At 33.7% G+C, this 72,089-nt stretch overlaps 3 protein-coding genes across 3 annotated transcripts; 1 reads left to right on the top strand and 2 right to left on the bottom strand.

Moving 5' to 3' along the window:
• The first annotated feature begins 18,011 nt into the window (after positions 1-18,011).
• Positions 18,012-23,629, top strand: LOC127074709 (histidine kinase 1). Its single transcript, XM_051016050.1, has 13 exons — positions 18,012-18,451; positions 18,623-18,865; positions 18,945-19,721; positions 19,806-20,053; positions 20,177-20,336; positions 20,428-20,554; positions 20,638-20,727; positions 20,852-21,046; positions 21,195-21,264; positions 21,471-21,513; positions 21,600-21,740; positions 21,830-22,900; positions 23,071-23,629. The coding sequence occupies exons 1-13, from the start codon at positions 18,230-18,232 to the stop codon at positions 23,284-23,286; spliced, it is 3,603 nt and encodes a 1,200-aa protein (XP_050872007.1). The 5' UTR covers positions 18,012-18,229; the 3' UTR covers positions 23,287-23,629.
• Positions 23,630-23,715: 86 nt separating this feature from the next.
• LOC127074710 (alpha-mannosidase) lies at positions 23,716-35,682 on the bottom strand. The gene is made up of 29 exons (XM_051016051.1): positions 35,470-35,682; positions 30,635-30,857; positions 30,474-30,557; positions 30,298-30,386; positions 30,005-30,179; positions 29,394-29,603; positions 29,221-29,292; positions 28,857-28,970; positions 28,647-28,747; positions 28,469-28,562; positions 28,191-28,358; positions 27,994-28,083; positions 27,824-27,889; positions 27,685-27,741; positions 27,386-27,605; positions 27,113-27,249; positions 26,620-26,688; positions 26,476-26,535; positions 26,178-26,249; positions 25,989-26,036; positions 25,760-25,879; positions 25,609-25,674; positions 25,351-25,463; positions 25,179-25,272; positions 24,957-25,067; positions 24,770-24,865; positions 24,642-24,689; positions 24,200-24,268; positions 23,716-24,117 (listed from the first exon to the last, which is right to left on the bottom strand). The coding sequence occupies exons 2-29, from the start codon at positions 30,830-30,832 to the stop codon at positions 23,929-23,931; spliced, it is 3,030 nt and encodes a 1,009-aa protein (XP_050872008.1). The 5' UTR covers positions 30,833-30,857; positions 35,470-35,682; the 3' UTR covers positions 23,716-23,928.
• A 27,637-nt stretch (positions 35,683-63,319) lies between these two features.
• Positions 63,320-63,808, bottom strand: LOC127136798 (secreted RxLR effector protein 161-like). The gene has a single exon (XM_051063320.1). It carries the CDS (start codon positions 63,806-63,808, stop codon positions 63,320-63,322), a length of 489 nt encoding a protein of 162 aa, XP_050919277.1.
• Between the last annotated feature and the right edge of the window lie 8,281 nt (positions 63,809-72,089).

The raw sequence follows: 72,089 nt of genomic DNA on the forward strand, positions 1-72,089 counted from the left end.
ATTGAGGTAAAGGTTGAAAATGATGACAATACTCTACTCTCGTTGATCTCATTACCCAGATCCTTTTAGTACTTTAAGGATGACCTTTTTTTATGGTAAGGAAGATACTATTACTTTGCGCATAAAACCATACACAAATAAGGAAACAAATCTGACGCTTTAATTCTGATTTGGCGCATCATCTTCTGGTGCAGGATGTTCCACAAAGTATGGGACATTTAGCACCACATCTTTGCGACCTATTTTGAGCGCATAGAGACCATATATATTAATAGCATGTCATGACATCTTGAATAACACGATGACTGTTAAAATGTGTCAATCACTCGTAACAACAACTTCCTTATTTGGCAAATTTTAAGGCAAATACAACATGCTAGATGTGTAACAAAATGTCTAGAATAATTTTCATGAGATAACATTAGGGTGCAGCAAAAAATAAGATCTAAATAACTAGCAACATGCATGCCAAAACATAAAAACCAAACATGAACTAGCACAATAGAACTACCAGAAAATATTGCATTCATTAAATATGTTTATTCTCCCCCTATTTTCCATAATGGGCAGGGGGAGGAGTAGCCAAGAAAAATCACCAAAATGGCCTAGGAAGGGAAGAAATTTAGAGAACCAGAAAAAGGGAAAAAATGGGACCAATAGTGGGAACCACTGTCTTGCCCTTAGGGCTATTAAACAATCATCATAATGACCCATGCAGAGGTGCAAAAGCATCATTAATCAAACAAACTTTAAATATTCAGAATTATCATATAGACCATGACCAGAGCCAACTTCACTTGCACTAGACACATCCTCATTATCATTACCATCCCGATCTTTAATTGTCCTGACATTCTCTTGTTCAACATCCTGAGAAGTTGAAGCACCATCACCCTTGGGAACCATCATCTTTATCAACTCATCTACTATATTATTGCAAGCAGTGGTTGCCATAATCACTTCTTGAAGGGACTTAGATACCTGCATCAATTCCAACAATACATTACTTCTGAAAGTTCCAGAAATGGGAGGAATTTCAGGGAGGTCACTCTCATTTGTCAGATTAAAATGAATATTGAGAATATACATGCCTGGTACATGTGCCACAACAAATAGCATGTAACTTAAAGTTAGTGGACTTCCACTAACACATACAACCTCTTAACTACTAATAGTGACATGCCTTTAACTAACCAGAATTCTAGAAATAAGTGCATGGAAGCTAATAGGAACCTTAACAGCATACGACTCAACTTGTTTGTCGACTTTTTCAAAAACATACTCTCCAAAATCAAAAGCAGCCTTAATGCCTATATGATATATAAATTTAGCCAAGAAGTTGTGATACTTGAGTTGTGGTTGGTTAGTGCCTAGTTTGCAACTCTAATCATGTTGAAGTTGGCATACTTCACGGTTACATTAGTAGAAGGGAGTAGTCCTTTGCGTGGCCAGTCTTTAAATGTGCCTCCAGTAATCTCTTATGCAATTATCTTCATATTGGGAACCTTATCAACTGTTATCAATTTTCCACGACTCAAGTATTCATTGATGACAGCAGGAGAAAAACAATGCAACAAACATGAAAATGTGAACTTTCCTATAATCTTTACTTCGACTTTATTGAAATCCTTATACATATTCACAGTGAATTCTTTCACTAGTTAAGGATAGAAAGGACTTAGTCCATAGACAATATTCAACACTTTATATCTTGGAGCAACTCAATAATCTCTTCACACTTTAGGGCCTCTTCAAAAATTTCTCTTTCAAGAGCAATTCTCCTATGGTAAACATACTTCTACTTTAAAACACTCTACTTAAAATGGAAAAGACTTTTTCTGTTGTAGCAAGAGGGACATAAGAATGGATATTCTTTCCTCCAACAAACTTCCTATTTTTATTCATAGGAAAAACCACAATGTCCTACACAATTTTGTCCACATCATCTTCAGAAATTTCAACCATAAGGGCAACTTTCCTATTAGGGGTAGCCTTCTTCTTGACTGCAGACTTACTCGTATCAGCAACATCCTTCTTTTTTTACCAGATACTCCTTCCTTCTTAGCTTTTAGAGTAGCTACCCTCTTGGTGGGGGCCTTCTTAGATTTAAGGGTATCATTCTTCTTGTTTAACTTCTTTTTGGTTTTCTTCTTAGACTTCTTCTTTTTAGTAGGGGCACTAGGGACCTCCATATAAACATTCTCAACATCTATGTCCATATTGTCACTTACAAACTTACTAGAATCATCCTCAAAGTTAGTGGTAACCATGTCCTCATCATCGTGATCAACATTGTTGTCAAAGGAAATATTTTCATTGTCCTGGTGCATTGGTGACGATGTCTCTAAAATGTTGGACTGATTGTCCTGTACATTATTCACGACATTTTGATCTTCCATATTGTTTTTATGATTTTCATTTTCCACGGATCTTTGAACTTCGTCCTGATCTCTATCATTCGCATGTTTTTCATTATCAGAGACCATATTAGTAGCAGGGTTTTGATTTGCTGATTTTCCTACCTCTTCATTTAAAATGGCAACATCATTGTTGACAACATCATTCACATCATAAACCTGACTTGCCACATGCTCTTCATCATTTGAGTCTTATGTGTCCTCATGATAATCATGAAGTATATTGTCTATGAAGGTGCCAATCACATGTTCACTCACATGTTCACTAAGAGGAATATCATTAAACAACTTATTAACGTTATCTTTAATAGGTGGTTTATCACACTCATGCATGAAGTCCAGGGTTTGGGTAAAATTCTCAGCATCAATATCTTGATTTTTCTGAGCTTTATTAGTTGCTTCAGAAGCATGATCAACATTAGGTTTATATTTTGTATTACCTGAAATATCGACTGGTATAACCATCTAAATTGATACAACATCAAGCACAACCTTTGTTGGTTGGTAAGTATTCCTCGATTGTTCTTCATAGACCTTATTGAAGGAGAAAAGCGATCCAAAACGCAGCGGAATTTTAAAAAAACGCTCCTTTAGTGATCCTTACGAATGAGCATGATCAGTGATAGAATCGTTACCTCTTGTGGCGATTGAAACCTTTGATGCAGATCTACGGAGCGGTCATGAACGTTGAATGGTGACAACGCCTCTACTCAGTCCACATGAACAGATTCCTTCAATCTCAGTGCTAGCTGCTACGAATAAAGGCTTTGAATATGTGTGTGTGTGTGTGTGTGTGTGTGAGAGAGAGAGAGAGAGAGAGAGAGAGAAACAAAATTGCAACTGCACAAATGCTTCTGCACAAGGGTTCTATTTATTGAACCACTTGTGTGGGCTGCAAGCTAAAAATCCCACTTAAGTGTATGTGGCCCATATCTTATAATATGCCAAAATCACTTAAGTGCATGGTACCTTACCATATTTTGTATTCTACTTAAGTACAACGTACCTTACGATGTTCTACAATTCACTTAAGTGCACCGTACCTTATGGTGTTCCTTAGTTACTCTATCTCTCATCAATCCATCCTTTTGTGTGTGACCCTGTAGGTTTTCGCGGTATTGGAAATTATAATAAATCACGTATTTAACATAATAAACAGTGAGCGGTATCTAGCAACACATCACTGCTACCTAAGACACGAAAATGTCATGTGATCTGACAAATCCTTTTGTGATAATACTTATGTGTACAATTACCCTTTTGCCCTTATGTCTATATTGAACACAAGGCATAGACCGTGTCATCCTTGTTCAGTTCAATATTGGTCCCGTAGACATTTATCCTATTACGCAGGATGGGCAAATTCCATCTAGGTCACTCATGTCCCTCAGCATGCTTCGTGGAGTACCCATCAATTACCTTTATGGTCATCCAGTTACGGATAATGTTTGATCAGCAATAAGGCACTCGACTCTACATCTAAGATACATAGTGGTTTCAGGTCAAAGGGTGGTATACACCATTATCATCATGAGAATAACTTATGACACTTAGCATAACATTCTATATAGTATTCTCATAGCGGGTCAATCCCGTATTTAAGACTTGATAACTCATTATCCATGATCCATGAGATGTGATCATCAATATATACACATAATAGTCTTAATACTTTAATGTTATCCCACTTCACAACAAAGCTCGACTACAGATACTTTAAGAATAATGTCCTTATGTTTAATGGGATCTCATGATTAAGTCACACTTGATACATTAAACGGACTAGCTATTCTAGGGACTTTATTAAACAAACATAATAAAGATAAAGCCTTTTATTATTAATAAATAATTTGATACAAGTACCAAGATTATTGGCCTCTAGGGCTTACACCAACACTTATTAACTTTAGTAACCTTGTCTCCTTCATCAGTGCCTTTTCCATTAAGATCATTAATGGAGATATGGATCTTTGAGAAATTGTCTCTAGATTTCTTAACCTTGTTTATTTTTTAACTCCTTCGGTGGTTCCAAGGTGGGAGGACCTCCAGCCGGACCATCGGCCTTCCCTCCAAGAAAAACTCCCTTCATTTTGACACCGTGTACATTGGCTCCATGTTTGGGTTCCATAATAGGTTTCTTGGTCTTTTTCATTGATTTTTTCTCCTTTTTAGAGGTCTTTGTTCCATGTCGGGTGTCGACCATGATGGCGAGATATCTAATGGGAATGTGATACGATCTACTAAGGGTTAGAGAATAATGAGTAGGGATAGGCTCAGAGAAGCTAAAAAGTTTTATGTAACTTATGAGGCACGTAATGAAACAATGAATAGTGTTTTGAATAATAACTGATTTTGGAATACTACAAGTTGAAGTAATTTTAGGCACATATTTATGTGTAATGATGGTCATGAGAGAGAAAATAATCATGCAATAAATCATATGCCATCTCAACTTTGATTGCTAGCTATTATCTACAATACATTAACTTGAGGCATTCCTCAATTTTTCAAACTGAGAAGCATCCAAATCCTTATTGAATATATCCACCAGTTGGTTTTCAGTTGCCACATGATCAAGGGTTATGACCTTGTCTTCAACCATCTCTCTAATTAAGTGATGGTGAATGTTAATATGTTTAGTGTGAGTGATATGAACCCGATTCTTGGAAATATTTATTGCATTCATGTTGTCACAATATAATGTTATAACATATTGTTTGACATTGTACTCTTTCACCTTCTGTTTCATCCATAATAATTGAATGCAGTTGCTACCTGCAACAATATACTCAACTTTTGTTGTTGATAAAGATACACTAGTTTGTTTCTTGTTGAACCATGAAATCAAATTGTTTCCTTGAAAGAAGCATCCATCAGAGGTGCTCTTTTTATTTTCAGCATATCCACCTCAATCACCATCATAATATCTAACCAAAATGGCATTAGTGTCATGAGAGTACAAAACACCATAGTCACTTGTGCCATTTATATACTTAATAATTATTTTGACGTAGGTGAGATGATTGAATTTTTTCCTGGCTTGATAATGAGCATAAACTCCTACTGAGAAGGTGATGTTTGAACGACTGGTTGTAAGGTACATAAGTCTTCCAATCATGCTTCTATAGAGGCTTTGATCCATATTAGTTCCTTAATCATCTTTTGTTAGCTTGATGTGAGTTACAGCTAGTGTACGCTTGTGTCTTACACTTTCTAGACCAAATTTCTTAACAATGTTCTTGGCATATTTACTCTGGGATATAAATATTCCTTATTTTATTTTCCTGACTTGGAATCCAAGAATGTAAGTGAGTTCACCTACCATACTCATTTCAAACTCATATTGCATTTGCTGAACAAAATGCCTCACCATCTTGCTTGACATTACCCCAAATACAACACCATCCCCATAAATATGGGCAACCATCAGTTTACCTTCTTCCTTCTTGACAAATAGTGTCTTATTAATACCACACATGCTTTAACCATTAGTGGTGAGTAATTCAACAAGCCTTTCATACTAAGCTCTTGGAGCTTGTTCCATCACATATAAGGCTTTCTTCACTTTGTAGACATGATTTGGAGAATTAGGATCAATGAATATTTTGGGTTGTTCAACATAGACTTATTCATTTAAGAATCCATTTAGGAAGGCACTTTTGACATCCATTTGATACAACTTGAATTTTAGGAGACATGATATTCCTAACAGAAGTCTGATAGATTCAAGATGTGCCACGTGAACAAAAGTCTCATCAAAATCAATGCCTTGGTATACCCTTGAGCAACTAAGAGATATTTGTTCCTGGTCACATTACCATTTTCATATGACTTGTTCTTGTAGATCCACTTGGTTTCTATAATGTTGACTGAGTCAGGTATGGGAACCAACTCCCAAACTTTTTTTCTTTCAAACTGAACAAGTTTCTCTTGCATGACATTAATCCAATATTCTTCAGTTATTGCTTATTTAACATTTTTAGGTTCAACCTTGGAAATGAAACACATGTTGGAAATGATTTCTTTCGATCTAGTAATAATTACATTGTTTAGATTTCCAATCATATTCTAAAATGGATGATCCTTTTGAATTATAATAGAGGGACGTTTATTTATTGAGCCATCTTCCTTATCTTCATCTGAATCTTGAGCATCAGAATTCTACAGAGTGTCAGACCTTTTGTTGGCACTTCAGTTGTCACAGTTTGATCATTGTTGCACATGTAGTCTTCATCTTCATCTCTTATCACAGTTTGAGGATCATCATCAATCGTAACATTGATTTATTCCATGATGTTCTTGGTGTGATTATTGTATACATGACATGCCCTACTGTTGACTGAGTATCCCAAGAATATTCCTTGATCACTCTTAGGATCCATCTTGCGCCTTTGTTATTGATCAATCAGGATGGAACATTTACTACCAAACACATGGAAGTATTTGACATTTTGTTTCCTTCATTTCAATAGCTCATTGTGAATATGACATATTATGTCCCTTGCTTCAGCTAAGAAGTAGTAAGGTAGATTCTTTTCACGAAACATGACTATTTCCATCTAATGAAGAGTTATATTCTTCCGTTCAACCACTCCGTTTTTTAGGAGTAATTGGAGTAGAGAACTCATAAGCCATTCCTTTAGAAGAGTAATAATTTAAGAAGCTAGAGTTTTCAAATTCCCTTACATGATCACTTTGAATTCTAACAATCTTCACAATCTCCTTTCCTTTTTCACATTGTAGTCTTTCACACATTCTTTCAAAGGTGACAAATGTGTTTTATTTTTTCCCGAGGAAGTCAACCTAAGTGAATCTTGAGTAATCATCAACGAACACAAAAACATATCTCCTTCCACCCAAGATTTCAACTTACATGTGTCCCAAGAGAACCATGTAAAGTAACTTCAGTACTTTTGATATGGTAAGATGTTGGAGCTTTTTATGAGGAATCTTGGTCTTTCCTGATCTGGAAGTCTCCACATACTCTTCCTTCTTCAATCTTGAGGTTGGTAAGAACTTTGATAGATTTGGATGATATATTTTTTCTCATGCTCCTAAGATTCAAATGACCAAGTTTCATGTGCCATAACTTAGTCTCATCTTTTCTTGTGATTAAAATGTTGAAGGTTCATCAGGTTAAGATCTCCACGTGTAACCGTTATCAAATGAACTTGTTCCTTTCATGATTTCCTTCTGACCTTTGTTCATGACAATACATTCAAAATGTGTGAATTTGACACGAAGATCTTGGTCATACAGTTGTCTGATACCAATAAGATTAGAAATCGGTCGCTCAACTAGAAGCACATATTAAAATTTTGGAAGGCCTAGATACACAAGTTTTATTTCCCCAATAATCTTGCCTTTGACACCATCACCAAATGTAACATAATTGTTGGAGTAAGCTTTTACCACCTTGAGGTAGTTCTTTTCTCATGTCATGTGCCTGGAACATCCACTATCAAAATAACAGTCTTCTCAAGAGGAAACTCTTAGAGAGGTGTGCGCAATATGGATTGTGGCTACCTCTTTGACCATCCATGCTTGTTTAACATGTTCTTTTCTTGGTGTCTGCTTGATTGGATGTTGTTTGTAAGGATAGAAAGGTCTAGCATACAGTTTATAACAGTAAGGTTGAATGTGCCCAAAATTTCCATAATAGTGACATCTCTAGAAGGGTTTCCTGACAAGACTTCTATGATAATAATAAATACGAGAAGGTTGCTTTCACATGTTTTCTAACATCTAGAACTCATTTTTTTGTTTAGGAGGAACACATTTGTTTTCTTTTTCATTCATTTCATTATAGTCAAAACCAACACCCCCATATCTCTAGCTATCTTTCCAACACCTAGGATTTCATCAAAGATATTTGAACCATAGTTATGCATACGAGCTGACTTGGTCATTCCTTCTAGCTTAGAATTTAGAAGAGTGACTTCTACCCTTAGGTCAACAAAAATTTTGGTGAGATTATCTTTATCTTTAAGTAATGTATTTATATGAGACTTTTGTTTCTCACTTGCCATGTATTCTTATTTCCCTTTGACATACAATAACCTGTACGCTTCAGCCACGTCTACATCTGAAAGTTCTTCATCACTTAATTCACCAACATTTGATCATATGTCTTGTACCCTAAACAAGTAGTGAACGAAATTACATTGTTAGCCTTTTTATCCTCACCCTCATTTTTAGTTTCTTCATCTGAAAGAGTAGCATAATATCCTTTCTTTTACTTTATAAGGAAATGGTACATCCAACTTGGATTTGTCCAAAACCCTCGCATTCATGAGATTATATTCCTTTACCTTTGTTATGATTATCTCCATCTTTGAACTTGCACTGAGAGTTAAAGCTTCTTGAGTTGTCAAGAAATTTTCCCTTCACATTTGTCACAACATCGTTCCTCGAATGCTTATTAAGTCTTCTCATTACTTTACCAAACCTTTTGGAAAGAAGAGCAATAAAGTTGATTCGGTTCTTATCAGTGTCTTCTAGTTTTTGCTCATTGTCTTCCTTCACATCAACTTTGAATACAAATCCCTTGTTTTTCTTTTCAGTTTTGTTACTTATGGCCCTTTCAAAAGTTAGCAATGAGTCAATAAGTTCATCCACTTTGATAGAACTAATGTCTTGAGCTTCTCTATAGTAGTAACTTTCATGTCAAACTTCTTTGGGAGTGATTTGAGGATTTTTCTGGCCAGTTTTTCTTCAAACATTTTTTTACCAAGAGCAAATAAGCTATTTTTTTATGTCTCGAATCAGAACATAGAAGTCAACTATGGTTTCGTCTTCCTTCATTGACAGGTTTTCAAACTTGGTGGTAAGAAGTTGAAGTATGGACATCCGAACTTTTGAGGTTCCTTCATGAGCAGTTTTGAAAATCTCCCAAGCTTCTTTGACTTCACTACATGTGTATATAAATCGAAAGACATTCTTGTTAACACCATTGAATATGGCGTTGAGGTCACGAGAGTTTCCATGTGATTCATCATCTTCTTCCTTTGATCAATTTGCTTCTGGCTTCGAGCATTGAGTCCCATCTAAAGCAATGACTGTTGCATGTGTCCACCCTTTGATGAGTGTCTTCCATGTCTTGTTTTAGATGGATTTGATAAAAGATATCATGTGATCCTTACAATAATCATATTTAGTGTCGTCTATGATAAATATCTGGTTAATAAATCCTCCTTCTTTATCGTTATCCATTTGAACATAACGTATATGTTCGCTAAAGCTCACCCAAGCAGGACATGGTATCTGCTCTGATCTCAATTGAAATTATGTTCTCCTTCTAGAAAATATCAAACACAATATGCTAGACAATGTGTATGACACTATGGATGTGGTAACAATAAAATTGCAAATAAAGAAAGTTGAACACAAGGAAATGGTAACCCAGTTCGATGCAATAACACATATGTTTTGAGGGCGTTAACCCAAGAAAGGAAACTCACTCTTAATAGTAAAAGTAAAAAATAGTCTTAGATGAACTCTTCTAGTTCATTTCCTTTTTTCTTAATACTACCTGTGAATTTCTATTTAGGATTTCCCCTAAGTATGATACCCCTCTCACTTTCTTTCAACAACTATCCCTAGTGTTGGACAATTACAAAATAGTATGAATGATGAAACTATTACACCTCAATAACTCAAACTTTATTCCTTAACATATGAATGATTAACAAATATAGTCTTACAAAGTAAATCACACGAAAAAACACAAAGACTCAATGAACACAAAATGCCTTGTTAATCTCTCAAGGTCTGAGTCTTATGATATGGAGTGGAACTCCTTAAACAACAAAACAATACAGCTACAACTTCAGATTAGGTTTTGGAAAACTTGTGGTTGAAAAAAATTCTCAAAAACGCATATTCAAATTTAAATTTAATTGTATTTGCAATGTTTATTGAATTAAATCTCAATTATCTGATTTAATCATGATATGTGATTGTTTTAGGAAATCTTTCCTTATTTTAAAAGCGCATAAAACCATACACAAATAAGGAAATAAATATGATTCTTTAATCCTGGATTGGTAAAACAACTTCTATTGCAGGATGTTCCGCTAAGTGTGGGACATCTGACACCACATCTTTGCGACATGTTTTGAGCGCATAGAGATCATATGTCTCAATAGCATGTCATGATATCTTGCATAATATGTTGACTATAAAAATGTGACAATCACTTATAACAATATACGAATTATGTTTTGGGATTTTTATGGATCCATTGGGTTTCAACAGTTATAAATATGTATCTCTTGCATGTTTGTCATAACAACCATTATAATTTTAGAGCTGAAGACACAAATGAGAGTTTGAGAATCCTAGTGATCTTATCCAGGAAATAGTAAATTCTTAAAAGGTTCTTCTTGAATTTTGGGAAATCCTTGGAGATTTCTAAGGGGATTGAGAAACACTTATAAACACATTGAACTTGTGTGATTCATATATAAAGAGTTTGAGAGAATTAGAAACACTTGGGTAAAATATAGGGTTTGTTCTCGGGAACTTGAGTTACTATTTTCTTGTAACTCATTTGTAATATTTTGTAACTCTTGGAAGTATAGTGAATCAGAGAGTTGTTTTCTCCTTCATAGTAGATCGTTTGATCGAACTGGATAAATAAGTTATTGTCTTTGTTATCTTTATTTTATCTTCTTCTGTCAAGTTAAATTTGTGTCTTATTGCATAGAGAGATATTTTTTCTGAAGATCGTTTATTTTGGTTGTCATTGTTCTTTGTCCCCACTTTAAATAATTCTTTTCAAATGTCTTTAATTATTCTATCAAATTCATAATAGTTTTATTGAATAGTTTGTTATAAATAGACCGATTTATCACACTTAGTAGATTTTTTTAAAGATAAATCTGGTCTAGTTGATTAAAATTGTTTTTCTAAATAAAGATTATAGAGTTCGGATACTGTAATTTATTTTTAATTAGTAAATGTTTGAGTAAAAAGAAAGAGAAAATGTTGTTTGAGAAACGGCGATGTAATATGCCTTATTTCTGTGTTTAATAGATGTAATTGCAATTTGAAGTACATGTCCTATAGGTAATGAATTTACATTGTCTCAATCAAAGTATCTAAGAGGATTTTAGAAAATGATATAATTTTCCTTACCATTGGAGAAACCATAACGTAGCATAATGAGTGGCAAGGAAATATTGAAGTAACTTAAATAAGATATATTTAATAATTATATATTGTCTTAAGAGCATCTCCATTGAAAGTACCTTAAGAGAATTTCATAAAATGATATAACTTTTTTTAATTTTGTTCCACCATCAGAGTATTCCTGATGTAGAACAATGAGTAGGAAAGAAAAGATAGAAGTAGTTTAAATAAGCTACCATATCATACATTTACATATAATAAAGGTTAATTTTATAAATAATCAATAATTAAATAGAAAAATATGAAAGTAGAAAAATTATTTGCCCAAGGAAAAAAATTAGCGAGAAAGGATGTGAAATAAGTATTTGGAGCAGTACAAGTATGATTCTTGAATGTTCGTTGTCTGATAACTCAAATAAAGTTGATTGACGCAACCTTCCAAAAATGTGAATGTCATAGGACAATGAATGCTCCTTAAGAATACCACTGAGATTCACCCGTAGATATATGCTAAAAAAGTGATATATTAGAAATATGTCTAATGACAAAATCATACGATCTTCCCCCGAAAGTTTTTCAACAATGATCACATGATGGAAAATATGAATAAAGATAGGAAAAAGATTCAATTCCATCAAATGAAAGAAGAAAAATCACCTTTGGTACACGACCAATGCCACTACCAGCAGAGAACAACCCTCGTCGGAGTAAGATCATACATCTCAAGCTAGAACTACCAACATCATAAAAGAAAGGTCGAAATTGTAGGAAATAAATGCAGAAAATACCAACAATGCTAAAAAAAATAGTAAAGAGAAATGGAGGAACTCGTCAAGAATAGATATCAAATTTAGGAAAATCTAACCCAACAATAATTGACAAAGAAGAAGAAACATCAGAAGAGCTGAACCTCGGACACTACAAAACGACATAGGAACATAAAATATCAAATGAACAAATAAAACCTTATTTATAGATAAAATTCAAAGTCATAGATCAATCACGAGAATACACATAGAACAAGCGAATCATTGCAGCTACATCTTCCCATACCGAAATTATCATTGCAGCTACATGTCATGTTAGACAAAATACCAAGATTCAAGAGAGAAATAACCAAAATAGTCAAAATGACACCAAGGTTTTAACATTACGAGCCACAATTGGTCGAGATCTTGCGAACCCTGAAGGTCGACACCTAAGACAATAATAAATCCATGACCCCCACGATAATATATAACATAAGACAACAAAATATTTATCTAACCTCTTACTATTGAAATGTTTGATTTTATTAAAAAGAATCTGAACATGCATTTTGTTAAAGAATAATGCTTGCTTCTGAATGGAGGATTAGAGTCTGATGATGATCTGAAGCTATTATGGTCAAAAGCTCTCAAATAGCTTCTGATTAATAGTTGCATCTGATGCAACTTAGTCTCTGATGCTCAGAATTTAATTAGTTACCTCTGATAGCATATAAGTGGAAAATTTTATTTTTAACATCTGTCCACTTATGTGTCATGAATCTGAAAGATTTTCTAACACTTGGTTTCTCAGTTGTTGGATAATAACTGGTGGTTAAGGATGTAAGTGTTTTTGAATACTCTGTCTCATCCCCATCTATCATTACCATATATTTTATTACCATTAATTGCTTTGTTTCTTTGTTTGGTTTCTATTTGTTTCCGAGTTATTAGACTTTGAACTAGTTAGTTCTCTAATTAAGAAGATTTTTTGGTTCAGAAGATCCTAAGCCAGAGTTCTTATGAGAATTTTCTATCTTTTGATCTTTAAGTTATATTAATGGATCTAACCAATCATGTTTATTTAAGCAAAGGAGTGTGACATTTGTCATACATATTCCCTCTTATGACCAAAATGTTTGTGTTACCATTGAGAATCATTTTCTTGTTTAAAATTAAAATCTTGTTTTGATTCCCCTTAAATCATTTATTTTATGGGTGTGTCATTTAAAACTCTTTTAGTACTCACTATTTTTTTAACACACACATCACAAAATTGGTTGAAAACTTCTCTGAAACATTCTTTTTGATGGCTCAACAAATGGATGCTAGTGGCAAAAGAATCATAGATGAAAAAGGAAAGGGATATGTTATTATTGATAAGAAATTATTACAAATTCTGATTCATTCTCATAAGCAATAAGATGCACTATAAAGACTATATCTCTCAAAATTCATCAGGATGAAAAGCACGGAGCTTGAGGTTGTTCATCCAGTCATCATCAGCATCTGAATTATAGTTATAATTTGGAAATATTCTTGAGTTTCTTCACCTTGGAGACAGATGTCCTCCCAGCCAAAGAAGCTCCTGCATATGAACCAGTTTATGACTTTGATCCTTCAACCTTATTGAGCTTATCATCTTTGAGTTTCCTTCCTTCATCATCCTTGACAGCCTTGCCAATCTCATTGGAAGAGCTCTCCTTGAAATTCTTGGATGACTTATTCATTTGTTAGCTATGAGAAGAGATAAACGAAAATGAATGTGATTCTGATGGTAATGAAAGATAGGTTTTATAAAGATTTTGGGATGAAGCAAAATTATTGATTATTACGCACCAATGGACTTTGGAGAGAGAGATATTCTTGGTCTTCAAGTACATCTCCCTGGCCTTGATTGCCTTATTCCTATCAAATGCTTAGTTGTTATAACCTATTTTGATCATCTTGAGAATTGAAGAATTTGTTTCCATGCCATTCTAATATGTTTTCAATTACTTTCTCTAGTTTTAATTTTTTTAAAGGAGGGAAATCAAACATGATTTTTAAATTATTTTTATCTAAATCTGATAAAATCCCAAACATTGTTTATCTGTGCATTTTCTTATCAGATTTTTTTTGTGCCTCTGAATTCTTCTTTGGTTATATGAAATTGTCTTCAGTATCTTTTCTATTTCTTTTGTTGATGACAAAATAGGGAGTAGATATAGAAGTATTTAAGCACCTGAAATCTAATAGTTATTATTCTTGCTTAAATTTTGAAGAATTATCTTTGTATTTTAAATGTTTAAATTTAATTAACCTGGATAGGACTTAGTAGGAGCTTACAAACGTCACACTATGTAATGTTAGGCTTAGGGGATGCTTACAAACCTCAGACCCTGAAGTCAATTGGTTAATTAAATTAACAACCATTATTCTTAAATACGTATCCTTGATATCTCTTAGGTTTTGATGATAACAAAGTATTTAAAGAACAATTATGTATACTAATGTTTGTTCAAGTATGCAGGACCATAAACTAAAATTACATATAGAATCCAAGTATTTTTTCTGACTATGAACATCTAAAGAGAAACTTAAAGACTAAAATCTGATGGATCAGAAGCTAAAGACCAGACTTTAAAGAAGTCAACTTCTAAAGAGGTTAACGTCTAAAGGTCAGAGTCTGAAGGAGTCATCCTCTGAAGACCAGACTTTAAAGAAGTCCGCTTTTGATGATCAGAACTTGAGTCAATCAAAGCGCAAGGATCAAGGTGACTCTGATGGGTCACCATCAACCTCTGAGTCTACTTTGTCATGTGAAGACCTAAGCTTTATTTTCTTCCTAGGATCTGTTGGGATACAAATGCTAATTGCTTTTATAGCAAAGGGATTTCAAACTAGCCTTCGCCAACCTTGATTATTTGGTGAAATATCCCAACGTCTCTTTTGATGCTTCTCAAAGGAATCTACTATGTTGGATCTTCAACGACTCTTTTTTGCTCTACTTAAGAAGTTGAAGACTTGAAGAAAAACACACCAATTTACACTTAAAGAGAAGTTACTATGTCAACATAAAAGCACAAGTAGAACTTAGGATTTCTTATCCTTATATATCTTAGAAATACCCAAGTCTTAAGAGAGTCTATTCGTATTGTATTTTTTATACACCTCTAATTGTATATCAAGTGTATTTTCTCAAAAAATCATTTATCTGTTAGGTTGATTGTTAGAAGTCTTTTATTAAGTGTTTGAGCATTTGAAGTCTCTTGCTTGTGTTCTTGAACATTGGAAGTCTCTTGCTTATGTACTTGAGCATAGAAGTCTCTTACTTTGTGTTTGAGCATTGAAAGTCTCTTGCTTGTGTGCTTGAGAGAATTGTAATCTTGTGTGATTATAGTGAATATCTATTGTAAGTACAAGGGGACTGGATTACTCTCAAGTTGTGAGAGGAGACAGGATAACTCTGTGTGTTATTCTTTTTTTCTTTTTTTTCATATCCGCTGCCTACCTCTGACTGTATTAGATTCCATAACTTGTGTTTAAAATTTGACCAAGAGTTTAAAAAGAAAGAAAAAATCAACACAATTTAACCCTCATTCTTGTGTTTTTCTCACCTTCATATTGATCCTCCTCCTCGTTATTCGTCTTGTGACCATAAGCCTACTCAATTGCCTGAATTTGTCTATTCCATTTACTCTACTTCTTTTTTTTTCTTTTCTAACATTTGTTCATAGTTTATTTGAACTTTCCTCCTATAAAGAGGTTACACTTAACCCTCTTTTGCAGCAGGTTATGAGAAAAGAACTCTTTACTCTGCACAAAACACATAATTGAGAATTAGTAAATCCTCTTCCTAAAAAAATGTGTTATTGGATCTCGTTGGATATACAAAATCAAAGTTAAGTCTAATGAATTAGTCGAACACTACAAAGCATGTCCTGTTGGGTATACCCTAGCCTCCTTTCTCTTTTTATTTTTGCTCTCTTCTTTCTCTTTTGTTAATAATATACTAGATTGAGACATACGCGATACACATAACTTAGCTGAGTTATTTAAATAGTATTAGATTTGATAGAATTATATTCTTTAATATAAAAAAGTTTTGTTACTAAGACAATAGGATGAAGAGAATAAAAAGATAATACAATTTTAAGTGAAAATGAAATAGGTTAGAATCATGTGAAAATATAAAATAAGTGTATACATTTTTTTCATTTTTTTATACTCTCTAAGAATGTTTATTCATCATTTTGTGGATTGAAGACATTTTAAATTCTAATAATTCAAACATCATATAAATAATCATCATGATCGACATTAAAATTTAAAATGAAATTCCCGATATTCTAAAATGTGTTGATACGAATGATTTAATTCAATTGATCTTTTTATAATGTTAATTAATTATAATTTATTAATATATCGTAGAAAATTTACATGTAAAAGATTATATATTGTTGTTGAAAAAATGATTGTCTAATTTTATATTTTGAATTTAATTTTATAACATGTAATTATAGATACAATTAAAAATTCTATTTTAGAAAGAATTTGAAGAATTTATATGTCTATTTGAAAGTTATAAGTAAACTTAAAATAATTGTATGACTATTTTATTTTAAACATTGTAATAAATAAAATTTATAATATAATTTTAAAACGGCTAAATAAATGGTAATAAAATTTAACAAAACAACATAATTATAAAACAAAAAATAATCTATGTTTTTTCAAATTTATAAATAATTAGTTTAAAATGCTTTTTATAATAAAATCATTTAAAATAAAAAGAAAACCGGTTATATAATCGTAATCAAATTTATAACTGTTTTTATAACCAGTTTTGATTGAAATGTGATTATGGTTATAAATCCAAACCATATTTAAATGGTTTAAAAATGGTTATGATTTGGTTTTTAAAAATAACCAATTATGCATAGCCCTAAATATGAATTATTATTCTTTTAATAAAAATATTTATTTTCAAATTTAGTGGAATATAGAAATGTGATTTTTTTTTATAGATATTATGAATCCAATGTTACATGTTATAGTGAAATAAATATAAGAAGTTTTGGATGATTATATATTTGAAAAGTGGCACATCAAATTTTAATTGATGTGATAAATTAAATGATAAATTATCAATAAAATAAATTACGGTTCGAATTTAATATATTATAATAGATATCTTAAATTTTTACTTATAATATATATATATATATATATATATATATATATATATATATATATATATATATATATATATATATATATATATATATATATATATATATATATATATTCCGTTTTAAAATATCCCAAAATTTTTACTTTAGGGATATTTTAAACTAAAGGCTCAAGCTTTTCTCAAATATCCCAAACCAAAGTCCCAAACATGAATCCACCTCTTTCAAAGTCATTATACATTCTTTCTTCCTTGCCCTTCCTCTCATGCACAACACAAGGATGTCACAGTCCAAAGCTTGTGCAATCAGGTGCATCTTAAACACATCCTAATGCTTATTGGCAGAAACAGCATCATAATAATTGCAAACTATTCTGGGTCCACAAACAGCACAAAATTCAGAGTATCCAAACCATAACATAGGAAGCTTCTTTTATTGGCTGTGCTTTCTTCCCATTGTTCCCATCCCACACTACTAGCCACAAGTGTATGATTCAAAACATGCCAACCCTCCAACTGGGCCAACCCAACTCAGGGCCCCACCATATAAAAGGAATGTAGTAAATCTAATTATATATGCCATCCTCAATAAACACCACAACTCTCTATCACTTTTTCTACCTCCATATTCTCCATATATTAATAATTCCACTGGATCTATATAAAATCACACTAATTTTTCATTAAAAAAACATTATCAACCAGTTATAACTTGAACTTTCAAGTAACATAACAGTAGTTACAACTGTCACTACTTCTGCATGTTCACCAGGTTCAAATTCTACACTATCATGGCTACCAAGTGCATGCACGTTTTTGATAGTTTGCTTCTGTGTTTTCCCACTTCTTGTAATAAAAATAGCACACCACCTAGCACAAGGAAATTCCATAGGGATGTCGAGAAAGAAGAAGAATTTCAGTTTGCAAGCACTCAATGTCTCTCATCCTATTACAGTGTCTTCGTGGTTCGCCTAGCAATCATGGTTAGTTCATTTTTCCTTGGATGATTACATTTTTTATTGGATTTTTGTGAGTTTATGTTCTTACTTTGGCACATGATTTTCTGCTATAGCAATTGGAATAGAGCCTTGCTGTGAAGATAGATAAAGAATCAATTGTGTTGGATTAATAAGTCGTTGTTTTGATCTATACAGGTTATGCTAGCTATCTTGATTGGTCTACTCACTATCCTAACATGGCATTTCACAAAGATTTATACAACAAAGTCTCTAAATAGTCTTGCTTATGACCTACGTTACGAGCTTCTACAACGTCCGATCTTGAGGATGTGGAACATTTTGAACACTACTGCTGAAATCACAACTGCTCAAGTTAAGTTGTCTGAGTATGTTATCAGAAGCCATAGTAACCTAGCCAATCAAGCAGAACAAGTTCAGGTTGAGTTTTAATAATTGTTTTCTTTTGAACCGGGGTTGTTGGTTTAAAACTTATTTGTCTTGTTCCAATTTATGGCAGATGTATGAATCCATGAGGGCTGTAACATGGGCGCTGTTTGCTAGTCGAAAAGCTCTTGACTCGATAACTGTCAAATATAACAACGGTTTTGTCCAGGCTTTTCATAGAGACTTGAAGGATAATAATACTTTTTACATTTACACCGATCTTGCATACAATGAGACCAATTCATTTGCAGCAGATGATGAAATTTTGAATGACGAAGAAGTTCATAGCAACAAGTCTGTGATTTGGTACCGAGAACAGCTTGATCCTGTCAGCGGCGAGAAGATCGGAAAGGCAATAAAAATTGCACCAGAAAACTCTATAAGTATAGCTGGCCTATCCCAAGTACCCGACGGTGTAGCTTCATGGAACGTCTCTGTGAACAAGTTTACGGATTCACCTTTGCTTTCAGCAGCATTGCCAGTTTGGGATTCTTCTAATAAGAGCATTGTTGCAGTTGTGGGAGTCACAACTTCACTCTATAGTGTAGGACAGTTAATGAAGGAGCTAGTTGACAAACACAGTGGTCATATATATTTGACCTCGCAAAAAGGCTATTTGCTCGCAACTTCGACAAATGACCCTCTATTGACAAACTCGAGAAAGAAACCTATGCTTAAAATGGCTGTTGACTGTGATAATGAAGTAATAAGAGAGGGAGCTCAGTGGCTACAGAAAACCTACGGGAACGATTTCCCTCCGAGTCACGAGGTTCATGTAGAGAATGCCAGGCTAGGTCACCAGCAATATTACATCGATTCGTTCTACCTGAACTTGAAAAGGCTTCCTCTGGTACATTTTAAGACACTTCACTTGTTCATTATATTTTGTCTTATAATGTATTTATACATTATGGTTGGCTTAACCTTTGTGCAGGTGGGCGTAATAATCTTACCGCGGAAGCATATCATGGGGCAGGCAGATGAAAGAGCCTTCAAAACATTGGTTATTCTAATATCTGCGTCATTGTGTATTATTGTGATTGGATGTTTTTGCATTTTGATATTGACGAATGGAGTATCAAAGGAAATGAATCTTAGAGCAGAATTAATCAGTCATCTCGAAGCAAGAAGAAAGGCAGAGGCATCGAGCAACTATAAAAGCCAATTTCTCGCAAATATGAGGTTGGCTTTTTTGATTCAGTGTCTCAATAGTACAGACATAACTACTTAAGATGCAATAATACACGGTTTTCTTGTGTGTTCACAAGTGTTACTCTTCATAGATTTTTCTTGGATGCATTACAGTCATGAACTGAGGACACCGATGGCAGCAGTAATTGGATTACTCGACATTCTTTTGTCTGATGATCATCTCACAAATGAACAATGTGCGACCGTTACTCAAATAAGAAAATGCTCAACCACATTACTCCGTTTACTCAATAACATCTTGGATCTAAGCAAGGTGAGATATAAGCTAAGGTTTTTCTCGAAGAACCGTTGTGGCAAAACTGGATTTATTCCAAAAAAGAGTTCTAATATCTCATAGCACATAGGTGGAATCTGGAAAACTTGTCTTAGAAGATGCAGAATTTGACTTGGGAAGGGAACTTGAAGGGCTTGTAGATATGTTTTCTGTGCAATGCATTAACCACACTGTAGAAATTATTTTAGACCTTTCTGGTATGAATCTTATTTTTTCTTGCATAAGATTGCTGATTGTAAACCTCTACAAGTTTCTGATTCATCTAGTTCATTTTCCGCAGACGATATGCCAAAGCTAGTTCGCGGAGATTCTGCTAGAGTAGTTCAAATATTTGCAAATTTGATCAACAACTCAATCAAGTTTACTCTATGTAAGTAAAAAATAAATAGTTTTCTATACAGTAATGTCCATGTCAGTATTCATTATTCTGATGGTATCAATGAAGTACTGAAACTGATGGAAGACTAATCCTAACTCTTTCGGTTGGTTTACAGCGGGTCACATTATTCTGAGAGGATGGTGTGGAAACTCGAAATCTTATGGTGATAACGAAAATTTCACCTCAGAGCCGAAGAAAATGGGGTGTTCCCCGAAAACCAGGACGAAGCAACATGAAAACCAAGCAAAGAAGGCTTCTAATAGTGATAACAAAATGATTATTTGGTTTGAAGTCGATGACACGGGTTGTGGTATGAACCGAAAAGCTAGTCTAGAAAAACAGCATTTAAAACTGTCCCTTTTGTTGCAAAAGAAAAAACAGTTTAAGGCCAAATCATAATGATTTGCTTCACAAGTTTTGACATTTTTATGATAACAAATATTTTTTGACATTTGTAGGTATTGACCCAAGTAAATGGGATTCTGTGTTTGAAAGCTTTGAGCAAGCTGATCCATCAACTACTAGACTGTATGTGATTTAAACACTTACCAAAAACTATACAAGTCTGCGAGTAATTAATCGCCTTTGTGCGACCAAATCAACACTACCTTGTTGTCTGAGATTGTAACTGAATTTTCAAATTAATTGAAACCTTTGTCCAATAGTTAAAAATGACTTTTGAAAATCACTTATTTAAGATAAATGAGTTCTTAAACCTTTTTTTTTCATTTCAGGCACGGAGGCACTGGCCTTGGTCTTTGCATTGTCAGATCCTTGGTGAGTAAAACCATTTAATAGTTGAGGCTTATTTCAGTTGCATGTATGAGCAAGAAAATCACGATCTTATTACTCTTCGGTGACAGGTTAATAAGATGGGTGGAGAAATCAAGATTGTCAAAAAGGAGGGCCCGGGAACACTAATGCGATTATACCTGCATCTCAACGCATCCGTGGATGCCACAGAACAACACTGTCAAGTAGATTTCACTAACAACGGCTTAGTGGTGAGTAGTAGAATCACCCTGGCACTTCACTGAGTTGACTGCAAAGATAATAAGCAGAACCTTAAATAAGAAGTGTCAAATCAATGCAGGTACTTCTTGCACTACATGGCAACATGAGTCGGTTAATTACGTCTAAGTGGTTACAGACAAACGGCGTTGTCACTATGGAAGCATCTGAATGGAATGGATTAACACAAATTCTAAGAGAACTATTTCATGAAAGAAATTCAAATCATAATAACAACGAATTTGACGCACCTTATCCCGCTCACGAGGTTCTGAACTCCAAATTGCTGAGCTTACAGGAATTGACAAACCCGACATTTGTCATTGCTGTTGATATTGATCTACTTGACTTGAGCACAGATATATGGAAGGAACAACTTAACTTCCTTCACAGGTACTATGGAAGAGCGAAATTCATATGGTTACATAACCATGACTCGGCCAATACCATAAAGACGGAGCTTCGCAAGAAAGGGCGAATACTAACTGTCAACAAACCTCTTTACAAAGCAAAGATGGTTCATATTTTGGAAGCCGTCATAAATGAAAGAAATGTTGAGGCACAAAAGCAAAATATGATTACTTCAAGATTCACAGTGAAAGAAGACGATTTTCATGAGAGTTTAGAGATTGATTATACTCATTGTGATGTTGGAAGCTCGGATGGCTCTGACATATCTGAAATTGGTAATTCTAATCTCGGCAGTGCCAATGGAGATAAGCAAAGAAAAGAGGTAGTTAGATTCAATCAATCGTCGATATACCAAAAAAGTAACAGCTTATTAGGATTAAGTAGTGAATATATGGAACATAATAGTCCTAGCAATGAAGCATTAATTTCAACAAGAGCGAAAGGTGAAGATTCTGAAGGTAGTGAAACAAAAAAGATTAGTGGTTCAAGTAAAGCTATAAAAGGAAATAAGTCTCTTGAAGGTCTGAGGATATTGCTCGCAGAAGATACAGCCGTAATTCAAAGGGTTGCGACCATAATGCTTGAAAAAATGGGAGCCACTGTTGTTGCTGTAGGTGACGGGAAACAGGCGGTGGAGGCTCTAAATGGCACGATTGGTGTTGAAAATTGTAGAAACACAAGAACATCAGAAACCGAGATTCTAAGTTTCCCTTCATACGACTTGATCCTAATGGATTGTCAGGTATGTGTGTAAAACATGTAATGCTTTACTTTTGAATAAATTTAGGCCATGTTGGGATATACTACTTAATTAAACAAAAACGCTTATAACACAAACAGTAATCATATAAGTGCTTATTTACAAGATACAACTTATTTTCTGATTCACACTGTGTTTGTGAAATAAAGCAGATGCCAAAGATGGATGGATATGAAGCAACAAAAGAAATAAGGAAATCAGAAGTTGGAACTGGATTCCACATTCCAATTGTTGCTCTTACAGCTCATGCAATGTCATGTGATGAAGCCAAATGTTTGAAAGTGGGCATGGATGCTTATTTAACAAAGCCAATTGACTTTAAACTGATGGAATCTACCATTCTTTCACTCACAAGAGAGAAACCTTGACATCTGAAAAATGAGAATAGGATATGACAATGCTAACAAAGGATTGGTCCCAGATAGTCTACATCTAGAAAAAAAACGCTAATTTTATGTCGTTTCCGAACAATTTTTGTCGTACAGAGGTATACTTCAAGAAACATGAGATTTTTTTAGTAGCGAAGGCAAGTGAAATATATCGGCCAATTATAAATGTATAGTAGTTTACAAAATATCAACATAACGAAAAATGCTTTTACACATGAACTCCAGCAATTTTCCTGAAAGAACTCATTTTGTACGGCAAATGAGTGAAGCTTGTATTGAGGTTTTTCCTAACATTGTTATTTATAGAAGACTAGTCCTATGCATCTATTTCTCCTATTTTTTGTAGTGTTTTCAACTATTTCATTGTGGTATAACTTTATTAATGTTTTACTCTACATAGAAAATTGCTTCTATAAGAAGTAAGAGCTACAAGTTAATCTTGATCAAATTTATGAATACAAAATCAAATAGTCTGTTTATTGATAATATGGGACAATTTATTTGTAGAAGTCACATACTATTGTGCTCTGCGATAAGATGTAGAACGCACCAATTTAATAGAGAGACACATGTTTATTTCTTGAAATAAAAAACATCAATGAGGATTTGAGACTCTAGTTCTTAAAACTTCAACAGGAAAGTACGAATTTCCATAGGACCAAGCTCGACAACAAAATCTGAAGTGCTGACAGAACCTCCCCTAACTGCTTGAGGTTCTTGTCCTTTGTCCCCTTCAACCTTCCATGTCATCTTCTTCATTTTTGACTTCTCTTGGTTAGCTGATAAGCTTACCTCTTTCAACTCCTTTATCTGCATTAACGACAGAAAACTTAATCCATATTAAGCTAGTCTAAGAAAGTATATGCATCACAAAGACTAGTTAAATCTGTACCGTTTTTGTGGCAAACAACTTTTTCAGTTCAACTTTGGCTAGAGTTGAATATTGAGCATCTTCACTTTGCTATAATAACCACATTGAAAACACGAGAATTATATTAGAATCAATATATAGCCGTGAAAAAGAGTGAGTTAGTTACTTATTACAACTTAATAACACTAAAACACATGTGGTTCTAAATAGCAATCCACAAAGTGCGTTTACGGCCGCAATATAAAGATTCTAGAGCTCTTTGCAATGACATCACAACTGCATCGGCTGCATGTGTTTGCATTTTACCGGAGTATCATAATTTAGAACTATGAAAATAGGTACTAAATACAAGAGTCGATACATGATTAATATTGAACTTTGGTAATATATTACTTTGGGTTGGTTCGTCTGAAAACTATGAAGGTAAATACAAAGAGGATGATCATAATTCTCATATATTTACCTCGTATAGATGTGCCAAACGGAGAAGAACAATTCCACCATCCAACTCCTGAAAAACATTCGAGTTAATGAAAGAGGGTGAGAGAGAGTTAAGAGATCTATAATATTTATGAGCAGCCTTTGATCTACCTCAAGAGTTAACAATGCAACATTAGGAGGCAAGCTGTAATTTGGATCCATGATAGTTCCTTTTGTCAAATGAGAGGACTTCCAATTTTCTGCATTCTGGTCAATTAAATATCTCATAAGATCTAACTTTTAGTCATACGGTCGTGATTATTAGTCCACGAAGTACCAAAAATTAAGTCTATCAAACCTCATGCGTGAAAGCCAATAAGAGTGGTGAGTAAATTTCTTGACCAGTTGTACGACGCCAGCGTGAACCAGCTCCGACATTGTCGAGGCTGATATAGTAATTTCCTCTTACCTATGTAGAATTATATATGACGGGAAAAAGGTGATAAAGAATCTATTATCTATACAGAGACCATGGAGGATGCATAAAAATGTAAACTAATAATTGGTGACACTGCCATACTTTTAGTCCTTCACATGTAACATTAGGATCCTGTGTGCAAACATCTTCATGGAGTGATTCCCCTACTCCTCTACCATCATCATTGAGAAGGCGCCTTGAGTAGTATTTATTGTCAATAGTTTGTATACAATACAATAATATTGAAATAGAGAATGAAAATTTAGTTAGATACCTATGAAGCATCAGTTCCACCTCACCATCTTTGATGCTGGATCCACCGGTGGCACGATCAACTAAGACTGAGAATTCAGATTTCTTATCCTTGGTATAAATCCCAAGATTGAGCTGAACAGAAAAAAAAATTAGTTATTTTTGAGATTGAGCTGGACAAATATTATAAATCTATAATATAGTTTTCATGTCAGCCTGTGATTATATCAAATTAATCAAAGACTACAAAATCGAAACTAATACAGTAAAAGAATTTTACTGGATAGTAGTTTCCTGCTACAGGCTGAGTAACTTGAAGTGGCCAATCTTCCCTATGATCTCGAACCTGCATCGGCATTTTTTTAGGCCATATTAGTACTTTAGCACCATAAGATTTCATATTAAACAGAAGACAAATGTATGAGTGTTACCCGTTTCAGAAAGTCTCTTCCATTAGAATCAGTATAAAACTCCTTGTTTGTGGCCATATTTGTTGTCATTCTTGTGATTACCTCTTTCCCAACTCTATCATCGTCAGGAATCGGACCAATCTTCATATATAAATTTGTTTCAGAACTTTATTTGTTATTCTACAACTAGATTTTTATTTTTTGGCTAGTATCAAGACATTAGAGTGGTCGGCGAGACATGGTGACTTACAGTGTATTCAATTTCCGCATGGTCTTTGCCCTTGTACAGCCTAGTAACCTAAAAGAAGTTAACAGTCCTATTAAATTTTAAGCTATTTAGGTATATTTAATTAGTACCATTAAGTAATGTAAAAAATTTCAATATTAAATCACTCACATTTGTAGTCTAAATTGGTAGCTTAACGTACAAGTTACATACCTGGTAAATCCAAGAACTAAATGTCTGATGAACCTCGTCAACTAGTGGTCCTCGGACTACTTTGAGGGACACCTGCATATCAAATAAATCATAAATGTATTTATACAATAAATATAAAAGTCGAACGAAAGTGGACAGACAGACTCATAGTAAGTCCGAGAAACACGAACAATAGAAAAACTAAGATAATTTGGAACTTTTTGTCAACTTCTTATCGTCTGTTGAGAAGCTATATAATCACACTTCGTATGCTATCTACCCCATGACATAGGTTAACTGATTAAAGATAGTAACTTACCGATCTTGAAACAATAGATGGAGAGGATCCATTTGGGCGGAATATATATGCACCAGATGCCTACAGAAGAAATCACACCGTTGAAGCATACGCTATAATATTTCAATTTGTTCTTATAATGATACGCGCAAGGAAACCACTCACCTGAACATCACGAATATCACCCTCACTAGAGGCATACCAAAGGTAGTTTTGCTGAATTGGTATATTTACCTGTGAAATTTTAAAATCATGTCATTTTCTCTCCTACTCATTTAGAACCTAAGTGACAAAACTATGTCTTGAACACACTTGATTTGCATTGAAATCTATAGAACTTAAATGATTCCTTGCATATGAAGTCAACATAATGTATACTCAGCCAGACACAAAAAATCACAAGTTCATAACAACAATAGCTATCTATACATGAAAATTTAAAATTGATGATTTTATCAACATTGAGTCAAAATCCAAAAATACTATTTGCTACTTTTATTTTCTGATCTATGTCAAAATAGAAAATTTAGCAGTTTTATATTCTGTGAAGGGGACATGTGGTTTCACTATAGTTTGACAATTTATCATGAAAAGCAAGCCAGTTAACACAAAATTGTGAAAATTCTTCTGAGGTGTAAGAATATGAAAAGTTTCTTACTCCAGTTTTGGAATTATACATCCGTTCGAGTAGTCCAGAGGTTGAAGAAAATGACATCTTTAACTTTCCAGGTCCAATCTCAATGTTCTCACCCTTCTTATTGTTGAGGTGTGAGAGATCTCCCTTTCTCCTTGTACCTATCAAGTGGAAACATCGATAAATCATATTTAGTACTGAAAAATATTAAACGAAAATCAATATTTTATATTTCATATTTCATATAACCACTCTGATAAAAAACAGCAACTCTCACATAGAACATTTGGAACTTACTTTTTCCAGTTGCCTTAGAAATGAAGTATGTGCTCCAACCAAGTGGAGGTACTGATACTTGAAACAGAAGCCAATATTTTGGGGCTTTTTTCGGAGACAATCCCAAATAGGCCTTCACATAAAATGTTCTTAAATCTGCTGTAACACTGTCCACATCCACATATTGTACTTCAAGGTTGTTTCCAGATGAATCTTTGACCGCAAGATTAGCTTCATTAACCTGATGCAAATGATCGCGTTCAGCATGATATTGGAAATGTTGTATTTGATGATGTCACAAGAAAAGTATATATTCTTACTGGTATTCTGACGATATCAGTACGATTCCATCCAAGAGGGTTATACAGCACCACTACCTGAATACAAATCATTAAAATATGTCACATAAAATCGAACAACCATAAATTTATGCTCAACAAACTATTATAAAAATATTACCAAATCTTTAGCTTCTGGAATATTGTCTTCGGTTGGAGGGCAGTAACTGATATTGAGTAGTTGACACTGCCAAAATCCAGTAATAATGGGGAAAATTAAGAGCAGTGATAGGATCTACTTCAAAAAAATTTACGTTTTTTCTTTTTCCTTTAATTCTTTTGAAACACTACCTGGGAAAAGGTTGATGCAACTGCTGAACTTTGATCACTTGAGTGCTTACTAGCAAGATATGCCAAAGAAGAACTAACAACTGCTTCAGCCTGCAAGAGATAAGTACTTTTAAAAATTAATTAATCATATAAACAAATTCCAAACACATAACATAAGGTCAAAAAGTTTTAACACCAAAGAAGTTCAAGTTCCTGACCTTAGAGGCTCCAATAGCCAAACGTTTCGCGTAGTCATCAGTTGTATGTTGCTTGGCAGTTCCGGAGACAGCATCATGGTGCTGTGCAATTCCCAGAGCATCTGCAAGGTCAAAAGTATTGTATATAGTCGATCGGTTTCCGGCGAAAAATTCAAGTTGACGCATGGCCTGCATCAAAATGTTAGAGGTTTCAAATGTCGTGGACTTGTTAAGAATGCTGGAGTGCAAACAAGAAAAATTCACTTAACTTCATTTTGCATAGAATATTAAAATCGTACCAAGTAATATCCACTAAGGAATCTAACATATCGCTTTAAGCCCGGGCGACTAGTGAAAAAGCCTGTCCAATATGCATATGGTCCATCAGCATACCTATAAAAAATCACCAGAAATGTGTTCATAAATAGTTAACAAATCGCAAGCTTCATTGCAGACAAAACAACGGAAGATCCTCACGGGAAGTAGTCATCGGTTTTCAATGGCCACAATTGATTTGCCGCGTTTTTAGCATCGGTATAAATAGATGGAGTGGAATACAAGGCATTCACCCTTCCATCCTGAACATCAAACACAAGAAAACATGTATTAAAACTCAGCATGATACAAATCAACTCGTATTTAAAAAATCGGCAGCTTATGAATTATAAATATAAAATAAACCCCTACCTTATTAACATAGTGAATTAATTTATCCATTTGCTTGAACCAAGACTCAGCATATTGATACTGGAAATCATCCCCCATTGTCCACATGATATGGTTTGTCCTCGTAACATTCGCCTATATATAATAAGTACAATCAAATCAAATTTGCGAATTTGGATTTCAAACGTTCATCCAATCACGTGATCAATGATCGGGAATGTCTGATCAAAATCAAACGAATCAAATTTTGAATTCGTATGTTAAGTCTAATTTATCCAGATTGCCCGACTATCAGTAGGGAAAATAATTCAGTAGTGTTGCACATTATAAATTCTAAGGAAATTGCAGTATGTAATTTCAAAATTCACGGATAGAATTGGCCTACTTGGATAATAGCAGCATCGATAAAATCTTGGACAAGCTGATCAATATTGGAATCGAATAAAAGAGGATCATCCTGCACTTGTAAAAAAAGGCGACATGCAAATGTTAAACAAAACAAGCAAAAATAACTACAACTCTAAGCATTGGTGTTATAATTGGTTCGAGTTATGGAACCTGTAATGGAACAACATTATCCGAAGATCCAATTTCAAAATTGAAACCCTTTGGTGCACTATAATGAACGGGAAAAGTGTTGGCGAAAATTTGAGATGAAGAACCAAATGTTTTAGAGGCTCGCCATATAACTTCGAGAGATTTGTCATTCCTGCGCTTAGCTCTGTCTCCATAATCAATTCTTGCAAAGTGTACAGAATCAAACCCAAGCTGCAAAGCCAAATCAAATGAAAGTGTTCAATTGTTACCAATGAGCTCCTTAATATACTTTGATGTAGTTAAAATTCTCAAAATCTATTATTATCAATGCTAACATGTCAATGTCACTTTCATTTCGTCTATTTTAGTATTTCATAAATTCTAAAAATACATAAACTTTTAGAATTAAGGGAAAAAAATTGATTAAAATATTATGAAAGAGTCAAACTATTTGTATAGCCTAGATAGAGAAGTGAAATGCAATAAAATCAAAAGAATTATAGAAAAGTGAAATGCTTGAAAAAGTAGTTTGACAATTATTATATCTAAAGATAAAGATATAGCACTAAAAGAGGGACCAAATAACTTTTTTTTGTCAATATACTAGATGGAATTGAATTGGATGTACACACCTCAGCACCAAGTAGGTAACCTTGAACAGCAGAGTGTCCAAAAGGATCAATCTGCCAACCAGCTTTAGGGGTTGCATTAAATTGGTCCTTTATAAAACGATGACCTAAAGTTGTTTGGTCTATCATGTCTATGTAGTGCACTGTCGCTTCATCATGCATACACCAACCACCATTTCTGCCGACACATTAACATAAATACTATAGGCATAGTAAAAAAAATATGTACCATGATATGTTAGGGTGCGAGTTTGAATCTGCTAAATTGTTTCGAAAAAATACTATGTATTACGTACACGAATTCTAGCTGACCAGCTGCTACAAGCTTCTTCACTTGTTCTTGTGTTTCAGGACTTTGTTCTACCCACCATCGATGGAAAAAACCCTATATAGAGAAAACTTTATACTAAATTTGTCTATGAAACAAAACTTGTGAGTCATGTTTTTTAACATGTTAAGTTTAGTAGTTTACCATCTCTGCAAACACAAACTTTCTATTAGGATCCTTTCGAAGGGACCAAACCACTGAGTCCAACACATTTTCAACACATGCTCCCTACAAAAAACAAGAAAAAAAACATTTTAGGTGAATGCAAACATGTAGTTAAACATATGAGTGAATATGATTCAAACCTGAATTGTGTTGTTGGAGCCAACATAGTACTGATCAATGGTCTTAAGCCAACCAACATCGTCATGGGAGTGTGGAACCAAGTGGACGTTCAATTTTCCTTCAACAACAGTAGCTCCAGTGTTGTATTTTGTGTATGCAGAAACAAGTGTTCCATAGAAACATATGAAAAGAAGAACCAGAGTCTTTGCGTTTTCCATTTTGTCTGCACAGACTCTGCTGAGTCTGCGAATATGATGATATAGTAATTTTGTTTTTGTTTAGTTATTCAAAATTATTATGTATATAAACTAAAGGTGAATATATATGAGAGCAATAATAAATTGAGCATTGTTTGTTGGCATATGAGTGCCGGCCTATGTATTTTTTGTTGTGAGTGAATGAGCACAAGGTTCAAAGCGGGGACAAAATTATTAAAGGTGAGACTCGTTTAAGAGAAATAAGGGAGAGTATATTACATATAATAGTATCAATAATTACTGGTCATTATAACTTATAATAAGAAATATTCTATTGCCTAATTTATCTAATCTATTATAAAAAATTAAATAATTTATAATAAAGGATAATATCAATTCCTAATTAAGAGGGTGAATATTATTAAAAGTGTGAGTCTAAAATTTTCATTCGCTTTAAAAAAATATAGGAAAAGTGAGGCTGACACTGCATCTTTTAAACATAAAAATTCAAAAACGGGGGACATATTAAGAGAATTTAACTTGTCATCTCAGCAATGCCTTGCACTCCCATCCAACACATATTATCAAATTCATTTAAAATTTGTGCAAATCTTGAAACCTCAGGAAAAGCCTACGAAAATTTCTAAAAATGAGTTTTCTTTGTCATTTTTCATGCGATTTTACCGATAATGTTGGAATTTCATGTAAAAAATCATAAATTGTATGAGTTTTTATCAGGAATTCCAAAATATCCGATATATTTATACCGTGGATTTCATAATTCTTTGTATAGTTATATAGTTTATACCAGCAATGTTGAATTTTTTTACCTAAATTATCATAAATGTTGAAATGATCGGAAGAAATTTAATTTTTTCCGAAATTTTGAATTTTACCTTAATCTGTTCAATTTCAAATATATTTTTTTCATCTTTTAATGCGGATAAGAGGAAGAGACAACGTCATCGCAGGCAAGACCGTTGATAGAGACACAACTCTGGTTATGTTAGGGCAGTTGAGGAGGAGGTAGAGCAGGAAGGGGGACCAGCTCCAATTGGTTCTCGTCAAAAATAGATGGTTGATTAGTTCCGCGCACCATGTACTACCGGACACCAAGCTATTGTCGAAGAATTCAGTCTATCATGAACGAACCAAACACATCGATGTGAGGCTGTATTTCGTCAGAGAGATAATCGAGCATGGAAAAGTCCAAGTGCTGAAGATTTCAACTGAAGACAATGTTGTTGATATGATCACAAAGAGATTGTCAAGCTGAAAGATTTTTCCACTCTATGCAGTTGATAAAGTTGCACGAAGAAATGTAGTTTGTTCCCTTAATGTTTGAAGAGTTTGTTCCAAGATGGAGATTTGTGAGAGTTTAGACCGAACTCTAATCTCGACAAGGATAACTTGATATTTCGAAAGAGGTTGTGCATACTAGAGTCAAAGTTTGTTCAAGCATGTTGTCGGAATATGTTAACTTGTATTCTAAGTTAGTATGTTGAGTTGAGCATTTGGTTAAGCCAAATTATTTAAGTTAGTTTAGTAGTCTATAAATAGACTAGTTCTCTCATGTTGTTGAGAGAGGTTAATTGTTGGTATTCACTTGTAATTTTTAATCCTTATTGAGAAAGTGAATAGTAAAATAATTTTAACCAATTATTCTTCTTCCTTCTTCTCTCTTTCATAACAATACAACTTTGTAATCATTCTAGACCACACAAAAATGTCAGTGCAATTATATTCACACAAAACTGTCGGTAAAATTGTAGCCGTTGGAATTTAACCTATGAAGCACGGACATGCCAAAAACAACCCCGATACTGACACGTCTACACCGTTAATAATTTTAAAAAATGAATAAATTATACATAATCATGAGTGCTGGTGCATGTGTCCAACACCGACACGAACGCGAACACGATTTTTTTCAGAGATGGTGCGACATAGAATTTAACATATCAAAAATTTCATTAAAAATTTCATTAGGTTAAAATTTTCGATATAACATGACAGGTTACAAAAATACCAATAATGTATCACATATATTATAAATCGTAGAATTTCAAATTTTAAATTACACTACCAAAAATTTAATTATGAGATTTCCATAAAATTTTAACCAAAAATAATTTAAAAATAAAAAAATATATAAGAAATATTAAATGTAATATAATGAAGGTGACAAGTTAAACGATGAAGGCTGACCAGACCATTTTATCACACCACTGGTAAACTCTAAATATAATTGATTTCATATTTTTATTTATATATTATAAATAAAAAGATAACATGTCATAAAATAGTTTAAAGCTCAATATTCTCATAGTGTTCGCCTACTTTTTGTAGGTATTCCTTTTGTGTGTGATGAATTTAGAAGAAAATGAAAAAAGAGTTGGACCAATCTATTTCTAAATCCTTTTCAGTAGAGTAAATATCTTATTTTGTTAACTTTTTGTGTAAATTTTCTATTTCAACTTTAAATAATTTTGGTACTTTTTGTATTTTTACATTAAAAAATAACGTATACTTTATATTTTATATTTTTAATTTTTAATTTTTTTGACTCCTTTCTCATATTTTTATATTAAAAATTAATAATGTGTATAATTTCAATAACAAAAGACTAAAATTATTTGAATAAAAAAGAATTAATTTTGTGATTAAGTAAATATGAAGATAAAAACTGTGATTAAACCTTTACTTATTTTTCTGTTTTATTATAACTTAATTTTTATTTTAGGAGCATTATTGTATTTCTAGAGGTGTATTGTTGTAAGATTTTAAGAGATGGTTTTTCTAATAAGGTTTTTTTGTGTATTTTAAAAAGTTTTGTAAAATTTTAATAATTTCAAAGATTATCAAAATTTGTAATTTGGATATCAAAAGTTTATATAATAAAATTTATAAAATTTGAAATGCCTTTATAAGTTTATAAAATTTTAAAGTACTCTGCTAAAGTTTAAACAAAACAATGAAAAAATAATTATTAGAAGACAATATCTAACTCATTATTATCATACACACCCTTTCATTTTTTTTAAGTTTAATTACCTAAAAAATCTTACAAAGCCCATCCATCAAAAACCACTTTATTAAAAAATCTAAATTAAAATGTATCATTTTTAAAAAAGAAGAGCACTCAAAATTTAATCAAATAAAATTAAAACAAAATTTTAAAAGAAATATATGAATTTTTATATCAATTTAAAAAATATTAGATAATAATTATGGGTGTTCATAGATGCGGGTCGACCCACAAATCTATTGGCCCAAACCAAATCAATGCATAAATTACCTAAACATATTTATTTGCTGGTACATCCAACTCAATCCATAACAACCCCTATAATTTTAGTTCGAGTATCAGATTTGAGTTTTGTAATCTGCCGGTCCGTTTATCCAATTCATTGTGTCTTTATTAATTTCTTATTATTTTTAATATTATTTTAAATAAACATACAAAATTAATATCTCACTAATAATCATAATTTTTTCAAAAAAAAAATTATTCTATATCAATAATACTATTAGATCAATGAGTTTACGTAATTCTAAGATTAAATATTGCTTACTATTTTCTTTTGTATTATTTCCAACTAATGTATTTTATGGAAATAACGTGTCTTATTGAATTTTATACTACTATCAAGTGTTATGTCATGCTGATAAATTTTATTAGATATTATATGATGTATTTCATCGAATTTTGAGTGTTATAAACGAGTATGATTGTATTGAGTTATGTTACAGTTTTTTTAAATCATAAAAAAATATCATAAAAAAATATTTTTTATTTGAAACATAACCCACAGATTCAATTCAACTCAATCCATAAATAAACGGGTTGATTCAGATCAGTTTTGACAATGAAATTACGGAAATTACGGATTAAACGAAGAACTCAACTCATTAAAATTTGAATTTGTTGGGTAACGGGTTGGGTCAAACTCGACCCAACCTAACCTGGGTACACCCCTAATAATAACCTTAAGTAGAGAGAGGATGAGAAAAGAGAAAGAAATAAAAATTAAAAATAAAATAAAATACTTTTTAATATAAAAGAAAGAGAAGAGAATTAGAAATAATTATATTATTATTAGTTTTAAAGTATAAAAATAACTCAAAAAACATTAAATTGATAAAATGTGAAATTAATATTAAAGTAATATTTTTTTCACTCAAAATTAAATAATTGGTAAAAAGTGGTCACTCTTTTTCTTATCTCTTTCATATCTCTCTTCATTCTTATCTCTTACATATCTCTCTTCTAAACCAATGAAAAATTTCAATTTATCTTTCCTACTTCTCTCAAATTACTATTTCTTCCATAATTTTCTTAAATCAACACAACCCCAATAAGATTTTTTTTATCTAAAAACACACACAAGTCAATTTATTCTTCAAAATGAAGTCTCCTACAAAAAAAATTGAAAATTAATCTATTTAAAATAAGTTAAAAACAAAAACTACATGGCAAGTTTTTATTGATATTGAAGAGTGACGAAGGAAATGAAAAGATTCACAAATGAAGCATCAATTGATGACAAAAAAAAAGAATGAGTAAAAGCATATTAAGCCATAAGAATACAGAAAATTAACACATTGTAATGTGTAAGTGTAAGCATATTAAAGTAGCCAAAATTGAATTGACATACCTGAATTCCAAGTTCTGCAAAATATTAAAATATTTTTTTCTTCCCTTTTTCTGCTCAAACTTGTAATGCTGATTTTTTCTCTAGTGCAACTTCTTTTCTCTCACTCACCTTTCTTCTTCCAATGGTGTTTCAGTAAATCAAATGCACTCAATTTAAGAATATATAACGCTCACACAACTAAAGAGAAATTAAAGTGTCCTCTTACCATCATTTTTCTTTTTTTGGGGGGTCAATATTTCTTCTTTTTTTATTACTATATCAATTTTCTATTTTATTAGTATTATTCTTTCCGTTTTTAACTATATAACATTTTTAGAAGAAAAAAGTGTATCAAATTATAGGAATTTTATCATACAATACCATATTGATGTTATTTTAAATATTTATTATTCTTTTTTATTTATCTTTCTTCTATTACTAATAAAGAATAATTTTGTAAAATTATTTATAATATCTTTCATATAAAAAAATAATTATATTTTTAATATGTATGGAAATGGTAAAGTAGCATATAATAAATAAGAGGAGTGTTATTCTTTTTCGCATTTTTTTAATTTTATTTTTACATTATTTGTTAATGACTTTTAGAATAATTTATTAGATATTTTAATATTAATAATTTTAAATTAGTTTAAATATTAATATTTCATATTTCATATTTCAACTATTAAACTATTTCAATAATTTATTTCAATTATTTAATTTATTAAATATTTCAATATTAAAAAATTTAAATTAGTTTAAATATTAATTATTAATATTTCATATTTCAATTTTTAAACTATTTCAACTAATTAGTTTAAATATAAACTATTAATATTTAATAGTTTATATTTCATATATTAATATTTGAAATACTAATTAAACTAATTATTATTTCAAATATTTAATATTTCAACTATTTAGTATTTTAAATAGTTAAACTAATTCAACTATTAATATTTTTAATAAACTAATTATTATTTGAAATATTAATCGTTGACATGTTTAATATTTAATAGTTAAGAGTTGAAATATTAAATATTTCAACTAATAATTAGTTTATTAATAATATTAATAGTTGAGTTAATTTAAATATTTCAAATATTAATATAAAATATAAAATACTAAATATTAGTATTCTATATTTAAACTAATTAGTTGAAATAGTTTAATAGTTGAAATATAAAATATAAAATATTAATATTTAAATTAATTTAAAATTTTTAATATTGAAATATTTAATAAATTAATTATTTAATAAACTAAATAATTGAAATAAATTATTAAAATATTAAATAATTAAACTAATTAATAAACTATTTAGATGATTTTATCAATTATGTAATATATATTTGTTGCAACAAATTAAACATATGTTGTTGGTTGATTTCGGTGCTAATGTGCTACCATATCTATGCAATAGTCATGGGTTTGAATAGTGTTAGTCATATCAATAGACTATTTAAGTCATTATTATTTTAAATTGAAATAAATTATAAATATTTTTTTTAAACAGGAATAAATTACAAATATTTTTATAAATAGAAAAAAGTATATTGTTGATACATTTATCTTATATATTAATGTTGTTAAGTCTCTCAGTGATTTTTGACGCAAAAATTGGGAATATTTTTGTAATTTTCTTTTTATTTATTTATTTATTATATTTGTTATTTTATTTTTATATCATAATAAAATAATTTTACACTTTTCTTTATTTATTTGGGAATATTTTTGTAACTTTTTTTCATTTTTTTATTATATTTATTTTTTATTTTGGTATCAAAATTAAATAATTAATAAATCAAAATAACTTCAACAACTTTTTAGATTTTTTTCTACCAACCACCTCTATCACCAATTTTTAAATATATTTTAATATATTTATTTAAATATTCTTTTTCCAAAAAAAAAATCAGTATCTCCATGATTTGTTTACTTTATTTAAAACTGAAACCGTAGCATTGTGGCTTGTTTTAATATATTTTTATTTATTTTATTTAATTATTTAAATATTATTTTTCCAAAACATAATTCATTCATATTCTCACGATTCTGTTGAATTGTAACTCCTTGTGTCCAAGCAAATTGTTCGACAAAACAAGGATGTGTAAAACCACATAGTGTGTTAAGTTGTGTTAGTGTGTCGAAGTGGCGAAGCATGTTGTTTCACACAGAATTTCGACTTAGGCTTATTTTAGTAGTGTTAGCTATTTTGGACTTTTATAATTTTGGGTTTTGGCTTGAGGTCCAAATTAACATAAATCTATAAATAAAGGGAGTAACAATTATTTTTGGAATGAAGTGAATAAAATATTCATGACATTGTATTCACAGTATTTTACAGTTGCAAAGTGAATCAGAAGTTTTTCACAGTTTGTGGGTAGAGAGAAACTCTGCAGAATTATATTACTTTTCTCCTTCATCGTTCTTTCTTTCTTTCTCCATTGTTCTTTATTTTCATTGCTTTTGTGTGGGTGATAATAATCTTATTAATCAAGATTGATTAAAATTCTCCATAAGTTTTGGGGGATTTCCAACATCTGGTATTAAGAGCTCTGGTTTAATCGATTTGTGGGAAGAAAATCAATATGGCAACGAATCATCCAAACGGGCATTTTCCAGCAAATCTTCTGATTCCCAAGAACAACAATTATGAGAATTGGTGCAAGTAGATAAAGATTATGTTCTGTTATCAAGATCTTTGGGATCTTGTGAAGGAAGGAGTAGCAACGCTTGCAGAAGCCGCGACGGATCAAGAAAAGGTTGCACATAAAGAGTTAAAGAAGAAAGATTATAAAGCTCTATTTATAATCCATCAATATGTTGATGCAGATAACTTTGAAAAGGTTAGTGATGCAGAGTCAGCGGAAGAAGCATGAGAAATTTTGGAGAAATCGTTTGGAGGCACGGAGAAGGTGAAATAGGTGAGGCTATAAACTCAAAAAAGAACGTATGAATTGCTTCAGATGGAAGACACTGAAAGCATAGCTGATTTCTTCACCAAGGTTACGAAACTAGTGAATCAAATCAAGGTAAGTGGAGAAGTGTTGACATCAAGATCTGTTGTTGAAAAGATCTTGAGGTCGTTGGCTCCAAAGTTCGAGCATGTGGTAGTAGCCATAGAAGAGTCGAAAGATTTGTCAAAATTGACAAAGGAAGAGCTTTAATGGACGCTTGAATCTCATGAACAAAGAATGGCTGAAAGAGCTGCAGGAAAGTCGAAGAGTGATATGGCTTTGCAGGCTCAATCAACAAAAGAAAGAAAAGACAAAGGAAGATGGAATGGCAACAAAGGTATAGGAGGTTACAACAATTCGACTGGTCGAAATCAGCCAGAAGGAAATTGGTCGAATCAGAGAAAACCCTGGAACTAAGGCAACCAAAGAGGTGGTGTTGCAGGTAGAGGAAGAGGTGGTGGTCAAAAGCTAGACAGGAGTCACATTCAGTGTTACAATTGTCAAAGGTATGGTCACTATTCTAGTGATTGTCCAGAAAAGAAGAAGAATCAACGCAAAGTAGGCGAAACATGAAGAAGAATCAAGAAACTTATGCAAAGTAGGCGAAACTTATGTCAAAGGTATGGTTACAACAAGAGAAGAAGAGAGATTCAAGGACCAGTGGTACTTGGACTCAGGATGCTCATCACATATGTCTGGAAGAAAAGATTGGTTTGTCAACATAAAGCCCTCAATGAAGAACATGGTGAAATTTGCAAATGACAACACTCTAGCAGCTGAAGGTGTTGGTGATGTTCTGATTATGAGGAAAGATGGAAAGAGGTCAGTAATTTCAAATGTGTTGTACATACCAGGCATGAAGAGTAATTTGCTCAGCATAGGGCAGTTGGTCGAAAAGAACTACAAGGTGTCGATCAAAGAAAAGATGATGAGAGTTCTCGACTCAAATGGAAAGTTGATCTCGAAGGCTCCAATGTCTCAGAATAGAACCTTCAAGATTGAGCTTAATGTGATAGAGCATAAGTGCCTTGCAACAGCAGCCAGCAGAGATGAATGGATATGGAATTATAGACTTGGCCATCTCAATTTCAAAGACATCAGAGATTTGAAGAGAGAAAAAATGGTTTTAGGATTACCAGAATTTGACATTCCAAACGAAGTGTGTGAAGAATGCGTGCAGGCGAAGCAACATAAGAACAACTTCAGTAAGGATGCAGGAAGCAGGTCGAAGTCAATTCTTGAAGTCATATACTCTGATGTGTGTGGCCCTCTTCAGGTGGATTTGATTGGAGGTAACAAATACTTTAATACATTCATAGATAATTTCAGTCGAAAACTGTGGTCTTACCTGATCAAGAAGAAAAGTGAAGTGATCGAGGTATTTGCCAAGTTTAAATCTATGGTCGAAAGACAGAGTGGTCGAAAGATCAAGATTTTGAGGACTGATGGTGGTGGAGAATATGTGTTGAAATATTTTGATGAATTATGTGTGAAAGAAGGGATTGTGCATGAGGTGGTGTCACCCTACACTCCACAGCAGAATGGAGTCGCAGAAAGGAAGAATAGAATCATTATGAATATGGTTAGAAGTATGTTGAAAGGCAAGCATCTATCCAAAGAATTATGGGGAGAAGTTGTGTCGACTGCGACATATATCCTAAACAGATGTCCGACGAAGAAGCTAGAAGGAATCACGCCAGAAGAATGTTGGTCTGGTGTCAAGCCTAGCTTGAGTCATCTAAAGGTGTTTGGATCTATAGCACATAGACATGTGCCAGTTGAGAAGAAAACTTGATGACAAGTCGAATCAGATGATCCTGATAGGATATCATTCGAATGGAGGATACAAGTTGTTCGACTCAGTGAATAAGAAAATGGTGATCAGTAGGGACGTAATCATAGATGAGCTTAGAGAATGGGATTGGACTGGGAATGTCAAGAAAGATTCAGTGAGAATTTTGTGTGACGAATCAGCTAGTGAAGTTGAAAGAGAAGTTTGACAGGAAGAAGTCAGAGGTGAAGCAGGCCCAAGCAGACCTCAGAGGACAAGAAACATGCCTGCAAGGTTGCAAGAATGTGTGATTACATCAGATGATGTGGTCGATGAAAAAGGTGAGCTGCTACACTATGCTTTCTACGCAGATGTCGAACCTGTCAATGCAGCTGAGGCATTGAAAGATTCAAAGTGGATGAAAGCAATGGACGAAGAGCTAAAATCAATCGAAGTCAACGACACTTGGTCACTTGTCGAATTTCCTCAAAACAAGAAGGCAATCGATGTGAAGTGGGTATACAAGGTGAAATTAAATCCCAGAGGAGAAGTGACTCAACACAAGGCGAGACTTGTGGCGAAAGGATTTCTTCATAAAGAAGAAATCGACAGGTTTTTTCACCTGTTGCTAGGATCGAAACAATCAGGTTGGTTGTTGGTCTAGCAAACATGAACAACTGGAAGATGTGTCAGATGGATCTAGATGTGCATTCCTTAATGGCCCCTTAGAAGAAGAAGGTTATGTTGCACAACCAGCTGGGTTTGTGAAACATGGCAAAGAAAGAAAAGTGTACAGGCTACATAAAGCCCTATACGGACTTAAACAAGCTCCAAGAGCTTGGAACAAGAAGATAGATTGATTTCTAAGGGAGAAGGAATTTGTGAAGTGAAAATCTGAACATAGAGTATATGTAAGAAGAAGCAAGAATGAATTGCTTATACTATGCCTCTATGTTGATGACCTGTTGATAACAGGTAGTTGCAAGAAGGAGATCGAAGACTTCAAAGGTGATCTCAACAAGGAATTCAAAATTTCAGATCTGGGTGACATTTCAGATTTCCTTGGCATCGAATTATACAAGAGTGGCAGAGGTTTGATGATGTATCAAATAAGGTATGCAAGCGAAATACTCAAGAGATTTGAGATGCAAGATTGCAACCTAACTTCGACTCCAGCTGAACCCAAATTACAACTGTCGAAGGATTCAGATGAAGATGATATCGACCCAACCCAATATAGAAGACTTATTGGGTCACTTAGATACCTTTGTCACACAAGGCCTGACTTAGGATACAATGTAGGTATGATGAGTAGGTTCGTGCAGAAGCCAAAGGTATCACATCTAGCAGCGACGAAGAGGATACTAAGGTATCTGAAAGAAACTCTCGACTATGGCATTTTGTTTCCTGCAGCTGATGAGGGAAAAGAATGCAAATTAGTGGGATACATCGACTCAAGTTGGTGTAGTGATGTTGAGGATCAAAAATCCACAGCTGGTTATGTGTTTATGTTAGGTGGTGCACCAGTTGCTTGGAGTTCGAGAAAGGAACCAGTAGTGGCATTATCATCATGCGAAGCAGAATACATAGTTTTTTCTCTATGTGCATGTCAAGCAACGTGGATGGTGAATCTGGTCGAAGAGATAACAACAAAGATTCATGGAGCAATTACCATGAAGATCGACAACATATCAGCTATCAATCTGGCAAAGAATCTGATAGCACATGGTCGAAGCAAGCACATCGAGACGAGGTTCCATTATCTTCGAGAGCAGGTAGCAGATGCGAAGATGAATATGGAACACTGCAGAACTGATAATCAGATTGCAGACATCATGACAAAGGGAGTGCAGGTCGAAGTGTTCAGGAGACTAAGAGTTATGCTGAACGTAGATAGCTTAGACACAATGAATTAGGTGGTGTGTTGAATTGTAATTCCTTGTGTCCAAACAGGTTGCTCGACAGAACAAGGATGTGTCGAACCACCTAGTGTGTGAAGTTGTGTTAGTGTGTCGAAGTGTCAAAGCATGTTGTTTCATACATGATTTCGACTTAGACTTGTTTTAGTAGTGTTAGCTATTTTGGACTTTTATAGTTTTGGGCTTTGGCTTGAGGTCCAAGTTAACCTAAATCTATAAATAGAGGAAGTAACCCTTATTTTTGTAATGAAGTGAATAAAGTTTTCATGACATTGTATTCACAGTATTTTACCGTTGCAAATGAATAAGAAGTTTTCCACAATTTGTGGGTATAGAGAAACTCTGCAGAATTATATTACTCATTCATCTTTCTTTCTTTCTCCATTATTCTTTCTTTTCATTGTTATTGTGTGAGTGATAACAATCTTGTTGATCAAGATTGATTGCAATTCTCCATAGGTTTTGGGGGATTTTCAACAGATTTTTTACTTTATATTTCTCTTATATATTTTAACATTTTTTTTATTGATTCTTTTCTATTTGTCAAAAAAATTTCCAACCCTTATAATCTTTACCAGAAAAAACCACATGTTTCTAAGCAACAACTTGATGGAAGATGTAGAAGAAATTTATATTTAAAAATAACTAATTCATATTTTTTAATTTATTTTCTAAAACAAATCATTAATAGTAAAAGAATGGGGAATATATGAGATAAAACACAAAACGTGTCTTCGTGGCTTACTTTTTAACTTCTTTTATAATAATAATAATAATAATAATAATAATAATAATAATAATAATAATAATAATAATAATAATAATAATAGAAAATGTGGTTTAGTGGTATATTTGAATTTTTTTTCTATTAATTAATACAAATCAGTTTAATTAATTATTTAATTAAAATAAATTAAAAAAATTCTATAACAATTACTCATTAGTGGGAAGTTCCAACTCATCTACTTTCTTTTCAAATTTCTTTTCAAACATATATATCTCTCATTTTCATCACTACTGATAAGTAGAAAGTTATAACTCATCTACTTAATTCTAAATCTATGTATTTGTCCATCTATATCTCTTTATATATAGAAATGAAATCAATTCTAAATTATTCTTCTCTTCGTATAGTTATTATTATCAATTCTATAAGGTCTCTTCTTTCTCTCTTAATTCTTTTTTTTTTTTTTCAGTTTTTATTCTCTAATATAATTGTGTGTTGGTTTACATGTTTTGGATAATTTATAATTTTATCTAATATTTTATAGTTAAATATGTTGTATATTTATTTAGTCAATTCATAAGTGACTATACTTATATTAGATTAGAGATTTTGACAAATTTACCCTTTTACTCGTTTCTAAATGTATTAATATTGCAAATCTCCTATTGAGTTGTTTGCCTAATTATGAAGCTTGTATAAATACCATTGTCTTTCTATTTTTTTAATTTATGGAACTGATATATGAATTTTTGATATAAACATGATAATTTCATTTTTCAATTTCAACAAGAAAAAAACAATCTAATTATTGTAAGTTTTATTTATTTTTAAAAAACATTAGTCACATTCATTTGATCTTTTATGATATTTGTATTACTTACGAACTTTAAATGAGATTAATTGTTATACACTATCAGTGTAAAAAATTTTACACAGTCAATACATCACAATCATCCATTTTTGTTACTTTACATGTGATTATAATAAAAGTCAAACTTTTTTGACAAATCAATGGTTGTAATTATCTGATAGTGTAAAATATCTTTACACTGTCGGTGTATTTCAATTAAATCTATTTTAAATATCTTATTTTATTTCTAAATCAATGATTTGAATTAAAATATATTTTGTTATTTAAATAAATAGTTTGAGAGATATTGACATTCATATAAAAATAGGAATCAAATTATTTGTTTAAACAATCATATTTAACAATAAAAATCAAATTAAATTTGTTTTACTCCTAAATTCTTTTATATCTTATTTTAGAATCTCCAAAATTAATTTTTTTTTCTTCTATAGTTATAATGATAATATTTAATTTTCTATTTGTAAAAAGTATTAGTATATATAATTATTTTTATAAACGAAAATAAGTTACAAATATTTTATAAACAAAAAGAATATATTGTTTATACAATTATTTTTATAAACAGAAATAAGAAAAAAAGTTTGTTGATACATTTATTTTTATAAATGAGAATAACTTTCAAATATTTTTATAAACGCCAACACAAGTTCTAAGCGTTTACATTCTATCAAATAAGTGTATTGTTTTTAAAAATATTTAAAAATACTACTTGCATCAAAGAATAACGGTTGATGCACATTATTACTCTATACTTGTAATTTTGGTTTAATAGTAATTAAAAATATTGTATCAAATATTAGCAAATATTTATTTGATTGCATAATTCAAACATTACACAACAATAAACTACATTATATATATAAATATCTTATATAAATATTTCTATACATTCAATAAACTACATTAATATGTATATGATAATAACATTTTAAACATTTATTCTCACTAATATTTTGTTGATTTTGCTCGACCCATGCGTCCGCACGGGTCTCTTACTAGTTTAATAGAAATTTTAAAAATATACGATATACTAATTAGACATTGTTTATGTATGACATATATTCCATCGAGTTGGTGAGAGTGATGTGTTTAGCATTGAAACTGCGATTTGGAAAAAAATTCAGCTTTTTTATTCTTATTTATAAGCTAGTTTGCTTTGTGATTTGTGATTGTTAGCACTAGTTTGTGAATCACTTTAAGAGTCTCTTATACCCTTAATTGATTATAATGGAGTTATTTCTTTGGTCTGAACGACTCATAGTTTTTACCATCATATTGAGGGGTTTTCCACGTTAAAAATACTAGTATTCTTTTGTGTATTTATTTGTTCGATTTGTCGTCTTATATTTGTTGTTGATCCTCAAGGTTCCTATAAGTCGGGAGAATTTTATATCCTCTTTGTATTTGTTTGTTATTTTAATTTCCCATCAGAGTGGTATCAGAGCCTGATTAAGGGTTATTTTACTTGTTTGGATGATGAAGTCAAATACAAAGACGAAGATGATATTGTTTAATTGTTTTAGTTACCAGTTATGGAAGGGCAAGATGAAAGACTTACTATTTGTGAAGATATTGCATTTATCGGTTTTTAATTCTACAAAGTCAGATTCTGTGTCTGATGAAGAATGGAAGTTTAAACATCAACAGGTATGTGATTTTATTCGACAATATGTAGAAGATAATGTTTATAATCATATTGCTAATGAGACATATGCAAAAACTTTATGGGAGAAGATAGAGTCCTTGTATGCCTCTAAATCAGGGAATAATAAATTGCTCTTGTTGAATAAATTCATAAATTTGAAGTATAAGGAATGAACTTCTATTTCAGATCACTTGAGTGAATTTCAAGGCTCCTTGATAAGATGTCAAGAATGTGTGTCAAATTTGATGATGAACATTTGAGACTATTTCTATTGTTATCTTTACCAGAGTCTTGGGAGATGTTTCAGGTTTCTATCACAAGTTTTGCACCATGAGGTGTTGTTTCTTTGAAAACGGCTATGGGTGGTATTCTTAATGAGGAGATGAGAAGGAAGGCACAAGGTTCTTCATCTCAATCCGAGGTACTTGTCACAGAAAAATAGGGGGAGAAATCATAAAAGAAGGAACCGAATGGGTGGTAAAGATAATAACAGAAGCAAGTCCAAGTCACAGTACAAGAATCTATAGTGTCTTTATTGTCACAAAACAGGACACATACAAAAGTATTGTTATTAGTGGAAAAGAGATAACAAAGGAAAAATGGGTAAGTCTAAACAAAGATACCATGAAGATCATGATGATGATCGTGTTAGTACTGCTACTAGGGATGATCCTGTTATTCTCCGTGATCATGAGTCTGTTAATCTTGTATCAGACGAGAGCATGTGGATAGTTGACAGTGGTGGTACATTGCATGTCACACCAAGGAAGGATTTCTTCACATCTTATATTTATGGTGACTTTGGAGTGTTGAAGATGGGTAATGATGGTGTAAATAAGGTAATTGGTGTTGGTGATGTTTGCTTGGAAACCAACATGGGAATGCAAATGTTGCTTGGAGGTGTCAAACATGCTCCAGATGTCCTCTTAATTTGATCTCTGTGCATATGCTAGATGATTGTGGTTATGATAATCACTTTGGTTCTAGAAAGTGGAAACTCAACAAAGGTAACTTGGTTGTGACTAGAGGAGAAAAGTTTTATAAAATATATTGGACAAAAGCTTTGGTTTCTGTTAGACTATGGCACGGATCTAGAAGGGGGGTTGAATAGATCCCAATTAAAAACTTTAGTCGGCGCTACCAATTTAAAAGAAAAATTGGTTTTAAAAAATTGTTTTTAGGTGCGGAAGCGGCCGAGGAAAATTAGTCTAAAAACGAACCGTTATTGGAAAACCGGATATGCGTTAAGCTAATGGATATTAGATTAAAAGAGATACAATTCACTACACACGATGCACAATCAATGATAGAATTCACTTATTAGCAAGCCTAGTTCCAATGAACCAGAATACCAAATTAAAACTCAGTGCAAACTTAAGACAACTTTGGCTTAGGCAATTTTACAAACGCTTGGTGTGCACAAGCACTCCAAGTTATATTTGAGTTGAGTAAGTGAGTCAATTTGTCCTAGTACAGTATGTTATTGTACTTGGTATTCCAACAGCAGTTTTGAACACTTACTCAACCTATATCAATGTTTGGCTAAAATTGCTTAAACTAAAATCACTTAAATTTTAAGCAGAAAACAGATTATGCAGAAAATTAAAGGAGACAGAGATTTGATGAGGCAGTTCCCCCGCCGTCCTCGCTTCGGGGTACGTCTGCCCTCAATTCTAAAAATAGAATTGAGATGATTAATTAGATATCACCTGTGAGATTTAATCGTTTTTACAAGGAGTGCAAAGTATGTAAACAACAGAAATTTGCAATATGTTGAATGATACTTCTTCTCCTTGCCCCTTGATTCAAGATGAATCAAGACCTTTGATTGTTGATGTTTGACCTCCGTTTCCTGCCACTCGTTGATGAACCTTCCGTTCTTCAACCCCTTGGCCCGGCTGATCACGAACACGAACCAATCAAACCCGGATTCTTCACTACTCAAACACCGACTCCGCTACTAAACTGATGAAGACTTTCTCTTATCAGTTACCTTCGCTCAGCTGAGAGATAATGAAGCAACCCGTCCAAAAACCCCCAAACGCAAACCGGTATTGGAGGATAAAACCCTAATGGTTTTATTCAAGAAAGAACCTGTCAAGACTTCAACTCGAACCCGATTCTTCAATCGCTACCTCGAACCTTATCACCTTCAAACTATCACAAATCGCATCAAAAGTTATTGTGTGCAGTTGATGTATTGTGGACTGTTGAAGATGAAGATGATGAATCTTTGACAACTATTTCACTCTTTCTTGTTTCCTTGAACACTTGTACTCAAAAATAGCAAATGTTAGTCAATAGAAGTGTTTTGACTTCTATATATAGTAACAGACAAAAACAAACAAACATAACAGAAATTTAAACTTTGAAATAACTCAGAAAGCTGAGTTTGCGCGCGAACGGTCGACCATAGGTCGGCGTGTGCTGACCCGAGGGGCATGCGTCGACCCTATGCGTCGACGCAAACGTTTTATGCGCTGACCCGTGAATACCATCACTTGCCATGCGCCAACGTGTGGTCGACTCAAGGAGTTTATGCGCCGACCCGTGAGTCTTGCGCTGACCCTATGCGTCGACGCATGCAGCTTTGCGCTGACTCCCTCCAGTTTAGGCAGAGCCTTTGCGTCGACCCGTGAGCTTTGAGCTGACCCCTATGGTCGACTCAAAGCCTTCAAATCTGCAAAAAGGCTGTGATTAGTGATTTTCATGTATTTGGTCATGATCGCACTTTGTCTGTATGTTTTTAATGATTATAGTAGCTTTAGGATAACGTGAAAAAGGATATGGTGGGTAATGTGTTGCATTTGTTCGTAGACGTGCATGATGGTCTTTTGTCATCATCGAAACTTGATATTGTATGTTGTATGACACTTTGTCTTTACATACTCCCCCTTTTTGATGATGACAACCCGTATAACTCAGCGTGACGAACATCATGCAGTATTGACACATTTTGTACAACTCCCCCTTTCTTTTGTAATCTAAGGCCATTTGCAGTTTGTCATACTGTTAGTTTGTCAGCATGTCAGCATTTTTCTCCCCCTTTGACAACATCAAAAAGAGAGACAGAGTAATTATTCAAGATTGCAACGACAAATTCACAGGCAGTAGTAGAAATATAGATACTAACGAAATAATATCACACAAATATCATTTCTTAACAAAAGTCATTAATTAAGAAGGAGAAAATACATAATGAAGTTGTGGTGCATAAACAGGCAAAGCAACAACAAAATGCATGCAAAAACAACAAGCAACATGTAAAGTGCATATGAATGGCTATTGTCTTAAGTGACGGTGTCCAGGATGGTAGCATACGCCTGGATTTCTGCTGGGGTCAGCCAGAGTTTCTAGGTAATCAGTAACACCTTCCAGATGCCTAAGACTCCCGGTGACTTGCCGATCCAAATCTGCATACCGTTCATTTAGGCTTGTGGAGAGATTGTCGAGCCGCTCATTTTGGGCTTGAAGTTGACTGTTGATTTGAGCAAGTCGGTCATCTTGGGATTGCATGAAGGTTTGTTGGGCAAGTTGCATGCTTTGCATCATCTCCAACAGCTCTGAAGAATCAGCTTGATGTGGAGGGGATGGAAGAGGTTCTTCCTCAACTTGGTGATATGGCTGGTAAAATTCACGTTGAGTTGTCCAACCTGAATGTTGCCATTCACCCCAGCCACCCCATTTTGGAGCATCTTCTTCATATGTATCCGGCTGATGTACCCAAGCAGAGCCGGAGTAGTCATCTTCACCATTGTGACCAATGGGTGAAGGACTGTCATTACCACCATTGTGCCCACCATCGTGCCTTGCTTCTTCCTCTTCTTCTTCATTTCCCTCTTCATCTTCTTGTTCTTCGCTTTCATCACTGTCATCCCTTATAGGAATATTTGCTCTTCTAACAAACTTATATTGCTTCCGCTCCTTGCACCATAGATATCCCATCATAGACATGGTTTTTGTGCTAAACTCTTTGTCGGGTGAGATTGATGTTAACGGGAAGGACGGATGACTAACATTGGCCGTTGTAAGGACTTCTTGGATGAAGGATCCGTAGGCGAGAGCAGTTCCTCGTCCGGAATTCCTAAGATTATACATTCTACTAGCGATGTAGTATGGCCAGTTGATCTTTATCTTATTTTTCAGAATGTAAATCAAATGAACTTCGGGCTGTTCGACTCTGGAGAGACCGCCCTTCTTGGGCCGCAGGATGCGTGAGACAACCTACTGAAGAATCCTTTCCCCGGCGTTCAGTTTGCCGGCAGTGACGGTTCGTGGGAACAGGTCACTCTGCACAAAATCATCAGAATATGGCCGTACCAACATGTCATTTAATGCACGCTTAAACTCATAGCCATCTATATGATGAGAATCAGTCACCTCAGGCAGGGGATTTCCAGCATCATCCACAGACAAATCAAAATATTTGTTCCAGAAATTTGATTTAACTGATACCTTTGTAGAGCCAACTTTGGAGGATAGCTTGTGTCCCCGAAAGTTCTCATGAAGACCGGAGTAGAAGACTCGGACAAGGTCTTCACTATATTTAGTGTTGCACTCCAAGAAGTTTAGGAGACCTTGATGCTGCAGCAGAGACAGAACTTCCGGTAAGTGCATACGTTCAGCTTCAAGTCTGTAGAACGCATGTTGTTGCACAACTCCTCGTTTACCGATGTCTTTGTTGAAGATTTCGACACGAGTAGGTGGAACGAGTGATACAGCAGATACGGGAAGAGATGCACCGGATGATTCTCGGGGTCTTTTGCCGGAGGGTCTGCGTGATGAGGAGGCCATTTGAGTGGGTTTGAGACAGAGTGTTTGGATGTATAGAGAAGGTTTAATGAGGGTTTTGAGAGTGATTTTTCAAGAGAGGGGTTTTTCCCAATTTATAGTGGAAAGGTTTAGGGTTTTGGGAAGATGGAAGATCAAAGAGCAATAGCCACTAGGTAGATGCAAGTTACAAAGTAGTGGGTAGTTTGAAAGGTAATGGAATGTAATTGCACATTTAATGATGTGAATGCATGAGAGATGATTTAAAATTTTGCAGAAAAACGAAATCTGTGAGCGATGCGTCGACCATACCCCTGTATGCGTCGACGCATACTGTTTGATTTTAAAAAAGATGCAAAAGTTATTTAATCATGCGTCGACCATAACCCTGGTGCGGTCGACTCATACAGTTTAAAATTTTCAATTTTAACTACTCAGCACATGCAATGACCAGTTTGATGCATAATTAACACCACATACAGCAATACACAACCAAAGGGATATAATAAGAGTATATATATATAAACCACATCATTTTGAGATAATATTTTGAAGTCATGAGATTTAGCAGAGAGATAGAAAGAGGAACAATATCACCTTAATGCTGAAGTGACTTAGTGAACATTAGACATGTGCTTGCAACAACATAAATTTGTCAGAAGTACAGTATTAAGACTTAAGATGAAAGCATGTAAACAGCAGATTAGAGTGCCCTTTCCGAAATATCGAGGATGCCAAGTTCTCGGCGAATATGAAAGAAAGGTTCATTGGCTAGCGGCTTTGTGAAAATGTCCGCTAGTTGATTTTCAGTGTTTACGTGTTCAAACACGATGTCACCTTTCTCTACATGATCACGAAGAAAGTGGTGTCGAATTTCGATGTGTTTAGTGCGAGAATGTAGCACAGGATTTTTGGTTAGGTTAATAGCACTCGTGTTGTCACAAAATATGGGAATACGTTCCAGTTTTAGGTTAAAATCCAATAGTTGTTGCTTAATCCATAAGATTTGGGCACAGCAACTACCGGCTGCAACGTATTCCGCTTCGGCGGTTGACAAAGCAACAGAAACTTGTTTCTTGCTATGCCAACTAACCAAAGAGTTTGAAAATAGATGACAAGTGCCACTTGTGCTTTTCCTATCCGATTTGCAACCGGCAAAGTCGGAATCGGAGAAACCTACCAAAGAACAATCATTACCTTTGGAATACCATAGTCCGTATTTCGGAGTACCGGACAAATATCGAAGTATCCGTTTAACGGCTTTTAAATGGGATTCCTTGGGACATGATTGGTATCTTGCACACATGCATACGCTAAACATGATATCGGGACGGGAAGCAGTAAGATAAAGGAGTGAACCAATCATACCTCTATACCGTTTTACATCTACTTCCTTACCGTCTTCATCTTTGTTCAAGTTGGTACACGTAGGCATGGGGGTGTCTATGGCCTTAGCTTTTGCCATGTCAAATCTCTTGATAAGGTCCAAACAATACTTTGTCTGGCTCACGAAAGTTCCTTCTTTGAGCTGTTTGATTTGTAGACCGAGGAAGTATGTGAGCTCCCCCATCATACTCATCTCGAACTCACCCTGCATAAGGTCAGAAAACTCTCTCACAAGCTTCATGTTAGTAGATCCAAAAATGATATCATCTACATAAATTTGCACTAGTATCAAGTGCTTTCCTTGACGTTTAATGAAGAGGGTTGTGTCAACCTTTCCTCTTGAGTAACCTTGATCTAGTAGGAACTTGCTTAGTCTCTCATACCAAGCTCTAGGAGCTTGTTTGAGGCCATACAAAGCCCTTTTTAGTTTATAAACATGATCAGGATGCTCATGGGATTCGAAACCCGGAGGTTGTGCGACATACACTTCTTCATTTATGTGACCGTTAAGGAAGGCACTCTTTACATCCATTTGAAATAGCTTAAAATCCTTTGCACAAGCGAAGGCAAGAAGAAGGCGTATAGCCTCGAGTCGGGCAACCGGCGCATAAGTTTCCTCATAGTCGATGCCTTCCTCTTGGTTATACCCTTGCGCGACTAAACGCGCCTTATTACGGGTTATTACCCCGTTTTCGTCCAGCTTGTTCCTAAACACCCATCGGGTGCCGATTACTCGATGATCTCGCGGAGGAGGGACAAGGTCCCAAACCTCATTTCTGGTGAACTGATTAAGTTCCTCCTGCATTGATAAAAACCAGTGTTCATCGAGTAGGGCTTCTTTGGGGTTTTTAGGTTCCATCTGCGAAACGAAAGCGAAGTGATAACAGAAATTACTTATCTTAGACCGAGTTGTTACACCCTTTGAGATATCTCCGATAATGTTGTCGATTGGATGGTCTTTGGAAGACTTCCAAGCTTGTGGAAGATCATCGTTTGAAGGCGGATGATCTGCCTTGGTTTCATCATGGAGTACATCTTTGTCCTCCTCAATTTTGATTGTGTCGGGTTGATCAATCCCCGGCTCGCCATTATTGAGTATGTCTTTGGTAGATGTACCTGCACCATGAAAAACACTATCCTTTCCGACGTTTCTCGGATTGGATTCATCAAAGGTAACATGCACAGACTCTTCTACTGTAAGTAATCGCTTGTTGTAAATTCTATATGCTTTGCTAGATTGAGAGTATCCGAGGAAGATACCTTCGTCGGCCTTAGAGTCGAATTTCCCTAAGTTTTCTTTTCCATTGTTTAACACAAAACATTTGCAACCAAAGACATGAAGGTGAGAGACATTTGGCTTTCGCCCTTTTAAAAGTTCATACGGTGTTTTGTTTAGAATGGGGCGAATGAGCACCCTATTCAAAACGTAACAAGCCGTACTAATGGCGTCGGCCCAAAAATATTTTGGTAAGCCACTTTCATTGATCATTGTTCTTCCCAATTCTTCCAAAATTCGATTTTTACGCTCCACAACCCCATTTTGTTGAGGCGTACGTGGAGCGGAGAAGTTATGATCAATGCCATGGTTACCGCAATATTCTTCAAATAGGTGATTTTCAAATTCACCTCCATGATCGCTTCTAATTGCAACAATGTTTGTATTTAGTTTATTTTGAGAAAGCTTAGCAAATCGTTCAAAGGCGGCGAATGTGTCACTCTTACTTACTAAGAAAATAGTCCAACAAAATCGAGAAAAGTCGTCCACTATTACGAAACCGTAATAGTTTCCTCCTAGACTCTTAATCCTAGATGGCCCAAATAAATCCATATGGAGAAGCTCGAGAGGTCTCGTTGTTGAAACGATGTTTTTGGATTTAAAAGAGATCCTCGTTTGCTTCCCCTTTTGACAAGCATCACAAAGGTGATCCTTGGTGAACTTAATTTTGGGGAGACCTAGGACTAGATCTTTTGATACTATTTTGTTAAGTAAGTCGAAATTAACATGTGCTAAACGTCTATGCCATAACCATGAATCTTCATTCATTGTTATAAGACATTTGTCACTTGTTAACGATACTTCATTTAAGTCAAGCATATAGACATTGTTCACACGAAGACCATTAAACATGCTCTTCTTATCATCAGTATGCACAATTTTGCAACAATCTTTTGAAAACGATACATTGTATCCTTTGTCGCATAACTGGCTGATGCTAAGTAGGTTATGTTTAAGACCTTCGACAAGCAATACGTCAGAAATAGTAGTGGAAGAGGGATTACCTACACTACCTTTACCAAGTATTGCTCCTCGGTCATTGTCACCATAAGTTACATATCCCTTCTTCTTAGCCACGAAGTCAATGAAGAGAGATATGTCTCCTGACATATGCCTTGAGCATCCACTATCGAGAACCCATCTTCTCTCGGTAGTCTCGAGGCATTGTACCTGTGATAAGATAATTAACAAAAGGAGGTACCCAATGGCTTATTGGGTCCTGAGTGGTGAGAAGCAAATTGGTTGCATTTGGGCATCCATTGATAAATGCCTTTAGGAACTAAAAATCTCCTAAATCTACACTTAGCAATGGAATGACCTTTCTTGCAACAATAAAGACAAGAGAACTTTTCATTTTGATTACTTTTGCTATCTTCATCCTTTATAACATATTTGTACTTTTGATATGGATTAACCATACTTGTTCGAAAATCAGATTTATCAATAGCAAAAGTAATCTTGGGCTCAAGAGCCTTGTTAAGTTTGGCTTTTAGGTTCCTTACTTCACTTTGCCAAATGTAACAAGTATCACACCCAAAGTTCATCATTTTACTTTTAAGGTCCTCATAACTAGTTTTTGTGCTTTCCACTATAGAAGCCTTTAGTGCCTCAAGTTTCCTTTCGGATTCTTGAATTTTTTGTTCTAAATGAGAGAAAATTTTCTTATTTGAGGCAAGCCTTTTAAAGGCTTCTTTTGCTTCACAGTGTAAAGTTTCAAAAACAGTTTGCAGTTCATGATGAGACATACTAGAGGAATTTTCATATTTAGCATGTCGTACCTGTTTCTTCTTATTCTTTTGATGAGCAGAGAGACATAGATTTGCATTTTCATCTTCATCACTTGAGCTTTCATCATCGGAGGAGTCGCTATCGCTTTCCCAAGCAATGTAAGCCCTCCTTGGCTTTGATGGTTTCTTATGTGATTTGTATGAATCTTTTTCTTTTGTCTTTTTATTCATCGGACAGTCCGGTTTGTAGTGACCCGGCTTTCCACACTTGTAGCACGACCCTCTAGTTGTTTTTCCTTTGGAGTCATCATTTTTGGAGAACCTAGATTGCTTCCGGAAGTTAACTAAGTTCTTCTCGGAATGTTGGATGCCGTTCTTTCTCACGTAACGGTTGTAGCGTTTGACGAACAGCCCCATATCTTCACTCTTGTCCTCTTCTTCTTCGTCACTCGTAGAATAATCACTTTGCTCTTTTGCTTGAGACTTTGAGGAGGAAGTCTTTAGAGCAATTGATTTCTTTTCGCTCACCTTGGCTTTGTCTTTCTTATCTTTCCTTTCATGTTGTTCCAAGCTTAATAGAACTTGTTCGTGCTCTTGTAGTTTGCCGAACAATGTTGTTAAGTCCAAAATGGTAAGATCGTTTGCCTCTTTGATGGCGGTCACTTTTGGCTGCCATTCCCTGTTAAGACATCTTAAGATTTTATTAGTAGCAACATCATTGGAAATAGGTTTACCTAGTGAATGTAATCGATTGATTAGATGAGTGAATCTCTTTTGCATGTCAGCAATGGTTTCCCCTTGCTCCATGAAGAAGAGATCAAACTCTTGCGTTAGTGTATTGATTCTAGCCAATTTAACATCGTTCGTCCCCTCATGGGCAATTTGAAGTGAATCCCACATGGCCTTAGCAGTAGGACAATGGGATACACGATAGTATTCGTCTACCCCTAATGAGGAGATTAAGATGTTTTTGGCTTTCCAATCATAGTTGTATTTCTTTTCATCATCATCGGTCCATTGTGCTTCAGGCTTAGGCGCTATTTCATTATTCTCATTGGTCATGGTTATTTCAATTGGACCATTGAGAATAACATTCCATATTTTTCTATCTATGGAATTTATGTGCACCCGCATACAGTCTTTCCAATAACTATAATTTTCACCATTGAAAACGGGAGCTCTATTGTAAGCCCCTTTAGGTTCGTTAGCCATTTTCTATCAACGTTGTATTTTTGAAGCACGGAGTTAACCGGAGCTCCTGATACCACTTGTTAGACTATGGCACGGATCTAGAAGGGGGGGTTGAATAGATCCCAATTAAAAACTTTAGTCGGCGCTACCAATTTAAAAGAAAAATTGGTTTTAAAAAATTGTTTTTAGGTGCGGAAGCGGCCGAGGAAAATTAGTCTAAAAACGAACCGTTATTGGAAAACCGGATATGCGTTAAGCTAATGGATATTAGATTAAAAGAGATACAATTCACTACACACGATGCACAATCAATGATAGAATTCACTTATTAGCAAGCCTAGTTCCAATGAACCAGAATACCAAATTAAAACTCAGTGCAAACTTAAGACAACTTTGGCTTAGGCAATTTTACAAACGCTTGGTGTGCACAAGCACTCCAAGTTATATTTGAGTTGAGTAAGTGAGTCAATTTGTCCTAGTACAGTATGTTATTGTACTTGGTATTCCAACAGCAGTTTTGAACACTTACTCAACCTATATCAATGTTTGGCTAAAATTGCTTAAACTAAAATCACTTAAATTTTAAGCAGAAAACAGATTATGCAGAAAATTAAAGGAGACAGAGATTTGATGAGGCAGTTCCCCCGCCGTCCTCGCTTCGGGGTACGTCTGCCCTCAATTCTAAAAATAGAATTGAGATGATTAATTAGATATCACCTGTGAGATTTAATCGTTTTTACAAGGAGTGCAAAGTATGTAAACAACAGAAATTTGCAATATGTTGAATGATACTTCTTCTCCTTGCCCCTTGATTCAAGATGAATCAAGACCTTTGATTGTTGATGTTTGACCTCCGTTTCCTGCCACTCGTTGATGAACCTTCCGTTCTTCAACCCCTTGGCCCGGCTGATCACGAACACGAACCAATCAAACCCGGATTCTTCACTACTCAAACACCGACTCCACTACTAAACTGATGAAGACTTTCTCTTATCAGTTACCTTCGCTCAGCTGAGAGATAATGAAGCAACCCGTCCAAAAACCCCCAAACGCAAACCGGTATTGGAGGATAAAACCCTAATGGTTTTATTCAAGAAAGAACCTGTCAAGACTTCAACTCGAACCCGATTCTTCAATCGCTACCTCGAACCTTATCACCTTCAAACTATCACAAATCGCATCAAAAGTTATTGTGTGCAGTTGATGTATTGTGGACTGTTGAAGATGAAGATGATGAATCTTTGACAACTATTTCACTCTTTCTTGTTTCCTTGAACACTTGTACTCAAAAATAGCAAATGTTAGTCAATAGAAGTGTTTTGACTTCTATATATAGTAACAGACAAAAACAAACAAACATAACAGAAATTTAAACTTTGAAATAACTCAGAAAGCTGAGTTTGCGCGCGAACGGTCGACCATAGGTCGGCGTGTGCTGACCCGAGGGGCATGCGTCGACCCTATGCGTCGACGCAAACGTTTTATGCGCTGACCCGTGAATACCATCACTTGCCATGCGCCAACGTGTGGTCGACTCAAGGAGTTTATGCGCCGACCCGTGAGTCTTGCGCTGACCCTATGCGTCGACGCATGCAGCTTTGCGCTGACTCCCTCCAGTTTAGGCAGAGCCTTTGCGTCGACCCGTGAGCTTTGAGCTGACCCCTATGGTCAACTCAAAGCCTTCAAATCTGAAAAAAGGCTGTGATTAGTGATTTTCATGTATTTGGTCATGATCGCACTTTGTCTGTATGTTTTTAATGATTATAGTAGCTTTAGGATAACGTGAAAAAGGATATGGTGGGTAATGTGTTGCATTTGTTCGTAGACGTGCATGATGGTCTTTTGTCATCATCGAAACTTGATATTGTATGTTGTATGACACTTTGTCTTTACAGTTTCCAGGGACAGTGTGAATGTTATCGACATGGAAGCTTTTTTGTGGCACCAAAGACATGATCATATTAGTGAAAAGGGGCTTAATATTTTGGCCAAAAGGATATTCTTCCTGGATTAAAGAGTGTAGATTTGGAGAATTATTCTCATTGCATGACTGGTAAATAGACTAGAGTATCTTTCAAGAGACATTCTCCCTCAAGGAAGTCGAAGTTACTTCAAATGGTACATTCTGATGTTTGTGATCCATTAAAGGTAAAATCCTTTAATTTTGCATTTTGTTGTGTTACCTTTATTGATGATTTCTCCAGGAAACTATGGGTTTATGCCTTGAAGACAAAAGACCAAGTGTTGGAAATTTTAAAGAATTACATGCTTTGATTGAGAGGACAGACGAGAAGTTGTAATGTGTTTGTTAAGACAATGTTGGAGAGTATTATGGACCATTTGATTCCTATTACAAGCAGTATAGTATTGCAAATGAAAAGACTCCTTCTAAAACTCTTCAATTCAATGGTTTAGCAGAGAGGATGAATCAAACATTAATTGAGAGTAAGGTGTATGCTCTTTGAAGCTAAGTTGCCTAATGATTATTGGAGCGAGGAATTTTACACGATAATGCATGTTCTTAATCTCCCTCCTACTGTTGCTTTGAAAAACAAAGTTCCAGACAAAATTTGGTTTGGAAAGAATGTCAAATATAATCATTTGAGAGTCTTTGGTTATAAGGCTTTTGTGCATACTCCAAAGGATGCAAGATCCAAGTTGGATGCAAAGTTAAAACAATGTATCTTCATAGGATATGGGCAAGATGAGTTTGGTTATAGGTTGTATGATCCTGTAGGGAAGAATCTTATTCAAAGCCACGATGTGGTGTTTATGAAAGACCAAACTATTGAAGACATTGTTATGGTATAGAAGGATACACTCAAGAAAGATATTAGTTTGTCTAATATTGATCCAGTTCAGTTACCTAGTCATAATCTGGATGTTATTGGTGGGGATGATCACAATGGTGAGTCATATGATTGCGTTGATGATCAACAACTTGGAGATGAGGTAAATATTCCAACTAATGATGGTGAAGGGGAAAACGATATATCACAATATGAGAATCTTGGTGAAGCTCCATAATTATCTCAAGTTCAACTTAAAAGGTCTAACAAGCAGAGACAGCCTTCTATAAGGTATAATTTTGATGATTATGTGGCCTTGACTAATGATGGTGAATCTGAGTGTTTTCAAGAGGCCATGAAAAGTGATGAAAATAAAAAATGGATGGATGCAATTCATGATGAGATGAAATCATTGCATGATAATCACACTTATGATTTAGTGAAGTTGTCTAAAGGCAAAATGGTTTTGGAAAACATATGGTATTATAGAGTTAAACATGAGAGTGTTGGTGTAAGCCCTAGAGGCCAATACTTTTGGTACTTGTATCGAATTATTTATTAATTAATAAAAGGCTTTTTCTTTATTATGTTTGATTAATAAAGTCCCTAGAATAGCTAGTCCGTTTAATGTATCAAGTATGACTTAATCATGAGATCATATTAAACATAAGAACACTATTCTTAAAGTATCTGTAGTCGAGCTTTATTGTGAAGTGAAATAACATTAAAGCATTAAGACTATTATGTTTGTAGACTGATGATCACATCTCATGGATCATGGATAAAGAGTTATCAAGTCTTAAACATAGGTATGAATATTAAGAGTAATATTTATATCGGATTGACCCGCTATGAGAATACTATATAGAAAGTTATACAAAGTGTCATAAGTTATTCTCATTGTGATAATGGTGTATAGCACTCTTCGACCTAAAACCACTATGGATCCTAGATGTAGAGTCGAGTGCTTTATTGCTGATCCAACATTGTCCGTAACTGGATAACCATAAAGACAGTTGATGGGTACTCCACGAAGCATGCTGAGGGACATGAGTGACCTAGATGGAATTTGCCCATCCTGCGTAACAGGATAAATGTCTATGGGCCCAATATTGAACTGGACAAGGATGACACGGTCTATACCTTGTGTTCAATATAAACATAAGGGCAAAGGGGTAATTATACACATAATTATTATCATAGAAGGACTTGTCAGATCACATGACATTTTCGTGACTTGGGTAGCAGTGATGTGTTGCTAGATACCGCTCACTGTTTATTATGTTAAATGCGTGATTTAATATAATTGTCAACGTCGCGAAAACCTACAGGGTCACACACAAAGGACGGATTGATGAGAGATAGAGTAACTAAGGAACATCGTAAGGTACGGTGTACTTAAGTAGAATACGAAATATGGTAAGGTACCAAATACTTAAGTGATTTTGGCATATTATGAGATATGGGCCAAAATACACTTAAGTGGGCTTTTTAGCTTGAAGCCCACACATGTGGTTCTATAAATAGAACCCTTGGGTAGAAGCATTGTCACTCATACTCAACTCAAGTGAAGACTTGGAATTTTGTTTCCCTCTCTCTCTCTCACTCAAAGCCTTCATTCGTACCAGCTAGCACTGAGATTGAAGGAACCCGTTCGTGTGGACTGAGTAGAGACGTTGTCATCATTCAACGTTCGTGATCGCTCCGTGGATTTGTATCCAAGGTTTTGATCGTTACAAGAGATCTGCACCAAAGGTTTGGATCGCCACAAGAGGTGACGATTCTATCACTGATCATGCCCATTCGTAAGGATCACTAAATGGAGAAATTTTTTAATTCCGATGCGCCTTGGATGCCAATTCTCCTTCAGAGAGCAACTCTAAGTCTCCAAGATATAAATCTTGATTAGTAGTGAAAGGTTTCTATCAAAGTAAGGATGCTGATTTTAATAATATTTTCTCATGTGTTATAAATATGTCATCAATTAGAACTTTATTGAGTTTGACTGCTACTCTTGATTTAGAGGTTGAGCAAATGGATGTGAAAACGACTTTCCTTCATGGTGATTTGGAGGAAGAGATCTACATGAAACAACCCAATGGTTTTTAAGTTAAAGGTAAATAAGATCATGTGTGTAGATTGAGAAAGAGTTTATATGGGTTGAAGAAAAATCCAAGGTTGTGGTACAAGAAGTTTGAGTATGTTATGTGTGATCGAGGATACCAGAAGACTACTTCAGATCATTGCATCTTTGTTAAAAAAAATTCTAATGATGACTCCATTATCCTGTTGTTATATGTTGATGATATGCTTATTGTAGGGAAAAGTATTTCTAACATTATTAGGTTAAAGAATCAATTGGGGGAGTCATTTGCCATAAAAGATATGGGGGCATCTAAACAGATTATTGACATTAGAATCATGCGTGACAGAAAAGAGAAGAAACTTTGGATGTCAGAAGAACATTATATCTAAAGAGTGTTGCAAAGATTCAAAATGGAAAGTTCTAAGACGGTAAGCACTTCTCTTGCTACTCATTTCAAGTTGAGTTCTAATCAAAGTCCTTCAAGTGAATATGAAGTGTTTGATATGAAACGTGTTCCTTATGCGTCTATTTTGGATAGTTTGATACATGTAATGGTATGTACAAGACCAGATATAGAACATGTTGTTGGTACAATCAGTATATTTTTATCAATTTCAGGTAGAGAGCATTGGAATGTTGTAAAATGGATTTTAAGGTATCTTCGTGGTACTACTTCTGTGAGGCTTTGTTTTGGAGGAGATAAGTCTACTCTAGTGGGGTACTCTGGCTCTGATATGACTAGAGATATTGATTCCAGAAAGTCCACTTTGGACTACATGATTAAATTTGCAAGGGAGATGTGGCTTGAAAGTCCAGATTGCAAAAGTGTGTAGCAATGTCTACTATAGATGTTGAGTTCATTGCAATTACCGAAACATGCAAATATTTACTATGGTTGAAGAAATTTTTGCAGGAGCTTGGTTTTGTTCAAGACAGATGTGTTATTTGTTGATAGTCAAAGTGTTATTCATCTTGGTAAGAATCTGACTTTTCATAATAGGTCTAAACACATTGATTGACGTGAGATATCATTGGATACATGATGTTTTGGATGCTAAGTTGTTGGAGTTAACTAAAGTTCATACAAATGATAATGATTCTGATATGATTAATAAAGCATTACTAAAAGGAAAATTTGAAGCTTGTTGTGGTATCGTTAGTTTCACGATTTCCTCCACATAGTTGTGAGGGAGAGATTTTTTGGGTTTGGACTCCCTTCCTATGTGGAGAAAGACCCAAATATGACTAACCCATTTGTCTCGCTTATTTGAGTGAAGATGATCAATTTAGGGTTGAGAGAGATAAAGAGAAAATAAGGATTCAAAAGAGAGAGAGAAAAAAAACTCATTCCTGATATCTCGGTATTCTTTAGTCTGGACAACTCATGATTTTTACTTTGATACAAGTCTGGAGAATTTTATATCTATTATGTATTGATATGTTATTGCGTCTTAATTTTCCATCACAATCCATGAAATATGGTATACCCTTATGAAAACATCATCATGCCAATTTGTCACCTTTTTGGAGTCCAAAATCGCACCATTTTTCGCCTTCTGTTATATTTGATCAAAATTGGCCAGTATATCATATGCACCAGGAGCTTCAATTTTGCAATGTAAGTCATGTCACGGTTGCCTTGGTGCACGAGAATTAGAATTTAACTGCATCGTACATCATACAATTTCAACACAATACTGCTTAATGTTAATTTCTAAGATTTTTCCTGCTTTGTGAAGATATAATCTTCGGTGTTTAAATTAACACCTTAATTGAAATGTAGGATTATGAAAATCATTTTGAAAGATGGTATCAAGATCATGAAAAATCCTATGCTCGGGTGTGTCATATCTGCCATCACATAGATTCAGACCACCAATAAATACAATTATTTTTCGATTATTCCCAGAACCTTGAGTGTCTAAAAGCACACATTTATGGTGATGCGTAAAAAGGGTTCCAACAACCTGGACCAAAATATTCAACTAAATTTGTCTACTATACAAATTGAAAAAGTCAAAATAAGTGCTACCTCTGATCTTGATTATAAACAAAGATAATTAACTTCACCACTAGTAGAAACTATATGCATGTTGCTTGAAAATACTTAGTTTATTGCTCGCATAACACGGAGATAACACACAATGAACAGTTGAATGTTTAAATAACTTTTTTCATTTCTTCATCACGAGTCTGCATGACACCATCCTGCAATCAACGAAATCAATCATTGTTATGTGAACACAAAACTCCAATACAGCTATATACATCTATAATAAACAAATAAGCCAAATGTAAACTAAAACTTAAAATTTAAGGAGTTTTAGGAAAATGAAAATTACTGTTTTCAAAACAAACTTGTCATGTGAAGTTCTTCAAGAAGTAATAATAACTTTAATAATATTAATCAAGTATGATCACTTCTTGTTATTACAATATGAGAATACAATAAATAACTTTATATAAGTCTTATAATTTGATAGAAACCTCGGATAAAAACACGGAATACAAACTATAATAACCAATGACACTTATTCAACTTTTTCTATTATTAAACTTAACAAAATTAAACTTTCTATTTATAATAAAGACTAATTTTTAGTAAATATACCAACAAATTTCTCCCCTTAAACTGAAATGCTCATTGAGCATACAATTTAATTCTCAAGTGGTTGTACTCCCAGTAGCCTCCTAGGTTTCACAAACTGATCTAATTTCAATGGCTTTGTCATAATGTCTGCAATTTGTTCTTATGTTCCATAGAAAACCAACTTTACAACTCCCTGATTTGAAAGATCACGTAAATAATGATATCTGACATCAATGTGTTTAGTCCTCCGATGCATCACGAGATTTATAGAGAGCTTGATTGATGAACTATTGTCACAAAGAATATCAATACATTCATAATTTTTATCTCCAATTTGTTCAAGAATCCATATCATCCAAACACAGGGACAAGCACATGACTTTTCCGCCACATATTCAATTGCAGTAGAGGATGATGTAATGATGGCTTGCTTCTTCGAACTCCAACAAACTGCTGCCTCACTTAGTAGAAACACATACCCTGAAGTACTCTTTCTGTCGTCTATATCTCTTGCATAATCAGTGTCAGTATATGCCAAAAGTTTTGATGCACTCCTTTTTCTATAAAATAAGTCAAAATCCAAAGTACCTCTTAAGTACCTCAAGGCTCTTTTAGCAATCTGCATGTATTCCTCCTTTGGATTAGCCATGTAACGTGAAATCAAACACACTACGTACATCATATATGGGCGTGTAGCTATAAGATACATCAGACTACCTACCAATTGCTTGTACAAAGTTGAATCAACATATTCTCCACCCTATCTTGACAACACAATTCCAAGAACTATTGGATTTTTGACAGAGTTACAATTTCACATATTGAATCTTTCCAAAACTTCTCTTGCATATTTCTTTTGGCATAAGTGAATTCCATTTGCATTTTGAATTACTTCAACTCCAAGGAAGAACCTCATTTTACCAAGGTCTATGATCTCAAACTCTTTCATCATGGATTGCTTAAACATTGCGCACAGTTCTTCATTATTCCCAGTATATATCAAGTCGTCAACATAAATACTTACCATGATTTTTTCTCTCTCTTCTCTCAATGAATAAAGTATGGTCATGTTTACTCTTTGTAAATCCTTCTCGTTGGAAGTAATTATCGATTCTGCTAAACCATGTTCTTGGCGCCTGCTTTAGGCCATATAAGGCTTTGTTCAGCCTATGTACCTTTTCTTCCTCTCCGTGTTTAATGAAGCCCTCAGGTTGATCCACATATACCTCTTCCTTCAATTATCCATATAAGAAAGCACTTTTCACATCCAACTGGTACACACTCCATCCTTTTTGTGCTCCCACGACCAATAAAATTTGAATTGTATCCCATCGTGCAACAGGAGCATATACTTCATTTTAGTCTACCCCTTTTGTTCCTGTATACCCTTTTGCAACAAGTCGAGATTTATACTTATCAACCTTGCCTTCTTCATTCAATTTGGTTTTGTAAATCCATTTCACTCCAATTTTATTAGCTTGTGTTGGTAGATTCACTAACTCGCATGTTTTGTTCTTCTCGATGGCATTTATTTCACGTTGCATGGCTTATATCCATTTTACATCATTCATAGCTTCCTTATAATTCGTGGGATCATCATTTGATATGAAAAAAATCATTCCGACCTCTTGTTCTTCTTCAGAGAGACCTTCCCCACTTTCGTAATCTTGCAACCTACTAGGTGTTATTCTCTCTCTTATTGGTTGTTCCTTATGTTGTCGCTTTTCATGTTGTCGTTCCTCATTTTGTAATGTATGCTCATGGTTTCCAGCATTACTCGTCTTTGTTTCTATATCTGATTCTTCATCATAATCCTCCATGTCACTACCATCGTTACCCCAATCAAGAGTAATTTCTTTTTCTTCTTCTCAATTTACATTCCAATTCTATTTTTCTCCTTCTTCAAATATGACATCCCCGCTTACTGTGATTTTCTTTAATATTGGATCATATAACTGGTAAGCCTTTGATTCATCATTCACTCCAATTAAGATACATTTACGACTTCTATCATCAGGTTTAATTCTCTTCTTCTCAGGTATATGTACGTGTGCAATGGATCCAAACACCATAAAATAGTCAACTCTAGGTTTAAGTCCATTCCATATTTCTTCTGGTACCATTTTCTTTACTACTTTGGTAAGGCTTTTGTTAATCTCATGATTTGTCCACTTCGCGGCTTCTGCCCATAAGGGCTTTGGCATCTCTTGTTCAGTAAGTAAGCAACGCATCATATTCATAATTGTTCGATTTCTTTGTTCGGCTACCCCATTTTATTATGGTGAGAAAGCAACTGTTAATTATCGTTTAATTCCATTCTCTAGGCAAAATTGATTGAACTTGTTTGAGGTTAATTCTCCTCCTATGCCTGTTAATAAACAACATATATGTTTCTGAGCTTCTTTCTCAACCATATTCTTGAAGCATTTGAATATCTTAAATGTTTCACCTTTTTCCACAAGAAAATAAATCCAAGTTTTGCGAGAGTAGTCATCTACAAACACTAGCAAATATCTCTTACCACTATTAGAGATTTGAGTGATTGGACCATACAGATCTGCATGCACCAATTCAAGTTTTTCTGATGCTCTCCAATTACTTTTCTTTGGTATTTAGTCTTGGTGTTGCTTGCCAATATTACATACTTCACAAACCCTTCCAGTTTCCTTGAACATTGGTAGTCCCTTCACCATTTGTTTCTTCTACATAGCAACAATGAACTCATGATTTACATGCATGTATCTTCTATGCCATAGATTCTCCAAGTTCTCATCCTCAGCCTTTAAGCATTTATGTGGAAGCGGTTTTAATTTAGCATGAATCACAAACAACTGGTTCAGAGTCATGTTGTTGTCTACAATTTTCCCTCTTTAAGGATGATAAATTTTGTATGCACCTTCTTTTATTACTATTACCAAGCATCTCTCTTGAAGTTGACATATACTTAACAAATTATTGGTTAAGTCAGGTACAAAGTAAACATCACTCACAGTTAGAATGATTCCATCCACTTCAAACCTGACACTTCTTTTTCCCATTACAGACATTATTGAGTTGTTTCCTAATCTAACAATACAACTAAAATTTTCATCTAGTTCTACAAACCACTTTTTATTTCCTGTCATGTGATTTGAGCAACCAGAATCAAGAAACCATATCCCCCTGTCTTTAATATCTTGAACTTCGACATGAGCCATTAAGAGTAACTCTTCTTCCTCGTCAAACTCAACATAATTTGCTTCTTTTTCTAGACTTGGACATTCAAATTGGTAGTTTCCTTGTTTTTTACACCGATAACATATAATAACACCCCTATTTATAAATGGTTTTGCTCTTCCTCGTCCCCTAACATAGATGATACCTCCTCTTTGAAAATTGCTTCTTCCTTTCCCACATCCATAACGCGTTCCATGCTCAACTTGCAGAACTTGTTCTTCCCTCCGCTTCTCTCTTACCTTTTGCTCATGAACAAGTAGTGAACTTTGCAGCTCATCCACGGTTAGGAGATCAATGTCCTTAGACTCTTCAATTGAGCATACAACAAAGTTGAAGTTTTATGTTAAAGATTTAACTATCTTCTCAATCATTTTCGCATCGTTCATATTCTCTCCGCAATTACTCATGTCATTTGTTGTTTCCATCACTCTTCCAAAATAATCATTCACAGATTCACCTATTTTCATATCTAATGTTTCGAATGTTCGTCGAAGCCTCTGCAATTGCACACGTTTTACCCTAGTGCTTCCTTTGTACTTGGCTTTCATGGATTCCCATAGTTATTTAGCAATTTCTTTATGGGTAATAGTTTTTAAGATGGATTTGTCAATGACCTAAGATAAATAGTTCTTTGCTTTTAGATCTTTGAGTTTTTCTTCATCCAATGCCTTTTGTTGTGTTGCAGTTATCTCTTCATTATCCTTTGGTTCCTTTATTCCAGACTCAATAATACTCCAATACTCCTTTCATCGAAGTAGATTCTCCATGATCAAAGTCCAATGATCATAATCTTCATCAAACTTGGGCACACTTTGTGTGGTGATATTGCTCGATTCAGCCATTTCATGTCTTTCAGTCACTCTAGTATTTTTCCTCTCAAACACTCTTGTTTACTCACTATATCAGGCCCCGTGATGGAGTTCTGATACCAAATAAAAAAGTAGTAATAACTTTAATAATATTAATCAAGTGGAATCACTTCTTGTTATTACAATATGAGAATACAATGACTTTATATAAACCTTATAGTTTGATAGAAAACTCAGATAAAAATAAGGAATACAAACTATAATAACCAATAACACTTATTCAACTTTTTCTATTATTAAACTTAACTAAATTAAGCTTTCTATTTATAATAAAGACTAATTCTTAGTAAATATATAAACAGTTCTATCATGCCAAATCAACATAACAACTATTAACCCTTCTCGTGACTTGTACTTCAACAACTCTCAAAGGGAAAGCTCTCCACCTGAAGGCAATGGTTTTGTAGGCTCGCGAACAAGCTTCACAGAGTGAAAAATCGACCATCCAAACAGATTTGGAATAACTCTTGTTTGTGTTATAGTTGCATCGACTAAACAAACAGATACATAAGGATCACTTGTAATGGTCTTATCTTTTCCTGAGTGTGTTTTAAGTCCTTTTACAAAAGGTGGTGAGCAATTATTTCCCACAGTGAGACATTTCTTAACTGCTTCAGTTGATAAATCGATATTCGGAAGAGATTTTGCTTCCATGGTCAATAAAACTAAGTCACCGTGTAAGAAAACTATTTCTTTGTTATAATTTTCATGTTCCTTTTGAGACTTATCTGAAACATTTATGATCCATTACAACCTTATAATTAACACAAAAAATATGATTGAACAATTCTAGATGCATAATAGAATGGTTTTGAAAAGGAGAGAAAAGAGAAGAAGGTAATAATGATATGAAATAAATTAAATGTATTTTTTATATTTGGATTGAGATGATAATAACAAGGTTGATTCAAATTTCAATTCTGCAGGGAGAGGATGGTTCCACATCCATTGAAATCGAGAGGTTTGGTAGGCTAAAAATGATGTGAGGAATTGTAAGTTGGGAGACCTAGGCATATTCTAGAAGAAAGTAGGTCATTTGGTGTTAGTCAGTGAGGATGTTGTTAGTGAGAGGGAGTTTTGTAGATGGAATAAGGGGGTGACGAGGGGCATTGAGAGATTTTGTTAGTTGATAATGGGATTTTTCTCTCTAGTTAGGAGCATGGATGGTGCTATGGTAAGGAGTTATATAACTCTGATTTATCTCTTGCATGGAATTCCCTGTAACTGTTTGTTTAGTTGATAGGAGAAAAATGCCTACATCCCATATCGTGAAGTTTTTTTTTAAATATACAATTTTTTAAAAAAAAAATCCAAAAATACCCCCATTTTCAAAAAAATTACAAAAATGGGTATTTTTTGCCATATTTTTGCCTTGGGCGCCACCCTAGTTGGCGCCTACCCTTAAGGGTAGGGCAAGTCGCCACTAGGAGTGGCGCCTACCTTTAATTTCATTTTTTTTAATATGTTTTTTTTTATAATTATTTTAAATTTATTAATTTATATTTATTATAAATTATATTAATTTATATTAATACATATATATAAATAATGTTATTTACAAGATATATATATATATATATATATATATATATATATATATATATATTAGTTTATATATATATATATATATATATATATATATATATATATATATATATATATATATATATATATATATATATATATATATATATTAATTAAATTTATAAGTAATTAATATTATTTATAAATTTTTGGAAAAAAATTTAATTTATATACATGTAAATAAATAATATTTTGTATATATTTGTAAAATACACTATATATATATATATATATATATATATATATATATATATATATATATATATTAATTTATATATATATTAATTTAATTTATAAGTAATTAATATTATTTATAAATTTTTATATATAAAGATATGATACACAATATCTTTAAAGATAAAGATATAAAGATAATAAACACAATATACTTTTATTAAAATAATACACAAGAGAAATATTATAAAGATATGATTAAAATGCATTATTAATTTGGGATTTATCACATATAATGCGGTCCCTGGTACGATCCGCACGGGGGAGGTCTAACTACTCGCCTAGACGGCTCACGTGGTGGTGGTGCTTCCCTATTACCACCCCTAGTCCAAGACACCAAGGACCTTTTTAGTTGGTCCAACGAACGGATGTTCCAAAATTTCATCTCCATTGGGGGTTTCACAGGCGAGAAAATAACATGCCCATCCCTTTTTAAGATTACTGGTTCAGGATCCGGGCGCCTTGATGATGTTCGCTGCCATGACGACGGTCTGGGGGATGCCATGAACTCAACTTGATAGAGAAAGTGATAGGAAATAGTGGTGAAAAAAATGCAAGGAAATGACACTTTATTTATAGGAAAAGATCTAGGTTGTACACCAATGTACTTAACCCTAATTAGATCTAGGTTGTACACCAATGTACTTAACCCTAAAAAGATCTAGAAAAATAATATTAATTACTTATAAATTAAATCAATATATATATATATATATATATATATATATATATATATATATATATATATATATATATATATATATATATATATATATATATATATATATATATATATATATATATATATATATATATATATATATATGTAAATTAATATATATAGACTTAACAAAAAGTATTAATTAATAATTTATTTATAAAATAACATGGATAATAAATAATAATAAATGTCATGTCACATAAAAAAAAATCATGTATTAAAAAAATTTACACCTCAAAACTGCAATTTAGCATAATTTTTATTAAAAAACTTAAAATACAATATAATTTGTAGAAGATAGATTTAAATTAAGTATTGTTAAAATGATAAATTTATCATAGATAATTAGTTCCTATATATTCGTTTTTGAATTTTTTATTAATAATTTGATCAAAAATATAAATTTCTTTGTTATTTTATTATGAGACAAAAAATTCTCTTCTAACAAATATCTGAAACAAGCGAGGAACAGATTTGAGGGAAATGATGGAAATCAATGTTTTAAAAATCAGACTAGAGATCGAACCGATGAAACTTTCGATTTAAGGTTTAATTGGTTAAAACGGTTAAACCTACGGTCGAACTGTTTATTAAATAAACTAATAATAAGAAACTAAATTTCATAAATATGTCACACATAGTCATATGTTCACAACTTAATAAAATAAGTATTTTAAAAATCTATTACAAATTTAATACAACAATATCGATCATGCATATAATATCATAATATAGTTGCACACTTCATTTCAATATTCATTTAAAAATAATTCATGCAAATTAAAGAATTACAATAAAATAAGTTAAAATAATTCAAACCAAAATTAAAATAATATAATATAATATCTAAAATAAAGTTCAAAAAATTAAGAATACTTAAATTAAATAAGGTAGAATACCAAAATTAAACAATACAATATACTTAATTAAACAACAAAAATCGAATTCGAAACGAACTGTGACAAACAAGTCATAATTGACAACAACAAACAATATTGACTTGAACGACAGACAATATTGAGTTGGACGACATGACTATGTTTGAAAGAGACAACGTGATGATGATGAAGTGTAGTTGAAAGAAAAACTATAACGGAGTGTCAAATATTAGAAGTTTGTATGGCTGTAAAAAAACACGAAATTCTTTTTTGTGAGTGGGGAATGCATGTTATGTTGGAAATCCCCCACAACCTATAGAGAATTTCAGTCAATCTTGATAAACAAGATTGTTATCACCCATACAATAACAATGAAAAGAGAAGAACAATGGAGAAAGAAAGAAAGTAAAGAACGGTGAAGGAGAAGAAGAATTAAAATTCTGCAGAGTTTCTCTCTGCCCACAAACTGTGGAAAACTTCTTATTGACTTTACAACTGCAAAATACTGTAAATTACAATTTTTATGAATACTCTATTCACTTCATTATAAGAATAAGGGTTACTCCCTCTATTTATAGATTTAGGTTAGCTTGCACCCCAAGCCAAAGCCCAAAACTATAAAAGTCCAAAATAGTTAACACTACTAAAAGTAGGTCTAAGTCGAAATCATGTGTGAAGCAACATGCTTCGACACTTCGACACACTAATACAACTCAACACACTAGGTGATTCGAAATTCCCTTGCTTCTGTCGAGCAACCTGCTTGGACACAAGGAATTACAATTCAACGCACCACGTAATTTATTGTGTCTAAACTATCTACATCCATCATAACTCTTAGTCTTCTGAACACTTTGACCTGCACTCCTTTTATCATGATGTCTATAATTTGATTCTTCATTCTGTAGTGTTCCACATTCATCTTCCCATCTACTACCTGCTCTCAAAGATAATGGAACCTCATCTCAATGTGCTTGCCTCGACCATGTGCTATCGGATTCTTTGCCAGATTGATAGCTGATATGCCGTCGATCTTCATTGTAATTGCTCCATGAATCTTCGTTGTTATCTCTTTGACCAGATTCACCATCCATGTTGCTTGACATGCACAAAGAGAAACAATTATGTATTTTTCTTTGCATGACGATAATGCCACTACTGGCTCCTTTCTCGAGCTCCAATTAATTGGTGCACTACCTAGTATAAACACATAACCAGTTGTGGATTTTTGATCCTCAACGTCACTACACCAACTTGAGAGTCGGTGTATCCCACTAATTTCTATCCTTTTCCTTCATCAACTGCAGGAAACAAAATTCCATAGTCGATAGTTCCTTTCAGATACCTTAGTATCCTCTTCGCCGCTGCTAGATGTGATACCTTTGGCTTCTGCATGAATCTACTCACCATACCTACACTGTATGCTAA

This window comes from Lathyrus oleraceus, chromosome 4, assembly GCF_024323335.1.
Source record: "Lathyrus oleraceus cultivar Zhongwan6 chromosome 4, CAAS_Psat_ZW6_1.0, whole genome shotgun sequence".
NCBI lineage: Eukaryota > Viridiplantae > Streptophyta > Magnoliopsida > Fabales > Fabaceae > Lathyrus > Lathyrus oleraceus.

Excerpts from the sequence above, each read along its gene's own strand:
- LOC127074709 (XM_051016050.1), top strand. The coding sequence starts at position 18,230 with ATGTTCACCAGGTTCAAATTCTACACTATCATGGCTACCAAGTGCATG. Across the intron at positions 18,452-18,622 it reads TGGTTCGCCTAGCAATCATG|GTTATGCTAGCTATCTTGAT; the intron begins GTTAGTTCATTT and ends TGATCTATACAG. Across the intron at positions 18,866-18,944 it reads ATCAAGCAGAACAAGTTCAG|ATGTATGAATCCATGAGGGC; the intron begins GTTGAGTTTTAA and ends AATTTATGGCAG.
- LOC127074710 (XM_051016051.1), bottom strand. The coding sequence starts at position 30,832 with ATGGAAAACGCAAAGACTCTGGTTCTTCTTTTCATATGTTTCTATGGA. Across the intron at positions 30,387-30,473 it reads AGTTTGTGTTTGCAGAGATG|GGTTTTTTCCATCGATGGTG; the intron begins GTAAACTACTAA and ends TTCTCTATATAG. Across the intron at positions 26,536-26,619 it reads GTGATATTCGTGATGTTCAG|GCATCTGGTGCATATATATT; the intron begins GTGAGTGGTTTC and ends TTTCTTCTGTAG.
- LOC127136798 (XM_051063320.1), bottom strand. The coding sequence starts at position 63,808 with ATGGCTAATCCAAAGGAGGAATACATGCAGATTGCTAAAAGAGCCTTG.